At 52.1% G+C, this 71,219-nt stretch overlaps 1 protein-coding gene across 1 annotated transcript; it reads left to right on the top strand.

The window, feature by feature from the left end:
- The first annotated feature begins 32,184 nt into the window (after positions 1–32,184).
- On the top strand, positions 32,185–69,972 carry dhx40 (DEAH (Asp-Glu-Ala-His) box polypeptide 40). Its single transcript, XM_070858002.1, has 17 exons — positions 32,185–32,485; positions 33,180–33,325; positions 34,402–34,521; positions 36,449–36,682; positions 37,865–37,931; positions 43,238–43,369; positions 45,034–45,133; positions 47,681–47,767; positions 50,740–50,922; positions 52,379–52,459; positions 55,682–55,839; positions 59,002–59,116; positions 60,413–60,521; positions 61,335–61,429; positions 62,436–62,505; positions 64,568–64,796; positions 68,754–69,972. The coding sequence occupies exons 1-17, from the start codon at positions 32,185–32,187 to the stop codon at positions 68,876–68,878; spliced, it is 2,352 nt and encodes a 783-aa protein (XP_070714103.1). The 3' UTR covers positions 68,879–69,972.
- Positions 69,973–71,219: the final 1,247 nt, after the last annotated feature.

Raw genomic sequence — 71,219 nt, 5'->3', positions numbered from 1 at the left:
ATCGGGGATGCTCAGGAGGGCAGAATTAGAGGAGTGCAGACATCTCGAGGGGGTTGTGGGGTTGGAGGAGATTACAGAGATAGGGAGGGGCGAGGCCATGGAGGGATTTGAAAATAAGGAGGTGAATTCTAAAATCGAGGCGTTGCTTAACTGGAGGTCAGTGTAGTTCAAACAAGCTCCAGAGGCCGTGGGTAGATGGGGTTATTTTGTGTTTTACGCACCTTGGCCAGTCCCTGCCTGAACTTAACTGAAACCTGATCCTTTATAACAAATACAAAAGTAAAATACTGCGGATGCTGGAAATCTGAAATAAGAACAGACAATGCTGGAAATACTCAGCGGTCAAGCAGCATCTGTGGAGAGAGAAACAGGGTTAACGTTTCAGGTTAATGACCAGAACTGGAATCTGTTAGAGATTTAACAGGTTTTAAGCAAGTGCAGGAGCAGGGGGAAGGCGGGAGGGGAGGCTTGTGATAGGGTGGAAGGCAGGAGAGATTGAATGACAAAAAGGACAATATTCTTTTATTCATTATGCGTGGGTGTCACTGGCAAAGCCGGGAGATCTGGATGCAGTTATTTGCACTGTGAAAATGCTCTGATTGGCTCTCCATTATCACCTGCTTGCTGATTGGTCCCCTTGGAGAATAAGCCACACCCAGAAGTCTCTCTGGAGTGTGTAATTGGACCCACCCAACCCAAGTTCTGAGTGACTTTGCAAAGTGTAATTCGAGCCATTCTGACTTCAGAACCCGCAGAGGATAGAACTCCTCCAACCCAGCAAAAGCCTCCCAAGTTTAGGCATTTATTGCCCAACCCTAATTGCCCTGGAGAAGGTGGTGGTGAGCTGCTGTTCTTATTAGTGGTTTGGTACAATGGAGCGGTTCGCTGGGCCATGTCGGAAGGGCAATTAAGAGTCAACCACATTGCTGTGGGTCTGGAGTCACATATCGGCCCAGACCGGGTACGGGCGGCAGATTTCCTTCTCTAGAGGACATTAGGGAACCAGGTTGGATTTTACCACAATCCGGTAGTTTCATGGTCACCATTACTATTCCAGATTTATGTAATGAACTGAATTTAAATTCCCCAGCTGGTCACTGCCTGCCCCATCCCTCCCTTGTTCTGTGTAAATCTTTCCAACTAAACTCCTCACTGCTTCTAAGGTTCTAACAGGGTAGATGCAGTGAGGGTGTTTCCCCGGGCTGGAGAGTCTAGAACCAGGGGTCACAGAATAAGGGGCTGAGATGAGGAGGGATTTCTTCACTCAGAGGGTGGTGAACCTTTGGAATTCTCTGCCCCAGAGGGCTGTGGAGGCTCAGTCTTTGAGTATATTCAAGACAGAGATTGATAGATATTTGGACACTGAAGGAATCAAGGGATATGGGGATCGGGCGGGAAAGTGGAGTTGAGGTCGAAGATCAGCCATGATCTTGTTGAATGACAGAGCAGGCTCGAGGGGCTGAATGGCCGACTCATGTTCCTGTTTCTTATGTTCTTAACTCAGACCTTTTGAACAGCTCATCCCTTGGCCCTGCGAAACTCCTATAATGCAATGTGCTGTTGAGAAAGTCTGACCATCGGGCCGGTTTATCTGGTTAGGATTTCTCCTCACCGATTCCCAGACTGTATTCCCAGACAGCGATCGTGTTTTTCCTGTAGATTACACAGTCCGTGCCCACACTTCCTGTATTGTTCCCGTGAGCCCACAAGAGCAAAGATTTCCCACAAGGAGTTTAGAAGCAATTGCGAGTGATCTGATGGGAAACATTGATACTGGTCCCGCCTAACTGAGAATCGCAGACTGATCCCACACACAAGGAGGCCATTCGGCCCATCGAGGCTGTGCCGGCCACTGAGGCCCCAAATTAGCCGACAGGTGAGTGCACACTGGAGCAGCTGGTCGCTGATCACCGGCTAATCACTGCGAGCGAGCCCCTCCTCTCCCTCTCTCTCCCTCTCTCCCCGTCGCCCCCCTTTCTCTCTCTCTCTCTCCCCTTTCTCACTCTCTCTCTCCCCTTCTCCCTCTCTCTCCCTCTCTCCCCCTCGCCCCCCTTTCTCTCTCTCTCTCCCCTTTCTCACTCTCTCTCTCCCCTTTCTCACTCTCTCTCTCCCCTTCTCCCTCTCTCTCTCCCTCCCTCTCTTTCCTTCTCTCTCTCTCTCTCCCTCCCTCCCTCCCTCTCTCCCTCCCTCTCTCTCTCTTTCCCTCTCTCGCCCTCTCTCCCTCCCTCTCTTTCTCTCCTTCTCTGTCTCTCCCTCCCTCACTCTCCTCTCGCTCTCCCTCCCTCCTTCTCTCCCCCTCTCCCTCTCTCTCTCTCTTTCCCTCTCTCTCCCTCTCTCTCTCTCGCTCCCCCTCTCCCTCCCTCTCTCTCTCTCTCTCTCTCCCCCTCTCTCTCCCTATCTTTCCGCCTCTCTCTCTCTCTCTTTCTCTCTCTCTCCCTCTCGCTCTCTCTCGCTCCCCCTCTCCCTCCCTCTCCCTCTCTCGCTCTCTCCTTCTCTCTCTCTCCTTCTCTCTCCCCCCTCCCTCTCCCTCTCTCTCCCTCCCTCCCTCTATCTCCCTCTCTCTCTCTCTCTCCCTCCCTCCCCCCCTCTCTCTCTCTCTCTCTCCCTCCCTCTCTATAATCACTCATTTCCCTGCAGACCAGCAGCGTCCCGACCATTCCCCCAGTCCCTGTACAGGACTATTCTCCCTGTGAGTGGAGGGGTTCCTGTGTATCTGGGGCCCACAGGAGCCCACCAGCTGGATGCCCCTCGGTGAGATGCCCAGCATCCCTCAGGCTGCTCTCAGGCACCACCTAGTGGCCAGTTACAGGGTGGCGCTGGCAGAAACACAACAACAACAACAACATTTATTTATATAGCGCCTTTAATGCAGTAAAACGTCCCAATGTGTTTCACAGGGGTATTATAAGATAAAACAAATAAATTTGACACCGAGCCACATAAGAAGAAATTAGCGCAGGTGACCAAAAGCTTGATCAAAGAGGTAGGTTTTAAGGAGCATCTTGAAGGAGGAAAGAGAGGTGGAGAGGCGGAGAGACTTAGGCAGGGAGTTCCAGAGCTTGGGGCCCAGACAACAGAAGGCACGGCCACCAATGATTGAGTGATTATAATCAGGGATGCTCAAGAGGGCAGAATTGGGAGGAGCGCAGACATCTCGGAGGGGTTGAGGGGCTGGAGGAGATTACAGAGATAGGGAGGAGCGAGGCCATGGAGGGATTTGTAAACAAGGATGAGATTTTTGAAACCGAGGTGTTGCTTAACTGGGAGCCAATGTAGGTCAGCGAGCACAGGGGTAAGTCATCAAGTTCCACGGCGTGGCCCTGGACACCGTGGACCACTTCCCCTATCTCGGGAGCCTCCTATCAACAAGAGCAGGCATTGACAACGAGATCTAACACCGCCTCCAGTGCACCAGTGCAGCCTTTGGCCACCTGAGGAAAAGAGTGTTTGAAGACCAGGCCCTCAAGCCTGCCACCAAGCTCATGGTCTACAGGGCTGTAGTAATACCCGCCCTCCTGTATGGCTCAGAGACATGGAGCATGTACAGTAGATACCTCAAGTCGCTGGAGAAATACCACCAACGATGTCTCCGCAAGATCCTGCAAATCCCCTGGGAGGACAGACGCACCAACGTTAGCGCCCTCGACCAGGCGAACATCCCCAGCATTGAAGCACTGACCACACTCGATCAGCTACACTGGGCAGGCCACATTGTTTGCATGCCTGATACAAGACTCCCAAAGCAAGAGCTCTACTCGGAACTCCTTCACGGCAAATGAGCCAAAGGTGGGCAGCTGAAACATTACAAGGACACCCTCAAAGCCTCCTTGATAAAGTGCAACATGCCCACTGACACCTGGGAGTCCCTGGCCAAAGACCGCCCTAAGTGGAGGAAGTGCATCCGGGAGGGCGCTGAGCACCTCGAGTCTCGTCATCGAGAACGTGCAGAAATCAAGTGCTGGCAGCGAAAGGAGTGTGCGGCAAACCAGGCTCACCCACCCTTTCCCTCAACGACTGCCTGTCCCACCTGTGACAGGGACTGTGGTTCTTGTATTGGACTGTTCAGCCACCTAAGGACTCATGCTAAGAGTGGAAGCAAGTCTTCCTCGATTCCGAGCGACTGCCGATGATGATGATGGATCAGCGGGACTGGGTGCGAGTTAGGACACGGGCTGCCGAGTTATGGATCACCTCTAGTTTACGTAGGCCAGAATGTGGGAGGCTTCAGGCGAAGGGGAGGTAAGAAAATTCCCATCCTGTGAGCCCCAGGTCCCAGGATTAAACCGTTCTGAGTGAGGTTATGGGGCTGGGGGAAGGGGTGGGGAGATTAATTGTGTCTGTATGAGAAAGGACGCCATCTGTTTGTATTACAAAAGAAATTAAATGGTTCCATTATTCATGGAGCTCTGACAGCAAGTGAGGGATTACACACCCTCGCCACACACACATACTCGCACACTCGTGACTGTGTGTGACTGTGTGTGTGTGTGTGTGTGTGGTGTCTGTGTGTCTGCGTGTGTGGTGTGTATGTGTGGTGTATCTGCATGTGTATGTGTGTGATGGCACCACAGTAGAATAGCCCATCGCTTCTGGGCTCACACCCATGACCTGCCTGAGGATTAGTCGGGAGGGAAAGGAGGGAAACCAGAGGCTAAAAAGCACCTGCAGAATCATTGAATTTTACAGCACAGCGGGAGGCCATTCGGCCCATCGTGCCAAAGCCAGTTTTCTGAAAGCCCTCTCTCCCCTTCCCTAACTCCCATTCGCTGTACCCTTGTAAGATTTCCTTCAGTAGAGGTGGCTTAGTGGGCAGCACTCTCACCTCAGAATCAGATGGTTCATGGGTTCAGTCCCCAGTCCAGAGACTCGAGAACAAAAATCTAGACTGCTGATCCCAGTGTCGTGCTGAGGGAGTGCTGCGATGTTTGGGGTGCCATCTTTTAGATGACATTAAATTGAAGCCCTCTCAGGTGGATGTAAAAGATCCCATGGCACTGTTTGAAGAAGAGCAGATGAGCTACCCCCCTGGCCAATATTTATCCCTCATCCAACATCGCTAAAAACAGATTATCTGGTCATTAACACATTGCTGTTTGTGGGAGCTTGCTGTGCGCAAATTGGCTGCCGCGTTTTCTACATTTCAACAGTGACTACACTTCAAAAAATACTTCATTGGCTGTAAAGCACTTTGGGCCGTCCCAAGGTGTTGAAAGGCGCTATATAAATGCAAATTCTTTTATTCTGCTTCACGCACTGTTTCTGGTCAGGTATCCCCGTCCTCAAACCCTCCGCTGTAATTAAAAGATAAGCCTGGTTGTTATCAGTTCCCCCGGCCCCCCCGTGCTGGTTATCGGGAGCAGGAGTTCCAATAACCAAAAACTAGTTACACCACAGCTGGAGTACTGCGTGCAGTTCTGGTCACCACATTACAGGAAAGATGTGATTGCATTAGAGAGGGTACAGAGGAGACTTACAAGGATGTTGTCTAGACTGGAGAATTTTAGCTATGAGGAAAGATTGGATAGGCTGGATTTGTTTTCTTTGGAACAGAGGAGGCTGAGGGGAGACCTGATTGAGGGGCCTGGATAGAGTGCATAGGAGGAACCCATTTCCCTTAGCAGAGAGGTCAACAACCAGGGGGCATAGATTTAAGGTAATTGGTAGGAGGTTTAGAGGGGATTTGAAGGGAAATTCCTTCACCCAGAGGGTGGTGGGGGTCTGGAACTCACTGCCTGAAAGGGTGGTAGAGGCAGAAACCCTTACTGCATTTAAAAAGTACTTGGATGTGCACTTGAAGTGCCGTAACCTACAGGGCTACGGACCAAGAGCTGGAAAGTGGGATTAGGCTGGATAGCTCTTTGTCGGCCGGCATGGACACAACGGACCGAATGGCTTCCTTCTGTGGTTCAAGTCCCAGTCCAGAGACTTGAGCACAACAAAATAAAGGCTGACACTCCAGTGCAGTGCTGAGGGAGTGCTGCACTGTCAGAGGTGCTGTCTTTTGGATGAGACGTTAAACCGAGGCCCCGTCTGCTCTCTCGGGTGGATGTAAAAGATCCCACGGCACTATTTCAAAGAAGAGCAGGGGAGTTCTCCCCGGTGTCCTGGCCAATATTTATCCCTCAATCAACATAACAAAAAAACAGATTATCTGGTCATTATCACATTGCTGTTTGTGGGAGCTTGCTGTGCGCAAATTGGCTGCCGCGTTTCCCACATTACAACAGTGACTGCGCTCCTAAAGTACATCATTGGATGTAGGTTGGGCCTCTACTCATTGGAATTCAGACTGAGAGGTGATCTTATCGAAACGTGTAAGATTATGAGGGGGCTCGATAAGGTGGATGCAGAGAGGATGTTTCCACTGATGGGGGAGACTAGAACTAGGGGGCATAATCTTAGAATAAGGGGCCACCCATTTAAAACTGAGATGAGGAGGAATTTCTTCTCCGAGGGTTGTAAATCTGTGGAATTCGCTGCCTCAGAGAGCTGTGGAAGCTGGGTCATTGAATATATTTAAGGCAGAGATAGACAGTTTCTTAACCGATAACGGAATAAGGGGTTATGGGGAGCGGGCGGGGAAGTGGAGCTGAGTCCGTGATCAGATCAACCATGATCGTATTGAATGGCGGAGCAGACTAGTCCTGCTCCTACTTCTTATGTTAAGTGGTTTGAGACGTCCGGTGATTGTGAAAGGCGCTATATAAATGCAAGACTTTTTCTTTTTCTTTCTGTAAATGTCTGTGATTGTAACCCGGAGTCTGCCAGGGGAATGTGCCTCCACATTGTGTTTTGAGGAGTTCCTATGTCTCCGTTCAAAGGCCCCGCGCGTGTCTGCTCCAGACTCCGGCACAATTCTCACAATAGATTACCAGCGGCAGCCATGTTGCCATGGAGACAGCATAGCATGCAGCATCAATAGGCCCCATCTGTGCGGGTAACCAAGGCGACACAGTGATATCCTCGGGAACAGGCTGCTTGCGGAGGTTGATTTTTCCGCTCGGGGTAAAGGAAATGATAATAGATGGCCCCAGGTTGCCTTTTCACATGATTATATATATATATATTTTTTTTCTTTTTGCAAACTCCCTGGGTCGACATTAAACGACCTGCCTCCTACGTTTACCCTACTTAAACTAGAGATGATCCAAAACTCGGCTGCCCATGTCCTAACTCGCACCAAGTCCCGCTTACCCACAACCCCTGTGCTCGCTGCCCCGTGTCCTAACTCGCACCGTCCCGCTCACCCACCACCCCCTGTGCTCGCTGCCCCGTGTCCTAACTCGCACCAAGTCCCGCTCATCCACCACCCCCTGTGCTCGCTGCCCCGTGTCCTAACTCGCACCAAGTCCCGCTCACCCACCACCCCCTGTGCTCGCTGCCCCGTGTCCTAACTCGCACCAAGTCCCGCTCACCCACCACCCCCTGTGCTCGCTGCCCCGTGTCCTAACTCGCACCAAGTCCCGCTCACCCACCACCCCCTGTGCTCGCTACCCCGTGTCCTAACTCGCACCAAGTCCCGCTCACCCAGCACCCCCTGTGCTCACTGGCCTACATTAGTTCCTGGTTAAGCAACGCCTCGATTTCAAAATTGTTTTCAAATCCCTCCATGGCCCTCGCCCTTCCCTATCTCTGTAATCTCCTCCAGCCCCACAACCCCCCCCCCCCGAGATATCTGCGCTCCTCTAATTCTGCCCTCCTGAGTATCCCTGATTATAATCGCTCCACCATCGGTGGCCGTGCTTTCTGTTGCCTAGGCCCCAAGCTCTGGAACTCCCTCCCTAAACCTCTCTACCTCTCTTTCCCTCCTTCAAGACGCTCCTTAAAACCTACCTCTTTGACCAAGCTTTTAGTCACCCACCATTTCTCCTTATGTGGCTTGATGTCAAATTTTTATCGCATAATACTCCTGTGAAGCGCCTTGGGACGTTTCCAGACGTTAAAGGCGCTATATAAATATAAGTTGTTGTTGTTGTTGATGGACAGTTGAAAGGTCACGTGACCGCTTCACCTGAGCGATTGGATGTGTCTCGTTGAGCGATGAAAGGGATGGAGTTCACCTGTCGCAAACCAGCTGTTGAACAGGTAACTCTACCTCACCGATCGGCCGCCACGCCCAGGGCTGGAATTTAACCCCCTGACTACTGGATCTTCCCCCCCCCACTCCCCTGCAGTTAGCGCACACATAGGACCGGGGGAGGCCGTTCAGCCCCTTTATGATGAGACGTTAAACCGAGGCCCCGTCTGCTCTCTCGAGTGGACGTAAAAGATCCCAGGGCCACTATTTCGAAGAAGAGCACGGGAGTTATCCCTGGTGTCGTGGGGCCAATATTTATCCCTCAATCAACACAACAAAAAAACAGATGATCTGGTCATTATCACATTGCTGTTTGTGGGAGCTTGCTGTGCGCAAATCGGCTGCCGCGTTTCCCACATTACAACAGTGACTACTCTTCAAAAAGTACTTCATTGGCTGTAAAGCACTTTGGGACATCCTGCGGTCATGAAAGGTGCTATATAAATGCAAGTCTTACTTTCATTATCGAGCTGATCTGTATCTTAACTCCATCTACCCGCCTTGGTTCCATAACCCTTACTACTCTTGCCTAACAAAAATCTATTAGTTTGGAAATTTTCAATTGACCTCCTGTGTCAACAGCTTTTTGGGGCCGAAAGAGTTCCAGATTCCCACCGCCTTTGTGTCAAGAAGTGTTTCCTGATATCACCCCTGAACGGCCTGGCTCCAATATTAAGGTCACGTCCCCTTGTTCTGGGCTCTCCCAGCAGAGGAAATAGTTTCTCTCTATCTGCCCTATCCAATTCTTTAATACGTACCCCGGGCTGAGTGGTATCTAGGCCGCGGTGATCAGGAGCGGTTCCTGGTTCCATTCCCCGCCCATTATTAGGTTTGCTGACCATAGCCAGGGTGACAGAGAGATTGTTCTCAGTATAGCTGGCCCTCCCCTCGCCTGACATCGGCCTGCACGTGCTCTCCAGCCACAATTGAAGAAAGGGAGAGGGGAGGGGGCATTTTATTTTTATGCAGAGGGTAAGTAGGACAGGGCCACCTGCAACAGCCGAGAGCATGACAGCCTATGAAAGGAAAGTAGAGAAATATTTAGAATCAGAGAATGCTACGGCACAGAAGGAGGCCATTCGGCCCATCGTGCCTGTGCCGGCTCTGTGAAAGAGCTGCCCACTCCCCCTGTTCTTTCCCCCAGAGCCCTGCAATTTCTTCCTTCTCCAATTCCTCTTTGATATCTATTTATTGAATCTGCTCCCACCGCCCTTTCAGGCAGCGCATTCCAGATCATAACAACCCGCTGCGTAAAAACATTCTCCTCATCTCCCCTCTGGTTCATTGGTCAATTATCTTAAATCTGGGTCCTCTGGTTAATAAGAACATAAGAAATAGGAGCAGGAGAAGGCCATATGCCCCTCGAGCCTGCTCTGCCATTTAATACCATCATGGCTGATCTGATCATGGACTCAGCTCCACTTCCCTGCCCGCTCTCCATAACCCATTATTCCCTTATCGTTACGGACCCTCCTGCCACTGGAAACAGTTTCTCCTTATTTACTCCTTATTAAAACTCCTTCATAATTTCGAACACCTCGATTAAATCTCCTCTTAACCTTCTCTGCTCTAAGGAGAACAACCCCAGCTTCTCCAGTGTCTCCACATAACTAAAGCCCCTCATTGAATGGCAGAGCGTGCTCGAGGGGCCGTATGGCCTACTCCTGTTCCTATTTCTGCTGTTCCCGTGTAAAGCATTTAACGGTGCTGTCACCTCCCCTTTAATTGCGAGGATCACACTGCCGTGCTGACGCTGACTGTACAGATTGCTGACTAATCTCACTGATGGGTGCAACGACTCTCTCTGTGGGCCTTTTGGCAACAACGGTGACTGGGATCTAATAGCAAGCAGGGTTTGCAACTTAATAGTGCAGACAATCCTGTAGCACAATCTCTCTTTCTCTGTGTGATGTGTTTTACAACAATATTCGAGCGTTCTGAAAACTTTTGCAAAGAAAGATTTTAAAGGGTATGTGCAAGGAGTGGAGGACTGCGGCTAAGTGGACAGCTCTCTCAGAGACAGCATGGATGAATGGGCCGAGGGGCCTCCTCCTGTGGCCAGACCCCGACCAAGATCGGCTAATGTAACACTCTGCTATCTGTCGCCTCACAGAGGGAATAACATTCAATTCAGCTTATTAATTATGTCAGGTGCAAACATAATTAGATATCGGAGCTGGAATGATCACCGGCCTGAAGTGTAACTAAAATACACAGCGATCTTGCCGGCTGAACGGAATGTCGTGATAATCTTCCCAAAAGAAAAGATTCCATTGAAAAATGCAACGCTGCCCACCTCTGGTGTTCAGCCTCAGGTCCCTCGCACGCTGCTGAAACCATCAGGGCTGCAGCCATCTCGATGGCGCCTGCGTTAGATGCCCTGCCCAGTGTTTTGTTCAATTCATTCTCGGGATGGGGGCGTCGCTGGCAAGGCCGGCATTTATTGCCCCCATCTCCGGTGGTCCAGGAGGTGGTGGTGGTGAGCTGCCTTTTTGAACCGCTGCAGTCCTTGTGGTGAATGAGTTTCCATGGCTACGGATAGGTGGAGGAGTTCATAGAATCGTAGAACGGTCACAGCGGGGAAGGAGGCCATTCGGCCCGTCGAGCCTGTGCCGGCTCTCTGCAAGAACACCTCAGCCAGTCCCACTCCCCCCGCCCTTTCCCCGTAGCCCCGCAAATCTTTTTCCTTCAGGTACTTATCTAATTCCCTTTTGAAAGTCACGATTGAGTCTGCCTCCACCAGCCTTTCAGGCCGTGCATTCCAGATCCTAACCACTCGCTGTGTAAAAAAAAAAAATGTCCTCATGTCGCCTTTGGTTCTTCTGCCAATCATCTTAAATCTGTGTCCTCGACCCTTCCGCCAATGGGAACAGTCTCTACCTACTCTGTCCAGACCCCTCATGATTGTGAACACCTCGATCAAATCTCCTCTCAACCTTCTCTGCTCCAAGGAGAACAACGCCAGCTTCTCCAGTCTCTGCACTGAAGTCCCTCATCCCTGGAACCATCCTTGTAAATCTTTTCTGCACCGCTTCCCAGGCCTTCACATCCTTCCTAAAGTGCGGTGCCCAGAATTGGACACAATACTCCAGCTGGAGCCGAACCAGTGTTTTATAAAGGTTCATCATAACTGCCTTGCTTTTGTACTCTATGCCTCTATTTATGAAGCCCAGGATCCCGTAAGCTTTTTTAACGGCTTCCTCAACCTGCCCTGCCACCTTCAACAATTTGTGCCCATATACCCCCAGGTCTCTCTGTTCATGCACCCCCTTTATGATTGTACCCGTTAGTTTATATTTGCTCTCCTCATTCTTTCCAACAAAATGTATCACTTCACATTTTGCTGTGTTAAATTCCATCTGCCCCCTGCTCGCCCATTTCACCAGCCTGTGTGTGTCTTCCTGAACTCTATCACTCTCCTCCTCGCTGTTCACTATACTTCCAAGTTTTGTGTCATCTGCAAATTTTGAAATTGCGCACTGTACACCCACATCCAGGTCATTAATAAATATCTAGAAAAGCAGTGGTCCCAGTACCGACCCCTGGGGAACACCCCTGTATACCTTCCTCCAGTCCAAAAAACAACCGTTCACCACTACTCTCTGTTTCCTGTCACTGAGCCAATTTAATGTCCTTGCTGCCACTGTCCCTTTTATTCCATGGGCTTCAACTTTGCTGGCAAGCCTGTTATGTGGCACTTTATCAAACGTCTTTTGGAAATCTATGTACACCACCTCAACCACATTGCCCTCATCGACCCTCTCTGTTACCTCAACAAACAACTCGATCAAGTTGGTTAAACACGATTTGCCTTTAACAAATCTGTGCTAGCTTTCCTTAATTTAATACACACGTTCCAGAATTTTCACCCAGTGCCAATGAAGGTCACTTTGCTTCAGTGGGTCGGATGATCCAGACAGCAGGAACTGAGTGTCAGCGAGCAAGTTATTGGCAAACCGGTGCTTCACTGAGGATCGGGAGGGGGCAGATAGGGTGGGAATTGGGGGTGGGGGGAGGGTTAGATTTGTTCTATATGAGACTTACCTGAACAATCTTCTAAATTGTTGGATGGATGTAATTGCATCACTGGAACAGCTCAGCGAACGGATGGCTCTGGTGCACACGTCTTCAGCTGGAGTGCTGACCAGGACCATTACTGGTGCTGTGTCCAGTGCACCTCACCAGCACTGTGCTGGTATAGAGCACAGTTACACTATACACTCCAGGGGCAGCCCTGTGCACTGGGAGTGCGGTGGGAGACAGGGAAGGGGTAGAGGGAGGGGGAGGGGAAAAGGGAGGTAGAGCAGCAGGAAGGGTGGGGAGGGGAGGGAATAGGAGGGGGAGGGGAGGGGATGGGGCGGGGGAGTGGAAGGGGAAGGGGAGGACGAGGAAGGGGTATTGTATTGTGCTTGAAACCAGGAACAACCAACAGCTGTGGCCATTCATGGGGTGTGGGGGTGGGTGGGTGTGAGGGGGGGGTGTGGGTGGCGGGCAGGGTGGTGAGGGGGTGAGGGGGTGTGGGGCGGGGTGTTGAGGGGGTGAGGGGGTGAGTGGGGGTGAGGAGCGGGGTGAGTGGGTGGTTATTTTATGTGCCTGAAAGTACCCAGGACCCCAGGGCCAGAGAATAACCCAGTGCTATGCACCCCTATTCACCCCCCCCACTCATCCCTCCGCCCCTACCCACCCCCCACGTCCCACCCCCACTCACCCACTCAACCCCCCCCCCTCCCCCCGCTCTGTGAGGTCATTATATAAAACAGGCGCGTGTTTTTCTGTGCGCTGAACCACACAGCCCGCCCCTGGTATTCTCTATTTTTGTTTCCCACCTGAGCCCCTGACCTGAATCAAGTCTCTGTGACTCACGGCTTCGCCCAGCCGGGGCCCTCTCACTCTCTAAACCTCTTTACAGACCATTGGAACAAGCAGCAGAGAAAAATACAGGCAGGAGCGAGCTGTCTGGTGGAGAATTCATTCCACAATGAACAGCCTGTCCTGCTCCCAGCCTCAGGCCCAGCTTCCCACAACGGGGAATTCTGCGCAGGATGTCGTTGAGTGTTTCTCTTCCTGATTATTACACGAGCTGGTTTTAACATTTAATTTTTCTCCCCGAAAATTCTAACTCCCTCCCCCACCCGTCCAAAACAATTTACAGCCAATGAGGTACTTTTTGAAATGTAGGAAACGCAACAGCCAATTTGCGCACAGCAAGCTCCCACAAACAGCACTGTGATAATGACCAGATAATCTGTTTTAGTGATGTTGATTGTGGGATGAATATTGGCCAGGACACCGGGGATAACTCCCCTGCTCTTCTTCGAAATAGTGCCACAGATCTTTTACGTCCACCTGAGAGGGCAGATAGGGCCTCGGTTTAACGTCTCATCCAAAAGACTGGAGTGGGCACTGCACTGCACTGGAGTGTCAGCCTAGATTTATGTGCTCAAGTCTCTGGAGTGGGACGTGGCACATTATCTCACAGTTGCTTTGGGGATCCTGCTCCAGGCTGGCTGTGGTATAGATTCAGTCTGGGATATGGTGCCGATCCAGTCCAGGATATGGTGCCGATCCAGACCGGGTTATGGTGCGGATCCAGTCCGGGTTATGATGCTGATCCAGTCCGAGTTATCGTGCCGATCCAGTCCGGGATATAGTGTCGATACAGTCCAGGTTATGGTGCCGATCCAGTCCGGGATATGGTGCGGATCCAGTCCGGGTTATGGTGCGGATCCACTCCGGGTTATAATGTGGATCCAGTCCAGGTTATGATGGGGATTCAGTCCGGGCTATGATTGGATCCAGTCCGCGTTATTGTGCCGATCCAGTCTGGGTTATGATGATCCAGTCCGGGTTATGGTGTGGATCCAGTCCGGGTTATGGTGCCGATCCAGTCTGGGTTATGGTGCCGATTCAGTCCGGGCTATGGTACTGATCCAGTCCGGGTTATGGTGCCAATCCAGTCCGGGTTATGATGCCGATCCAGTCCAGGTTATGGTGTGGATCCAGTCCGGGTAATAATGTGGATCCATTCTGGTTATGGTGCTGATCCAGTCCAGAATATAATGGGGATCCAGTCCAGGTTAATGCGCGTATCCAATCCGGGATATGATGGGGATCCAGTCAGGGTCACGATTGGATCCAGTCCTGATTATGATGGTGATTCAGTCCGGGTCATGGTGTGGATCCAGTCTGGGATATGATGGGGATCCAGTCCAGGTTATGGTGCGGTTCCAGTCCGGGTTATGGTGCCGAGCCAGTCTGGGTTATGGTGCAGATCCAGTCCGAGATATGTTGCGGATCCAGTCCAGGATATAGTGTGGATCCAGTCCGGGTTATGATGGGGATCCAGTCCGGGATATGTTGTCGATCCAGTCTGGGTTATGGTGCAGATCCAGTCCGGGTTAGGGTGCAGATCCAGTCTGGGTTATGGTGCCGATCCAGTCCGTAATATGGTGCCGATCCAGTCCGGGATATGGTGCCAATCCAGTCCGGGATATGTTGCGGATCCAGTCCAGGATATAGTGCGGATCCAGTCCGGGTTATGATGGGGATCCAGTCCGGGATATGTTGCCGATCCAGTACGGGTTATGGTGCCAATCCAGACCGGTTTATGCTGCGGATCCACTCCGGTTTATGGTGCGGATCCACTCCGGTTTATGGTGCCGATCCAGTCCGGGTTATGGTGCCAATCCAGTCCGGGTTATGGTGCGGATCCAGTCCTGGTTGTGGTGCGGATCCAGTCCGGGTTATGGTGCGGATCCACTCCGGTTTATGGTGCCGATCCAGTCCGGGTTATGGTGCCAATCCAGTCCGGGTTATGGTGCCGATCCAGTCCTGGTAATGCTGCCGATCGAGTCCGGGTTATGGTGCAGATCCAATCCGGATTATGGTGTCGATACAGTCCAGGTTATGATGCGGATCCATTCTGGGATATGGTGCGGATCCAGTCCGGGATATGGTGCGGATCCAGTCCGGTTTATAATGTGGATCCAGTCCAGGTTATGATGGGGATTCAGTCCGGGCTATGATTGAATCCAGTCCGCGTTATTGTGCCGATCCAGTCTGGGTTATGATGATCCAGTCTGGGTTATGGTGTGGATCCAGTCCGGGTTATGGTAAGCCGATCCAGTCTGGGTTATGGTGCCGATTCAGTCCGGGTTAAGATGCCGATCCAGTCCAGGTTATGGTGTGGATCCAGTCCGGGTAATAATGTGGATCCATTCCGGTTATGGTGCTGATCCAGTCCAGAATATAAAGGGGATCCAGTCCAGGTTAATGCGCGTATCCAATCCGGGACATGATGGGGATCCAGTCAGGGTCACGATTGGATCCAGTCCGGATTATGATGGCGATTCAGTCCGGGTCATGGTGTGGATCCAGTCTGGGATATGATGGGGATCCAGTCCAGGTTATGGTGCGGTTCCAGTCCGGGTTATGGTACCGAGCCAGTCTGGGTTATGGTGCGGATCCAGTCCGAGATATGTTGCGGATCCAGTCCAGGATATAGTGCGGATCCAGTCCGGGATATGTTGTCGATCCAGGCTGGGTTATGGTGCGGATCCAGTCCGGGTTAGGGTGCAGATCCAGTCTGGGTTATGGTGCCGATCCAGTCCGGGATATGGTGCCGATCCAGTCCGGGTTATGATGGCGATCCAGTCCGGGATATGTTGCCGATCCAGTACGGGTTATGGTGCCAATCCAGACCGGTTTATGCTGCGGATCCACTCCGGTTTATGGTGTGGATCCACTCCGGTTTATGGTGCCGATCCAGTCCGGGTTATGGTGCCAATCCAGTCCGGGTTATGGTGCAGATCCAGTCCGGGTTGTGGTGCGGATCCAGTCCGGGTTATGGTGCTGATCCAGTCCTGGTTATGGTGCCGATCGAGTCCGGGTTATGGTGAAGATCCAATCCGGATTATGGTGTCGATACAGTCCAGGTTATGATGCGGATCCATTCTGGGATATGGTGCGGATCCAGTCCTGGATATGGTGCTGATCTAGTCCGGTTTATGGTGCGGATTCACTCCGGGTTATAATGTGGATCCAGTCCAGGTTATGATGGGGATTCAGTCCGGGCTATGATTGGATCCAATCCGCGTTATTGTGCCGATCCAGTCTGGGTTATGATGATCCAGTCTGGGTTATGGTGTGGATCCAGTCCGGGTTATGGTAAGCCGATCCAGTCTGGGTTATGGTGCCGATTCAGTCCGGGCTATGGTACCGATCCAGTCCGGGTTATGGTGCCGATCCAGTCCGTAATATGGTGCCGATCCAGTCCGGGATATGGTGCCAATCCAGTCCGGGATATGTTGCGGATCCAGTCCAGGATATAGTGCGGATCCAGTCCGGGTTATGATGGGGATCCAGTCCGGGATATGTTGCCGATCCAGTACGGGTTATGGTGCCAATCCAGACCGGTTTATGCTGCGGATCCACTCCGGTTTATGGTGCGGATCCACTCCGGTTTATGGTGCCGATCCAGTCCGGGTTATGGTGCCAATCCAGTCCGGGTTATGGTGCGGATCCAGTCCGGGTTGTGGTGCGGATCCAGTCCGGGTTATGGTGCGGATCCACTCCGGTTTATGGTGCCGATCCAGTCCGGGTTATGGTGCCAATCCAGTCCGGGTTATGGTGCCGATCCAGTCCTGGTAATGCTGCCGATCGAGTCCGGGTTATGGTGCAGATCCAATCCGGATTATGGTGTCGATACAGTCCAGGTTATGATGCGGATCCATTCTGGGATATGGTGCGGATCCAGTCCGGGATATGGTGCGGATCCAGTCCGGTTTATAATGTGGATCCAGTCCAGGTTATGATGGGGATTCAGTCCGGGCTATGATTGAATCCAGTCCGCGTTATTGTGCCGATCCAGTCTGGGTTATGATGATCCAGTCTGGGTTATGGTGTGGATCCAGTCCGGGTTATGGTAAGCCGATCCAGTCTGGGTTATGGTGCTGATTCAGTCCGGGTTAAGATGCCGATCCAGTCCAGGTTATGGTGTGGATCCAGTCCGGGTAATAATGTGGATCCATTCCGGTTATGGTGCTGATCCAGTCCAGAATATAAAGGGGATCCAGTCCAGGTTAATGCGCGTATCCAATCCGGGACATGATGGGGATCCAGTCAGGGTCACGATTGGATCCAGTCCGGATTATGATGGCGATTCAGTCCGGGTCATGGTGTGGATCCAGTCTGGGATATGATGGGGATCCAGTCCAGGTTATGGTGCGGTTCCAGTCCGGGTTATGGTACCGAGCCAGTCTGGGTTATGGTGCGGATCCAGTCCGAGATATGTTGCGGATCCAGTCCAGGATATAGTGCGGATCCAGTCCGGGATATGTTGTCGATCCAGGCTGGGTTATGGTGCGGATCCAGTCCGGGTTAGGGTGCAGATCCAGTCTGGGTTATGGTGCCGATCCAGTCCGGGATATGGTGCCGATCCAGTCCGGGTTATGATGGCGATCCAGTCCGGGATATGTTGCCGATCCAGTACGGGTTATGGTGCCAATCCAGACCGGTTTATGCTGCGGATCCACTCCGGTTTATGGTGTGGATCCACTCCGGTTTATGGTGCCGATCCAGTCCGGGTTATGGTGCCAATCCAGTCCGGGTTATGGTGCAGATCCAGTCCGGGTTGTGGTGCGGATCCAGTCCGGGTTATGGTGCTGATCCAGTCCTGGTTATGGTGCCGATCGAGTCCGGGTTATGGTGAAGATCCAATCCGGATTATGGTGTCGATACAGTCCAGGTTATGATGCGGATCCATTCTGGGATATGGTGCGGATCCAGTCCTGGATATGGTGCTGATCTAGTCCGGTTTATGGTGCGGATTCACTCCGGGTTATAATGTGGATCCAGTCCAGGTTATGATGGGGATTCAGTCCGGGCTATGATTGGATTCAATCCGCGTTATTGTGCCGATCCAGTCTGGGTTATGATGATCCAGTCTGGGTTATGGTGTGGATCCAGTCCGGGTTATGGTAAGCCGATCCAGTCTGGGTTATGGTGCCGATTCAGTCCGGGCTATGGTACCGATCCAGTCCGGGTTATGGTGCCGATCCAGTCCGTAATATGGTGCCGATCCAGTCCGGGATATGGTGCCAATCCAGTCCGGGATATGTTGCGGATCCAGTCCAGGATATAGTGCGGATCCAGTCCGGGTTATGATGGGGATCCAGTCCGGGATATGTTGCCGATCCAGTACGGGTTATGGTGCCAATCCAGACCGGTTTATGCTGCGGATCCACTCCGGTTTATGGTGCGGATCCACTCCGGTTTATGGTGCCGATCCAGTCCGGGTTATGGTGCCAATCCAGTCCGGGTTATGGTGCGGATCCAGTCCGGGTTGTGGTGCGGATCCAGTCCGGGTTATGGTGCGGATCCACTCCGGTTTATGGTGCCGATCCAGTCCGGGTTATGGTGCCAATCCAGTCCGGGTTATGGTGCCGATCCAGTCCTGGTAATGCTGCCGATCGAGTCCGGGTTATGGTGCAGATCCAATCCGGATTATGGTGTCGATACAGTCCAGGTTATGATGCGGATCCATTCTGGGATATGGTGCAGATCCAGTCCGGGATATGGTGCGGATCCAGTCCGGTTTATAATGTGGATCCAGTCCAGGTTATGATGGGGATTCAGTCCGGGCTATGATTGAATCCAGTCCGCGTTATTGTGCCGATCCAGTCTGGGTTATGATGATCCAGTCTGGGTTATGGTGTGGATCCAGTCCGGGTTATGGTAAGCCGATCCAGTCTGGGTTATGGTGCCGATTCAGTCCGGGTTAAGATGCCGATCCAGTCCAGGTTATGGTGTGGATCCAGTCCGGGTAATAATGTGGATCCATTCCGGTTATGGTGCTGATCCAGTCCAGAATATAAAGGGGATCCAGTCCAGGTTAATGCGCGTATCCAATCCGGGACATGATGGGGATCCAGTCAGGGTCACGATTGGATCCAGTCCGGATTATGATGGCGATTCAGTCCGGGTCATGGTGTGGATCCAGTCTGGGATATGATGGGGATCCAGTCCAGGTTATGGTGCGGTTCCAGTCCGGGTTATGGTACCGAGCCAGTCTGGGTTATGGTGCGGATCCAGTCCGAGATATGTTGCGGATCCAGTCCAGGATATAGTGCGGATCCAGTCCGGGATATGTTGTCGATCCAGGCTGGGTTATGGTGCGGATCCAGTCCGGGTTAGGGTGCAGATCCAGTCTGGGTTATGGTGCCGATCCAGTCCGGGATATGGTGCCGATCCAGTCCGGGTTATGATGGCGATCCAGTCCGGGATATGTTGCCGATCCAGTACGGGTTATGGTGCCAATCCAGACCGGTTTATGCTGCGGATCCACTCCGGTTTATGGTGTGGATCCACTCCGGTTTATGGTGCCGATCCAGTCCGGGTTATGGTGCCAATCCAGTCCGGGTTATGGTGCAGATCCAGTCCGGGTTGTGGTGCGGATCCAGTCCGGGTTATGGTGCTGATCCAGTCCTGGTTATGGTGCCGATCGAGTCCGGGTTATGGTGAAGATCCAATCCGGATTATGGTGTCGATACAGTCCAGGTTATGATGCGGATCCATTCTGGGATATGGTGCGGATCCAGTCCTGGATATGGTGCTGATCTAGTCCGGTTTATGGTGCGGATTCACTCCGGGTTATAATGTGGATCCAGTCCAGGTTATGATGGGGATTCAGTCCGGGCTATGATTGGATCCAATCCGCGTTATTGTGCCGATCCAGTCTGGGTTATGATGATCCAGTCTGGGTTATGGTGTGGATCCAGTCCGGGTTATGGTGCCGATCCAGTCTGGGTTATGGTGCCGATTCAGTCCGGGCTATGGTACCGATCCAGTCCGGGTTATGGTGCCGATCCAGTCCGGGTTACGATGCCGATCCATGTCCAGATTATGGTGTGAATCCAGTCCCAGTTATAGTTTGGATCCAGTCTGGGTTATGGTGTGGATCCAGTCCGGGTTATGCTGTTATAATGCCGATCCATTCCGGGTTATGGTGCAGATCCAGTCCGGGTTATAATGTGGATCCAGTCCGGATTATGATTGGATCCAGTCCGGATTATGATGGTGATTGTCCGGGTTATGCTGTGGATCCTGTCTGGGTTATGTTACTGATCCAGTCCGGGTTATGATGATGATCCAATCCGGGCTATGGTACCGATCCAGTCCGGGTTATGGTGCGGATCCAGTCCGGGTCATGGTGCGGATCCAGTCCGGGTTATGGTGCCAATCCAGTCCGGGTTATGGTGCGGATCCTGTCCGGGTTATGGTGCGGATCCAGTCCGGGTTATGGTGCCGATCCAGTCCGTGATATGGTGCGGATCCAGTCCTGGATATGTTGCCGATCCAGTCCGGGTTATGCTGCGGCTCCAGTCCGGGTTATGGTGCAGATCCAGTCCGGGTTATGCTGCCGATCCAGTCCAGGTTATGGTGCGGATCCAGTCCGGGTTATGGTGCGGATCCAATCCGGGTTATGTCGCCGATCCAGTCAGGGTTATGGTGCAGATCCAGTCCGGGTTATAATGTGGATCCAGTCCAGTTTATGGTGTGGATCCAGTCCGGGTTATGGTGTTATCATGCCGATCCATTCCGGGTTATGGTGCCGATCCAGTCCAGAATAAATTGGGGATCTAGTCCAGATTATGGTGCGGATCCAGTCCGGGATATGGTGCCGATCCAGTCTGGGATATGGTGCCGATCCAGCCCGGGATCTGTGGGGATCCAGTCCGGACTATGATTGGATCCAGTCCGGATTATGATGGGGATTCAGTCCGGGTCATGGTGTGGATCCAGTCTGGGATATGATGGGGATCCGGTCCGAGTTATGATGATCCAGTCCGGGTTATGGTGTGGATTCAGTCCGGGTTATTGTGCCGATCCTGTCCGGGTTTTGGTGCAGATCCAGTCTGGGTTATGGTGCAGATCCAGACGGGCTATGGTGCCAATCCAGTCCGGGATATAGTGTGGATCCAGTCTGGGTTATGATGGGGATCCAGTCCGCGTTTTGGTTCGGATCCAGTCCGGGATATGGTGCCGATTCAGTCCGGGATATGGTGCCGATCCAGTCCGGGTTATGGTGCAGATCCAGTCCGGGATATAGTGCGGATCCACTCCGGGTTATGTTGCCGATCTAGTCCGGGTTATGGTGCGTATCCAGTCTGGGTTATGGTGCGGATCCAGTCTGGGTTATTGTGCGGATCCAGTCCGGGTTATAATGTGGATCCAGTCCGGGTTATGGTGTGGATCCAGTCCGGGTTATGGTGTAGATCCAGTCTGTGTTATGGTGTGGCTCCAGTCCGGGTTATAATGTGGATCCAGTCTGGGTCATGGTGTGGATCCAGTCCAGTTTATGGTGTTATGATGCCGATCCATTCTGGGTTATCATGCCGATCCAGTCCAGAATATAATGGGGATCAAGTCCAGGTTATGGTGCCGATCCATTCCTGGATATGATGGTGATCCAGTCCGGATTACAATTGGATCCAGTCCGGATTATGATGGTGATTGTCCGGATTTTGCTGTGGATCCTGTCGGGGTTTTGCTACAGATCCAGTCCGGGTTATGATGCCGATCCAATCCGGGTTATGATGCCGATCCAGTCTGGGTTATGGTGCCGATCCAGTCCGGGTCGTGGTGCGGATCCAGTCCGGGTTACGATGCCGATCCGGTCTGGGTTATAGTGCGGATCCAGTCTGGGATATGGTGCGGATCCAGTCCGGGTTATGGTGCGGATCCAGTCCGGGTTATGATGGGGATCCAGTCCGGGATATGTTGCCGATCCAGACCGGGTTATGGTGCAGACCCAGTCCGGGTTATGGTGCAGATCCAGTCCGGGTTATGGTGCCGATCCAGTCTGGGTTATTGTGCGGATCCAGTCCGGGTTATAATGTGGATTCAGTCCGGGTTATGGTGTGGATCCAGTCCGTGTTATGGTGCGGATCCAGTCCGGTTTATGGTGCCGATCCAGTCCGTGATATAGTGCTGATCCAGTCCGGGATATGTTGCTGATCCAGTCCGGGTTATGCTGCGGCTCCAGTCTGGGTTATGGTGCAGATCCAGTCCAGGTTATGATGCCTATCCAATCCGGGATATGGTGGCGATCCAGTCCGGGTTATGGTACAGATCCAGTCCGGGATATGGTGCGGATCCACTCCGGTTATGCTGCCGATCCAGTGCGGGTTTTGCTGCCGATCCAGTCCGGGTTATGGTGCGGATCCAGTCCGGGTTATGGTGCGGATCCAATCCGGGTTATGGCGCCGATCCAGTCAGGGTTATGGTGCAGATCCGGTCCGGGTTATAATGTGGATCCAGTCCAGCTTATGGTGTGGATCCAGTCCGGGTTATGGTGTTATCATGTCGATCCATTCCGGGTTATGGTGCCGATCCAGTCCAGAATAAAATGGGGATCTAGTCCAGATTATGGTGCGTGTCCAGTCCGGGTTATGGTATGGATCCAGTCCGGGTTCTGGTGTGGATCCAGTCTGGGTTATGGTGCGGATCCAGTTAGGGTTATAATGTGGATCCAGTCCGGGTCATGGTGTGGATCCAGTCCGGGTTATGGTGTGGATCCAGTCTGTGTTATGGTGTGGCTCCAGTCCGGGTTATAATGCGGATCCATTCCGGGTTATGGTGCCGATCCAGGCCAGAACATAATGGGGATCCAATCCAGGATATGGTACAGATCCGGTCCGGGATATGGTGTCGATCCAGTGCGGGATATGATGGGGATCCAGTCCGGGTTATGATTGGATCCAGTTTCGATTATGATGGTGATTGTCCGGGTTATGGTGTGGATCCTGTCTGGGTTATGTTGCCGATCCAGTCCGGTTTATGATGCCGATCCAGTCCGGGTTATGGTGCCGATCCAGTCCAGAATAAAATGGGGATCTAGTCCAGATTATGGTGCGTGTCCAGTCCGGGTTATGGTATGGATCCAGTCCGGGTTCTGGTGTGGATCCAGTCTGGGTTATGGTGCGGATCCAGTTAGGGTTATAATGTGGATCCAGTCCGGGTCATGGTGTGGATCCAGTCCGGGTTATGGTGTGGATCCAGTCTGTGTTATGGTGTGGCTCCAGTCCGGGTTATAATGCGGATCCATTCCGGGTTATGGTGCCGATCCAGGCCAGAACATAATGGGGATCCAATCCAGGATATGGTACAGATCCGGTCCGGGATATGGTGTCGATCCAGTGCGGGATATGATGGGGATCCAGTCCGGGTTATGATTGGATCCAGTTTCGATTATGATGGTGATTGTCCGGGTTATGGTGTGGATCCTGTCTGGGTTATGTTGCCGATCCAGTCCGGTTTATGATGCCGATCCAGTCCGGGTTATGGTGCCGATCCAGTCCGGGTTAACGTGCCGATCCGGTCTGGGTTATGCTGCGGATCCAGTCCGGGATATTGTGCGGATCCAGTCCGGATTATGATGGGGATCCAGTCCGAGATATGGTGCGGATCCAGTTCGGGTTATGGTGTCAATCCAGTCCGGGTTATGCTGCGGATCCAGTCCGGGTTATGATGCCGATCCAGTCCGGGTTATGATGCCTATCCAGTCCGGGATTATGGTGGCGATCCAGTCCGGGTTATGGTACAGATCCAGTCCGGAATATGGTGCGGATCCACTCCGGGTTATGCTGCCGATCCAGTGCGGGTTATGCTGCCGATCCAGTCCGGGTTATGGTGCGGACCCAGTCCAGGTTATGGCGCCGATCCAGTCAGGGTTATGGTGCAGATCCAGTCCGGGTTATAATGCGGATCCATTCCAGGTTATGGTGTGGATCCAGTCCGGGTTATGGTGTTATCATGCTGATCCATTCCGGATTATGGTGCGATCCAGTCCGGAATATAATGGGGATCTAGTCCAGATTATGGTGCGGATCCAGTCAAGGATATGGTGCCGATCTAGTCTGAGATATGGTGCCGATCCAGTCCGGGATCTGATGGGCATCTAGTCCGGGCTATGATTGGAACCAGTCCGGATTATGACGGGGATTCAGTCTGGGTCATGGTGTGGATCCAGTCTGGGATATGATGGGGATCAGGTCCGGGTCATGATGATCCAGTCCGGGTTATTGTGCCGATCCAGTCCGGGTTATGGTGCAGATCCAGTCTGGGTTATGGTGCCGATTCAGTCCGGGCTATGGTGCCAATCCAGTCCGGGATATGCTGTGGATCCAGTCCAGGATATAGTGCAGATCCAGTCTGGGTTATGATGGGGATCCAGTCCAAGATATGGTGTCGATCCACTCCGGGTCATGGTGCGCATCCAGTCCGGGTTATGGTGCCGATCCAGTCTGGGTTATGGTGCCGTTCCAATGCGGGTTATGGTGCCGATCCAGTCCGAGATATGGTGCGGATCCAGTCCGGGATATGTTGCCGATTCAGTCCGGGTTATGGTGCCGATCCAGTCCGGGTTATGCTGCCGATCCAGATCGGGTTATAATGTGGATCCAGTCCAGATTATGGTGTGGATCCAGTCCGGGTTATGGTGTGGATCCAGTCCGGGTTATAATGTGGATTCAGTCCGGGTTATGGCGCCGATCCAGTCCGGGATATGATGCCGTTCCAGTCCGGATTATGGTGGGATCCAGTCCGGGATATGATTGGATCCAGTCCGGGATATGATGCCGATCTAGTCCGGGTTGTGGCGCTCACACTGCCATGCTGGCCCGGCCCCCGCTCATTACTTGATTAAATTGCGGGTTTTGATCAAAGCAGAAGGAGCCCAGGCAGCCAATGAGCTTCCCAGGCTCAGCCAATAGCCGGGGGTGAAGCTGTTATTTATTCCCGAGCTGCCAGCTGTTTTTCCCGAACCAACAAGTTCTGCCTCTCCCTGCGCTTTGCCGCAGACCCGCAGCGCCCCTGCCCCAGGCTCTGCCTCTGCCCCTGGCTCTGCCCCTGCCCCTGCCCCAGGCTCTGCCTCTGCCCCTGCCTCTGCCCCTGGCTCTGCCCCTGCCCCTGGCTCTGCCCCTGGCTCTGCCTCTGCCCCTGCCCCTGGCTCTGCCTCTGCCCCTGCCCCTGGCTCTGCCCCTGGCTCTGCCTCTGCCTCTGCCCCTGGCTCTGCCCCTGGCTCTGCCCCTGCCCCTGGCTCTGCCTCTGCCCCTGCCCCTGCCCCTGGCTCTGCCCCTGCCTCTGCCCCTGCCCCTGGCTCTGCCCCTGCCCCTGGCTCTGCCTCTGCCCCTGGCTCTGCCTCTGCCCCTGCCCCTGGCTCTGCCCCTGCCTCTGGCTCTGCCCCTGCCCCTGCCCCTGCCCCTGCCCCTGGCTCTGGCTCTAGGTCAGTCCCATATCACAACTGCAGAGAATCACAGAAATCTGTACCACATTCGGCCCATCGTGTCCGTGCCGGCCAACAGACAGCTACCCAGCCTAATCCCACTTTCCAGCTCTTGGTCTGTAGCTCTGTCGGTTACGGCACTTCAAATGCACAACCAAGTATTCTTTAAATGTGCTGAGGGTTTCTGCCTCAACCACCCTTTCAGGCCGTGAGTTCCAGACCCCCACCACCCTCTGGGTGAAAATATTTCCCCTCAATCCATGCACAAGCTTGGCCGGCACTTCAGTGCTGTTTCGAGGGGTGCAGCACTGTTGGAGGGGCTGTACCAAGGGATGCAGCACTGTCGGAGGTGCTCTCTTTTAAGTGAGACGTTCCCTCTCATCCCTGCCCTCTCAGGGATGTAAAATATCCCCAGACATTATTTGAAGAAGAGCAGGGGAGTTCTCCCCGGTGTCCTGACCGATATTTTTGTCTCAACATGATAAAACATATTTTCTGGTCATTATGACATTGCTATTTGTGGGAGCTTGCTGTGCGCACATTTATTTGGCCAAGTTTATGTTGCTCAAGTTTCTGGAGCATAGCTTGAACCCACAACCTTCTGACTCATACATGAACAGGGATAACAGAGGTGTAAATTCCCCCCTCTCATCTCTTTTTAGTGCCCGGATTAACCCTTTAGTGCACAATTAAAAATAACTGGTTGCCTGCATAGGAAACATCTCTGCGCTTAGAAATATCTCACAGTGCATGCAGAGACAGACAGACAGACAGAGACAGAGTAAGCGAGCTGGGCAGAGTGAGAGAGAGAGAGAGTGAGAGAGAGAGAGACAGAGTGAGAGAGAGATTCAGACAGAGTGAGAGACACATAGTGAGAGAGAGACAGACAGAGAGAGGGAGATAGAGTGAGAGAGAGAGATAGACAGACAGAGAGACAGAGTGAGAGAGAGACAGAGAGAGAGGAATATAAAGAGTGAGATAGACAGACAGTGAGAGACAGACAGACAGACAGCGAGAGAGAGAGAGAGACAGAGTGAGACAGACAGAATGAGACAGACAGACAGAGCTGTGACCTACACGTCTTTTACAAGCCGAACAGCTCTGCTTGCAAATTTAAGTTTGGAAACTTGCCCCAAATTATCCCCAGTGAATCATCTGGCTGTCTGTGTCCGCTCAGTGCATGGTGCAAGGGCCCTGGGGCGATTCTACCACCTGCTAGCTGTTGGGTAGTGCAGTCAGACAGAGAGAGGGGGGAGAGATAGAGAGAGAGAGAAAGAAACAGGGACAGTGCGAGAAAGTGAGACAGAGAGACTGAGAGAGGCAGAGAAAGAGACAAAGAGAGAGAGAATGTAGGACAGAGAGAGGAAGTGGCTGGGACACATTGCTGTGGTTGGTGATGGGGCCGCCGGTTACTGGTGCCATGGAGCTGAGCAGCTGCAGGAAACACCCAGTAAAGTTGCCAATTGCTGGGAGTCTGCACAGGGAGCCCCCGGCAGTGAAAGGCCATCGGGGTAATGCCCCCCCCCCCCGGCAACGACAGAGAAGACAGAGAGACAGACAGGAGCCACCTGCCCCTCCACAAACCTGTTGTTTTAAATGAATGACAAGCTCTGGCACAATAAGACCTCTCCATTCACAGATAGGATTCTACCTCTACATTGTAACTCTCCGGGGAGGATGGGTTAAGCAGGGCAGTGCTGTGTCCGGGGTCGGGGGGTTAATTCACTGTGTGGTCCCGATTACAGGCACCCACAGGCTGAGCGAACTGAATGGTTGTCTGCTCCCATCCCCAGCCCGCCCTCTCCCACCCCTCACCCCCAGCAAAAGCAGGTCAGCTGTGGCTCAGTGGGCAGCACCCTTGCCTCTCAGTCAGAGGGTAGTGGGTTCGAGTCCCACTCCAGAGACTTGAGGACAAAATCTAGGCTGACACTCCCAGTGTAGTGTTGAGCGAGTGCCGCACTGTCGGAGGTGCCGTCTTTCAGATGAGATATTAAACCGAGGCCCCGTCTGCCCTCCCGGGTGGATGTAAAAGATCCCACGGCACTATTTCGAAGAATACCAGGGGAGTTATCCCCGGTGTCCTGGCCAGTATGTATCCCTCAATCAACATCACTAAAACAGATTATCTGGATCATTATCATATTGCTGTTTGTGGGAGCTTGCTGTGCGCAGATTAGCTGCCGCGTTTCTCACAATACAACAGTGACTACACTCCAAAAGTATTTCATTGGCTGTAAAGCGCTTTGCGAAGTCCAGTGGTTGTGAAAGGCGCTATATAAATGCAAGTCTTTGTGTGAAAAAATGCTCCCTGGTTTCCATTCCTAAAAGGCCTGGCTCAAATTTGACACTTGTGTAACCCTTTGTTCTGGAGTTCCCCTTGTGAGATAATGTCTTGTTTCTTAGCAATTACATCCCTGACTTTGAAGGGAACAATAATTCACTAAAGTTTGTCAAAAAAGTGAAGTAATAATCAATATTATTCCGCCTGAATCGAGATCTTTGTGAAGTCAATTGATCTCAATACTGTCGGGTGCCTCTCCCTCATAACATAGGCAATCGGCGACCTCTGCTGGACAACGTGAGAGTTACACTACCTCGGAGAGATGCTGCTGTAATTCCCTGAGACTGTTAACACAGGTCCAACATGGAGACTCACTGAAATACAACTCCATTCACAGATAGGCCACAAACACTAGAATCATAGAACCTTAAAGTACAGAAGGAGGTCCCTCATGGATGAATCTAGAACTAGGGGGCATAGTTTCAGAATAAGGGATTGTTCAATTAAAACAGAGATGAGGAGGAATTTCTTCTCTCAGAGGGTCGTGAATCTGTGGAATTCTCTGCCCCAGAGAGCTGTGGAGGCTGGGTCATTGAATATATTTAAGGTGGAGATAGACAAATTTTTGAGCGATAAGGGAGTAAAGGGTTATGGGGAGCGGGCGGGGAAGTGGAGCTGAGTCCATGATCGTATTAAATGACGGAGCAGGCTCGAGGGGCCGTATGGCCTACTCCTGCTCCTATTTCTTATATTCTTATCTCTTATGAGGCCATTCGGCCCATCGTGCCTGTGCCGGCTCTTTGAAAGAGTGCTCCAATTATCCCCACTCCCCTGTTCTTTCCCCTATAGCCCTGCAATATTTCCCTTCTCAAATATTTATCCAATTCCTCTTTGATATCTACTTGTTGAATCTGCTCCCACCGCCCTTTCAGGCAGCACATTCCAGATCATAACAACTCGCTGCGTAAAAAACATTCTCCTCATCGCCCCTCTGGTTCATTGGTTAATTATCTTAAATCTGTGTTCTCTGGTTACGGACCCTCCTGCCACTGAAAACAGTTTCTCCTTATTTACTCCCTATTAAAACCCCCTCATAATTTTGAACATCTCGATTAAACATAGAAACATAGAAACATAGAAAATAGGTGCAGGAGTAGGCCATTCGGCCCTTCTAGCCTGCACCGCCATTCAATGAGTTCATGGCTGAACATTCAACTTCAGTACCCCATTCCTGCTTTCTCGCCATACCCCTTGATCCCCCTAGCAGTAAGGACCTCATCTAACTCCTTTTTGAATATATTTAGTGAATTGGCCTCAACAACTTTCTGTGGTAGAGAATTCCACAGGTTCACCACTCTCTGGGTGAAGAAGTTCCTCCGCATCTCGGTCCTAAATGGCTTACCCCTTATCCTTAGACTGTGACCCCTGGTTCTGGACTTCCCCAACATTGGGAACATTCTTCCTGCATCTAACCTGTCTAACCCCGTCAGAATTTTATATGTTTCTATGAGGTCCCCTCTCATTCTTCTGAACTCCAGTGAATACAAGCCCAGTTGATCCAGTCTTTCTTGATAGGTCAGTCCCGCCATCCCGGGAATCAGTCTGGTGAACCTTCGCTGCACTCCCTCAATAGCAAGAATGTCCTTCCTCAGGTTAGGAGACCAAAACTGTACACAATACTCCAGGTGTGGCCTCACCAATGCCCTGTACAACTGTAGCAACACCTCCCTGCCCCTGTACTCAAATCCCCTTGCTATGAAGGCCAACATGCCATTTGCTTTCTTAACCGCCTGCTGCACCTGCATGCCAACCTTCAATGACTGATGTACCACGACACCCAGGTCTCTTTGCACCTCCCCTTTTCCTAATCTGTCACCATTCAGATAATAGTCTGTCTCTCTGTTTTTACCACCAAAGTGGATAACCTCACATTTATCCACATTATACTTCATCTGCCATGCATTTGCCCACTCACCTAACCTATCCAAGTCGCTCTGCAGCCTCACAGCATCCTCCTCGCAGCTCACACTGCCACCCAACTTAGTGTCATCCGCAAATTTGGAGATACTACATTTAATCCCCTCATCTAAATCATTAATGTACAGTGTAAACAGCTGGGGCCCCAGCACAGAACCTTGCGGTACCCCACTAGTCACTGCCTGCCATTCTGAAAAGTACCCATTTACTCCTACTCTTTGCTTCCTGTCTGACAACCAGTTCTCAATCCATGTCAGTACACTACCCCCAATCCCATGTGCTCTAACTTTGCACATCAATCTCTTGTGTGGGACCTTGTCGAACGCCTTCTGAAAGTCCAAATATACCACATCAACTGGTTCTCCCTTATCCACTCTACTGGAAACATCCTCAAAAAATTCCAGAAGATTTGTCAAGCATGATTTCCCTTTCACAAATCCATGCTGACTTGGACCTATCATGTCACCTCTTTCCAAAATCTCCTCTTAACCTTCTCTGCTCTAAGGAGAGCAATCCCAGCTTCTCCAGTCTCTCGACATAACTGAAGCCCCTCTTATTGAATGGCGGAGCGGGCTCGAGGGGCTGTATGGCCTACTCCTGCTCCTATTTCTGCTGTTCCCGTGTAAAGCATTTAACGGTGCTGTCACCTCCCCTTTAATTGCGAGGATCACACTGCCGTGCTGACGCTGACTGTACAGATTGCTGACTAATCTCACTGATGAGTGCAACGACTCTCTCTGTGGGCCTTTTGGCAACAATGGTGAGTGGGATCTAATAGCAAGCAGGGTTTGCAACTTAATAGTGCAGCCATGGCTTCAAATTGGATTTGATCCAGTTATAAATCAAAGCCCAGATCCAGGCCCAGGAAACAGACTCCTATCAGCAGTAGGGTTAGCAGCAGGTCGGGACCATAAAAGGAGCGGAGGTGCGGTGGCCCGGGAGCAGCGTGGAGGCCCCTACAAGGTACAGCGCGGGCTGGTGCAGGATGGGCGACGGCAGCGAAGAGCGACGTCATCAAGGTCCAGGTCGGTGATTGGAGCGTGGGCCGATACAGCAGGAGCGGCGAGGTCGGGGCGAAGGAGCGGCGAGAGATTGTAGAGGGACGTGGTCGGGGCCCAGGAGAGGCGTGAGTTCGGGGCCAGGGGCCCAGGGGCAGCACGGGCCCAGCCCACACTGTGCGATATGTGAGCGCACTAGGTCTGTGCAGCAGAGCAGGTCTCCAGTCGTCCTGGTTAATCCTTGCCACTGGACCAAGACCTCGCTCTGTCGAGCCCGTGTGGTGGCTGGTGTGCAACGGCCACCACACGATAAAAAAATCCACGCACAGGCATCTTCCACCCTTCAATATGTAGCTCAGGACCTGGAATATTAGGTCCTTCATTGAAACACCTGCAAACTCATCCCTTTTTTGGCGTGGAAGCAAGTCATCCTCGTTTCGAGGGACTGCCTGTGATGATGAGTGCAGACAATCATGTAACACAATCTCTCTCTCTCTCTCTGATGTGTTTTACAGCAATATTTGGGCATTCCATGCTGATGAAGCTTGTCCATACAGACCGGGCATTTTTCAATCTAGTGGTATTGGCAGATCTTTCAGATGAGATGTTAAACCGTCTGCTCTCTCAGGTGGACGTAAAAGATCCCACGGCACTATTTTGAAGAAGAGCAGGGGAGTGATCCCCGGTGTCCTGGGGCCAATATTTATCCCTCAATCAATTTCATAAAAAACAGATTATCTGGTCATTATCACATTGTTGTGTGTGGGGGCTTGCTGTGCGCGGACTGCCGCGTTCCCCACATTACAACAGTGACTGCATTCCACTCATTGGCTGTAAAGCACCTTGGGATGTCCAGTGGTCGTGAAAGGCGCTATAGAAATGCAAGTCTTGCCGTGTGACTGGGTCGCAATGGCAGCAGAGGCTGCGGTTCCGGAGTGCGGCAGCAGAGGGAGCAGGAGCGCCATGACACACCCCCCGGGTCACAGGCCCCGCCTGCCCGGAGCTCCTCGGCTGCCATTGGCTGCTGGCTGCCTGCCGTCATCACCGTGCGACGGGGGGCTGGGGGCTGTCGCTGGGCAACGGGCAGAGGGCAGAGAGGGAGTGTGAGAAAGAGAAAGAGAGAGAGAGAGAGGGGGAAAGAGAGACAGACACAAATAGAGAGTGGGAGGGAGTGAGTGGTAGATAGATAGATAGATAGAGGGGGAGAGAGAGAGAGAAAGAGAGAAAGAGAGAAAGAGAGGGAGAGGGAGAGGGGAGAGGGGAGAGGGAGAGGGGGAGGGGGAGTGAGTGAGTGGTAGATAGATAGATAGATAGAGGGAGGGAGAGAGAGAGAGGGAAAGAGAGACAGACACAAATAGAGAGGGGGGGAGGGAGTGGTAGATAGATAGATAGATAGAGGGAGAGAGAGAGAGAGAGAGAGGGAAAGAGAGACAGACACAAATAGAGAGGGGGGGAGGGAGGGAGTGAGTGGTAGATAGATAGATAGATAGAGAGAGAGAAAGAGAAAGAGAAAGGGGGCGCGGGGATAGAAGGAGTACATTGAATGTGAGGTGAGCACTGAGGCACGATGCCCCGGGAGAGCGCAGGAGGACAGGGCCCTTCTCCCAAGGGAGCGGGGTCGCGGGGGGTCAGGCCGGGGTCGAGAGAGGTTAAGTCGCAGTCAGGGTTGAAGGGGGTCGGGTCGGGGTACAGGTCGAGGGGGGTCAGGTCAGGGTCGCCGGGGGTCGGGTTGGGGTCAGGGTCGCTGCCCATCCTCCGACACAGGGAGCAGTTGGTGCAGGCAGTCAGGGACCATCGCTTCCTCATAGTGACCGGGGAAACGGGCAGCGGCAAAACCACTCAGTTACCGCAGTACCTGTACCACGCCGGTAAGAAAGGTTTATACAGCGCCTTGCCCGACCTCAGGACTTCCCAGAACGCTTTACAGCCAATGAATTATTTTGTGTGGTCACTGTTGTAATGTGGGAAACGCGGCAGTCTGTGCACAGCAAGCTCCCACAAACAACAATGTGGTAATGACCAGATCGGTTTATTTTTAGTGATAACTCCCCTGTTCTTCTTCACCTGAGAGGGCGGATGTCTCATCTGAAAGACTGCCCCTCCGACAGTGCGGCGCTCCCTCAGCACTGCCCCTCCGACAGTGCGGCGCTCCCTCAGCACTGCCCCTCCGACAGTGCGGCGCTCCCTCAGCGCTGCCCCTCCGACAGTGCGGCGCTCCCTCAGCACTGCCCCTCCGACAGTGCGGCGCTCCCTCAGCACTGCCCCTCCGACAGTGCGGCGCTCCCTCAGCACTGCCCCTCCGACAGTGCGGCGCTCCCTCAGCACTGCCCCTCCGACAGTGCGGCGCCCCCTCAGTACTGCCCCTCCGACAGTCCTGGAGGGGGGTCCTGTCCAGCCAGGAGTCGCGGGGTCTCCGTACATCGGGCGAAGGTTTCTCGGGCCTGGGATGGGGAAGAGGGGAGATTAATGCTTTTCTTTACCAGCTTTTGAGAAGCACGCTGCTGGTTGTTTACCTTCAAACCTTGTTTTCTCTCTCCTTCAACCCCCCCTCCTGCATTTCAGGACTCAGACAGCACGGGGTCATCGGGGTCACGCAGCCGCGGCGAGTGGCGGCCATCTCAGTGGCGCTCCGGGTAGCGGAGGAGATGGACTGTGCCCTGGGGCAGCGTGTGGGCTACCAGGTGCGCTTCGATGACTGCACCTCCGAGGTGAGAGGTCGCCGGAAGGTCGCAAGCTGAAAGAACATTGCCGCAGCGTAATCGCTGCTCGGGTCAGAGGTCATCAGTCCAGAGCTGCCCGAGACTGGATCTGAGCAACCTTGGCTTTGTGCCGCCCCTGGGGGTCGTCTCAAAAGTTCAATGAAAATCCAAAAGTGTATCGTGTTTACATCTCTCTATCTGTGTCTCAGTCTCTCTGTCTCGCTCTCTGTCTGTGTCTCAGTCTCTCTGTCTGTGTCTCAGTCTTTGTGTTTCTCTCTCCCTCTCTGTCTGTATCTCTCTCTCTGCCTCCCTCTCTGTCTGTGTCTCAGTCTCTCTGTCTCTTTCTCTCCCTCTTCTGTGTCTCAGTCTCTCTGTCTGTATCTCTCTGTCTCCCTCTCTGTCTGTGTCTCAGTCTCTCTGTCTCTCTCTCCCTCTCTGTCTGTGTCTCTGCCTCCACCTGTCTCTCCTCTCTACTGCAATCCTCTTCTCAGATATTGACGGTCCCTTGTTGCTGTTTCTCTCCCCCCCCCTCCCAGGTAGTCTTGTTGCTGGGGGTTGTTTTTACTAATACTCTTTACGAATGGATATAATCTCAAAACTAGAGCCGGGTCATTCAGGAGTGAAAATCAGGAAGCATTTTTATAACCAAATAAACAAAAATGTTCAAAGAAAATGGTGGAGAAAAAACACACTTTTTTTAAACACTTCAATAATATTTTTTTCTCCCACTGCAGTGTCCAGGTGATTAAATTTTTAATTCCCGGAGGCTCCTGGACAATCCTGAAGGTTTAGCAACCCTAACCGAGGGGCTGAATGGTTTATTCCAGTTCCTGTAGAATCAGGCACAGCAGAACTCGCTGCGATACATTTAAGGAGAACCTCGATAAGCGCATGCGGGGGAAAGGAATACTAAACAGTTTTCCATCTCATTTTCTTTTTTGGGTGCGTGGCCCCTTTAACGGGCTGTGTGGCCCGTTCAGATTTCCGCGTGGGACGGGTTAATCCATTGAGAAGCCGGTGTTGGGCCGGTCGGCCTGTTTCGGTGCCGTGAATGTCATGTAACGGGCGGTTTTGGTTTTGCCCAGGACACGGTGATCAAGTATATGACCGACGGCTGCCTGCTGCGCGAGATCCTTCAGGACCCAGGGCTCGGTCGGTACGGCACCGTCATACTGGACGAAGCTCACGAAAGGAGCCTCAGCACAGTTAAGTGCCATTTTAACCCCCTCGTAAGTTTGGTACAGCGTGGCGAGTGATGAGAGCGTAGCCTTGGATTTTAACGGGAAACTTGATTTTTTTTTTACCAAGATTATTATCTGCCCTTCCCACCACACCCTCTCTGTTGCTGGGATACGGTTCCACTGGCAACAGCTGCATCTCCCCCTCAGCCCTGAGTCTGCACCGTGGCTGCAGTGTGCACCGTCTACAAGATGCACTGCAGCAACTCGCCAAGGCTTCTTCGGCAGCACCTCCCAAACCCGTGACCTCTATACCGCCTAGAAGGACAAGGACAGCAGGCGCCTGGGAACACCATCACCTCCAAGTTCCCCTCCCAGTCACACACCATCCCGACTTGGAAATATATCGGCCGTTCCTTCATCGTCGCTGGGTCACAATGCTGGAACTCCCTCCCTAACAGCACTGTGGGAGCACCTTCGCCGCGCGGACTGCAGCGGTTCAAGAAGGCGGCTCACCACCACCTTCTCGAGGGGCAATTGGGGACGGGCAATAAATGCCGGCCTTGCTAGCGACGCCCACCATCCCGACAATGAGTTATTTAAAAAGCTGCCCTTTTTCCTGGGTGGGCTGTTTGAGGGGGTGTTTAATCCCAGCCCGGATCTGCCGCGCCCGATACCTGCGCGTGCACTTTCCAGTGAGGGGGCAACTCGATTGCAATCCGCAGCAAGAATCCTGGCCGGTTCATTTCTCCCTCCTCCCTGTCATGGGAGCATTGCCGCTCAGCTGCTGTCCCGGCCGAGAGCTGCTCACTTGACATCGAACCTGGGACCGAGTGCTCTCTGATTGTCTCAGTCCATCGAATCACACAGCACAGAGGGAGGTCATCGTGCCAGCTCTTTTGAAAGAGCTCTCCAATTAGTTCCCCCTCCCCCTGCCCTTTCCCCATAGCCCAGCAAATCATTCCCTTTCCAGTATTTATCCAATTCCCTTTTGAAAGTTACTCTTGAACCTGCTTCCACCGCCCTTTCAGGCAGCGGGTTCCCGATCGTACCAGCATCTCCCCTCTGGTTGTTTTGCCAATTATCTTGAACTGTGTCCTCTGGTTATCGACCCTCCTCCCACTGGAATCACTTTCTCTCAATCTACACACCAAAACCCTTTATAATTTTGAATATCTCTATTTAACCTCCCAGTAACCTTCTCTGCTCTAAGGAGAGCCACCCCAGCTTCACCAGTCTATCCACGTAACTCAAGTCCCTCATCCCTGGAATCACTTTGGTAAATCTCCTCCGCACCCTCTCCGAGGCCCCAGACATTTGCACATGGCGGTGCGTTTACCCACTGAAATCAAAGGAAGTGAAAATTGGGCAGGAATCAAGCGGGTCATTGATGGGGGATCGGGCGCGGGTGGGGGATCGAGCCGGGGAGGGGGGGAATCGGGTAGGGGGTAGGGATTGGGTGGGGGTGGGCGGGGGATTCGAGTAGGGGTGGGGGGTGGGATTGGGTCGGGGGTAGGGATCAGGTTGGGATCGGGGGGGGGGGGGGGCGGTGAGGATCAGGCAGGAGCGGGGAATTGGGTGGGGATCAAGTAGGGTGGATGGGTGGGGATCAAGCGGGGGATCGGGGGTGGGGGGATCGGGCAGGGTGGGGAATTGTGTGGGGGGGGGGGGATTGGGATTGTGGGGGAGATTGGGGCGGGGGGGGTGTTGGGATTGAGTGGGAGGTGGGGATCGGACGGGGGGGGGGGCGAGGATTGGGGGGGGGCGAGGATTGGGATCTGCTCCGGTGGTTTACCGCGCCGGCGGTGAAGGAAAATCCGCCCCATTTGGGAGCAGTTGTGGCACGTGCAGAAAGAGCCAGGGTTTGCCGAGCCGAGCCAGGGTTTGCCGAGCCGAGCCAGGGTTTGCCGAGCCAAACCACCTGTCCGAACAGTGGCGTGCTTTGTGCCCGCAGGATATTCTCTTCGGTTTGCTCAAGTCGCTGTCGACGCGGGAGAGCACGTCGGGCGAGCGCAAGGTTCCCCTGAAGGTGGTGGTGATGTCGGCCACGCTGGAGACGGACAAACTGTCGGAGTTTCTCGACGGCTGTCCCGTGTGTCGTGTGTCGGGCCGCACTTACCCTGTCCAGGAGCGATTCTGCAACCTGATTGGGCCGAAGGACAAGGAGCCGACGGGATTGGTTAAAGAGGTAATCCCTCCCGATAGGTTGACGCCGGTATATCCCCACAACATGGCAGGCTCCCGATTTTGAGCCGGGCTGGTTTGTGGGCCGCGGTTGAGTGGACAGCGCTGTCGTGTCTCAGTTAGAAGCTGCTGTTTTCAGGACTTGAGCACCTGATCCAGACTGACAGTCCGGTGCAGTACTGAGGGAAAGCTACACTGCCGGAGATGCCGTCCATTGGATGAGACGTCCGACCAAAGCTCTGTCTGCCTGTTCGGTTAGGCGTACAAGATCCCATGGCCCTGTTGGAAAATGATTGGGGAGTTCTCCCATCCCTCTAACTCTGGCCTCTCGTGCGTCGCTCACTTTCTTCACCCCATCGTTGGCGGCCGTGCCTCCAGCCGTTGAGGCCCCAAGCTCTGGAATTCTCTCCCTGAACCCCTCCACCTCTCCGCCCTCTCTTAAGCTACTCCTTAAAACCTACCTCTTTGACCAAGCTTTTAGTCACCTGTCCTAAAATCTCCTACTTCAGCTCGGTGTCAATTTTTGTCAATTATGCTTCTGTGAAGCCTCTTGGGATATTTTACAATGTCCCTCCCAATCTCTGTAATCACCTCCAGCCCCACAACCCCCCGAGATGTCTTCGCTCCTCTAATTCTGCCCTCTTGAGCATCCCGGATTATAATCGCTCCACCATTGGTGGCCGTGCCTTCCGTTGCCTGGGCCCTAAGCTCTGGGACTCCCTCCCTAAACCTCTCCGCCTCTCTACCTCTCTTTCCTCCTCCAAGATGCTCCTTAAAACCTACCTCTGTGACCAAGCCTGCGCTTGTTTCTACTTATGCGGCTCGGTGTCAAATTTTTTAAATCTCATAATACTCCTGTTTCACCACGTTAAAGGCGCTATATAAATACATGTTATTAAATGTGCTCTATAAATATAAGTTGTTGTTGACCAACCTTTATCCCTCAGCCGGCAGCACCACAGCCTCAGCGTAACTGGCCTTTTATCGCAGTTGGTCATTTAGCTCTTGGTGTGACCTTGCTGTGTGGAATAAGCTGACGCGCTTGCTGACATACCATTAAGTGCACAGCAAAAAGTGATCGCTTGTGAAGCACTGCGAGACACCCTGAGGATGTGATAAGGCGGCGTATAATTACCACACCAGAGTTGGCTGAATGTTGTAATCGTGTCTTGTTTCTCTTTTCTAGGTTGTAAATGTCACTTTGGACATTCACATGAATGAATCAGAAGGGGATATCCTGGTGTTTTTAACAGGTGGGTCACTGCTCAATGGGCTGCCCCTAGAGCAGGGCCGGTCAGATCCCCCCTACACATTGTAGGGGCAGAAAAGAAAGACTTGCATTTATATAGCGCCTTCTGACGGGTTTAGACAGGTTAGATGCAGGAAGAATGTTCCCGATGTTGGGGAAGTCCAGAACCAGGGGTCACAGTCTAAGGATAAGGGGTAAGCCATTTAGGACCGAGATGAGGAGAAACTTCTTCACCCAGAGAGTGGTGAACCTGTGGAATTCTCTACCACAGAAAGTTGTTGAGGCCAATTCACTAAAAATATATTCAAAAAGGAGTTCGATGTCGTCCTTACTACTAGTGGGATCAAGGGGTATGGCGAGAAAGCAGGAATGGGGTACTGAAGTTGCATGTTCAGCCATGAAGTCATTGAATGGCGGAGCAGGCTCGAAGGGCCGAATGGCCTACTCCTGCACCTGTTTTCTATGTTTCTATGTTTCACGGCCTCCAGACGCCTCAAAGCGCTTTACAGCCAATGAAGTACTTTTGGAGTGTATTCACTGTTGTAATGTGGGAAACACGGCAGCCAATTTGCACACAGCAATGTGCTAATGACCAGATAATCTGTTTTTAGTGATATTGATTGAGGGGCAAATATTGGCCCCAGGACACCGGGGAGAACTCCCCTGCTCTTCTTTGAAATAGTGCCATGGGATCTTTTATGTCCACCTGAGAGAGCTTACGGGGCCTCATCCGAAAGACGGCACCTCCGACAGTGCGGTGCTCCCTCAGCACTGCACTGGGAGTGTCAGCCTAGATATTTTTTGTGCTCAAGTCTCTGGAGTGGGACCTGAACCCATGACCCTCTGACTCAGAGGCGAGGGTGCTGCCCACTGAGCCACGGCTGGGGGATAAAAGCGATCAAAGTGAAGTTTCCAGCTTCGATGTACTTCTGTGTTCATCGGCCACGTTGCATATATTTGCCAGCTGCAGTCTTGGAAAATTCCTGTTGAGGTAGCCTTGACTCTCGCCCCTGAGCCAGAGGGTCATGGCTTCTAGCCCCACGCCAGAGACTTGAGCACATAAATCTAGGCTGACGTTCCCAGTGCAGTGCTGAGGGAGTGCTGCACTGTCGGAGGTGCCGTCTTTTGGATGAGACGTTAAACCGCGGCCCCGTCTGCCCTCTCAGGTGGACGTAAAAGATCCCACGGCACTATTTCGAAGAAGAGCAGGCGGGGGGGGGTTATCCCCAGTGTCCTGGGGCCACTATTTATCCCTCAATCAACATCATTAAAACAGGTTGCTGTCTGTGGGAGCTTGCTGTGCGCGCGTTGTCTGCTGCGTTTCCCACATTACAACAGTGACTGCACTTCAGAAGTGCTTCATTGGCTGCAAAGCACCTTGGGACACCCTGCGTTGCTGAAAGACGCTCTGGGCTTAAAAATTAGTTTGTTTCGAGCCGCCTGTTAGTGGCGGAGAGGGGCGCTAACAGGCTGCTGAGCGCTTCTCGCCCGAGCGCTGCGTTGTTGGTGCCTGCCGTGAACTCCAGTGGTGGGTTAGCTGTGGTGCCATCAGTTAGCACGGCACTCTCTAGCGCCACCCATTGGTGACGTCATAAGTGTGCACTGCCGTGATCCCGAACTTTGCTCCCCTCACCAGCGGAGAGCAGACGTCCCATGGAAGCTCCCGGGGCAATATTATTATAAAGCAGGAGCAGGCGGGTGTTCAGCGTGTAAACTCTTTTAACGTCGCTGTGATTCTGTGAGGTCTGGCATCCTGCTGCTGGTGTTTCCAAAGCTCTCTTCAAACTGTCTCATTTTTCGGGTGGTCCGGCTGACCTTCCCTGTTGGGCGGTGGGATGCTGGTTTCCTAGCTCCAGAACGTCATTATCCGTCCCGTCGCGCCCTACGGGTAGCGCGGAACGCTTCCCTCAGTGTTCCACTCCCCTCAAGGGCACCCTCAAAGCCTCCTTGATAAAATGCAGCAACCCCACCGGCACCTGGGAGTCCCTGGACAAAGACCGCCCTAAGTGGAGGAAGTGCATCCGGGAGGGCGCTGAGCTCCTCGAGTATCGTCGCCGAGAGCGCGCAGAAAGCAAGTGGAAGGAGCGTGCGGCAAACCAGACTCCCCACCCACCCTTTCCATCAACCACTGTCTGCCCCACCTGTGACAGAGACTGTAATTCCCACATTGGACTGTTCAGTCACCTGAGAACTCACTTTTAGAGTGGAAGCAAGTCTTCCAGAGATAAGGGGGTTGACTTATGAGGAAAGGTTGAGTAGGTTGGGCCTCTACTCATTTGAATTCAGAAGAATTCTTATAGCAATGTATAAGATTATGAGGGGGCTTGACAGGGTGGATGTAGAGAGAATGGGCCCAAGTTTCCACATGATTTGCGCCTGATTTTTAGGAGCAACTGGTGGAGAACGGACTATCTTAGAAATCGCAATTCTCCACATTGTTTTTTCTGCAGTTCTAGTCAGTTAGAACAGTTTCACTTTGGAACCGAATTTTTTCTTCAAAAGGGGGCGTGTCCGGCCACTGACGCATGATTTCAAAGTTTCCACAGTGAAAACGTACTCCAAACTAACTTAGATTTTTGTAGAACTGAAAAAATCTTGTCTACACATTAAAAAATCAGGCGCAGGTTACAAATTAGGCGTCCAGAACGAGGTGGGGGGGAGGGGGGGGAAGGGAACTCATTAAATTCTATAATAAATCCTTATTTATACTTACACAAATATTATACAAATAAATCCAACCTGAATAAAAATTTATAAGCAAAGAAAAGATTAAATAAACCATCTTCCTACCTGTGTGAAAGTGCTTCACCCAGGGAGAATGCTGCAGGGAGCCTCACAAGTTGAGGCAGCCGTTCATTCCCGCGGGGGGGGTTGGGGGGGGGGAGGGAAACGGCCGCCTCAACTTTCTGAGGCTTCCTGCAGCCTTCTCACTGCTGCAAGAAGCCTCAGTGCTGATGTGCTGATATTAAAAAGCAATGTGATTTTATTAAAAAATGTTCATAAATTAAACAGCTACAAAAATGGCCGAGTGCCAATGTTTCCTTCACACTGCGCGTGCGCGAACGCTCCAACGCGCACGCGCAGCGTTGCCGGCAGGAAAAAAAACTCATTTAAATGGTACCCGCCCCCTCCCACTTACAAAATCGGCGCGAGTGTAGGCTCCGCCCCCCTGGGCGCTGCGCCAAGCAGACATGGAGCTGCAGGGCGCTCCAGAATCGCGTGTTTTGTTTTCGGCGCGAAAAACGGGCGCCCAGCTCGGAGGGGCGCCCGTTTTTTATCGTGTGGAAACTTGGGCCCAATGTTTCCACTGGTGGGGGAGACTAGAACTAGGGGGCATAATCTTAGAATCAGGGTCCGCCGATTTAAAACTGAGATGAGGAGAAATTTCTTCTCTGAGGGTTGTAAATCTGTGGAATTCGCTGCCTCAGAGAGCTGTGGAAGCCGGGACATTGAATAAATTTAAGACAGAAATAGACAGTTTCTTAACCGATTATGGGGAGCGGGTGGGGAAGCGGAGCTGTGTCCATGATCAGATCAGCCATGATCATATTAACTAGCAGAGCAGGCTCGAGGGGCCTACTCCTGCTCCTATTTCTTACGTTCTTATGTTCCTCGATTTCGAGGGACTGCCTATGAGTGAGATGAGGGACACTAATTGTGAATATCCCGGTTGGAGGCGGTAAACATCGCCCGGCACTCGCCCACGTGATGTCACCGCCTCAAACCGAGCTATAATGAATTTTTAGCCGTGTAAGTCTAAACCACCTTTAACCCTTACACTGCTGTCCAGTTCGAAGGCGATGGCTGTGCTTCTGAGCCAGATTCCTACATTCTCGGGTCCCACATCCCGAGAAACTCTGCGAATACAGGAATAACATGGCTCCAGTGTCCGCAATAGTTACCCTGAACTACGGAATCTTAAATCATTCCGTTCCATATTATCATTCTGTTCAATATTTTAGCTTTAATTTCATTGTTTCTATCTTAATTTATTTATTCATAGACTTTTCTAACTTTAACTTTTCTTAAGAGAATTTTTTTTTTTTAATGAACCCTTTTGGCTTCTGTCTGCCCTGTTGGACACGAGAACAACTTTACATATTTAAAAATATAAATCTGGAAATAATAATCCGGTGTCAGTGCAAGTGACCATGAAGCTGTCGGATTGTCGCAAAACCCCAACGGGTTCACGAATGCCCTTTAGGGGAAGGAAACCTGCCGTCCTTACCCGGTCTGGGCCTACAGGTGACTCCAGACCCACACCAGCATGGTTCACTCCTGACGACCCTCAAGAACTGGCCCAGCGAGCCACACAGTCGGGCAGTTCGTGGGATGGGCACTAAATGCCAGCCTTTCCAGTGACGTCCACATCCCGAGAATAAATATATATATTACAAATAAATTTCTATTGTAGGATATTCAGCGCTCGATTTCTCTCTGGAACAGGGAAGGTTCAAAGATGACCTAATAGAGGTTTTCAAGATGGTGAGAGATTTTGATAAGAGTACATAAGAAATAGGATCAGGAGTGGGCCATTCGGCCCCTTGAGCCTGCCCCGTCATTCAATAAGATCATGGCTGATCTGATCATGGGCTTAACTCCACTTCCCTGCCCGCTCCCCATAACCCTTGCCTCCTTTATTGTTCAAAAGTCTGTCTATCTCCGCCTTAAATATATTCAATGACCCAGCCTCCACAGCTCTCTGGGGTAGAGAATTCCACAGATTTCCGACCCTCTTGAGAGAAGAAATTCCTCCTTATCTCAGTTCTAAATGGGCAGCCCCTTATTCTGAAACTATGCCCCCTAGTTCTAGATTCCCCCACGAGGGGAAACATCCTCTCTGCATCCACCCTGTCAAGCCCCCTCAGTATCTTGTATGTTTCAATAAGATAATAAGATCACCTCTAATTCTTCTACTGATTAGATGGAGAAAAACCGTTCCCTTTGGCGAGTGGGTCAATAACCATAGGCCATGGATTTAAAATCATTGGCAAAAGGTCCAGAGAGGAGATGAGGACAAATGTTTTCACTCAGAGTTGGGATCGGGAACGCTCGACCTGAGAAGGTGGTGAAAGCTGATTCCGTCAATAATTTGAAAAGGAAGTTGGACGGGAACTTGAGGATGAGGTGCTTATAGGGTGACGAACAAAAGTCGGGGAGTGGGACTAAGCACGACTGCTCTTTCAAAGAGCTGGCACAGGCGTGATGGGCCGATGGGCCGCCTTCTGCGCTGTTCGTTTCTATGATTCAGAATGCTCTGTTACATTGGAAGAGTCCGACGTGTGCTGTTTAACCATTTTCTTCGCACAGGGCAATCTGAGATCGAGCGTGCGTGTGACTTGCTCTTCCAGAAGGGAGAATCAATTGATTACCAATACGACGTGAGGGATGGATCGATTGAAGGGCTGCTCATTCTGCCACTGTATGGGTCTATGTCAACAGGTAACGCCGATTGCAACCATGAAAAACCAATCTGTTCGTGCTTCATTTTATTCACTTCTCCGTCGGTCAGCTCCTCACTCACGGTCCGTGAGCCTACGGACGGCTGAAGACCTGCTCCCAAGGTGCTGACCGAAGATCTAAGGCAGTCACACTCTCGGTTCCTCCTGTGCGATGGTTTGACTGTCCTTGGACGGTCCCCAGCACAAATTGGCACAACATTTTCAGTGAAACTCGGAGAACTCACGGAAACAAATTGCTTTGCAGCAATAGAGACTGCTCATCTTGGGTTGTTGGGCATTCCCTCACTAAAGGCATCTTTACTCTATCTAACCCCGTGCAGTACCTGCCGTGGGAGTGTTTGATGGGACAGTGTAGAGGGAGCTTTACTCTGTATCTAACCCCATGCTGTACCTGCCCTGGGAGTGTTTGATGGGACAGTGTAGAGGGAGCTTTACTCTGTATCTAACCTCGTGCTGTACCTGCCCTGGGAGTGTTTGATGGGACAGTGTAGAGGGAGCTTTACTCTGTATCTAACCCCATGCTGTACCTGCCCTGGGAGTGTTTGATGGGACAGTGTAGAGGGAGCTTTACTCTGTATCTAACCCCGTGCTATACCTGCCCGGGGAGTGTTTGATGGGACAGTGTAGAGGGAGCTTTACTTTGTATCTAACCCCGTGCTGTACCTGCTCTGGGAGTGTTTGATGGGGCAGTGTAGAGTGAGCTTTACTCTGCATCTAACCCGTGCTGTACCTGCCCTGGGAGTGTTTGATGGGACAGTGTAGAGGGAACTTTACTCTGTATCTAACTCCGTGCTGTACCTGCCCCTGGGAGTGTTTGATGGGACAGTGTAGAGGGAGCTTTACTCTGTATCTAACCCCCTGTACCTGCCCTGGGAGTGTTTGATGGGACAGTGTAGAGGGAGCTTTACTCTGTATCTAACCCCATGCTGTACCTGCCCTGGGAGTGTTTGATGGGACAGTGTAGAGGGAACTTTACTCTGTATCTAACCCCGTGCCGTACCTCCCCTGGGAGTGTGTGATGGGACAGTGAAGAGGGAGCTTTACTCTGTATCTAACCCTGTGCTGTACCTCCCCTGGGAGTGTTTGATGGGACAGTGTAGAGGGAGCTTTACTCTGTATCTAACCCCCTGTACCTGCCCTGGGAGTGTTTGATGGGACAGTGTAGAGGGAGCTTTACTCTGTATCTAACCCCGTGCCATACCTCCCCTGGGAGTGTGTGATGGGACGGTAAAGAGGGAGCTTTACTCTGTATGTAACCCCGTGCCGTACCTCCCCTGGGAGTGTGTGATGGGACAGTGAAGAGGGAGCTTTACTCTGTATCTAACCCTGTGCTGTACCTGCCCTGGGAGTGTGTGATGGGACAGTGAAGAGGGAGCTTTACTCTGTATCTAACCCCGTGCTGTACCTCCCCTGGGAGTGTGTGATGGGACAGTGAAGAGGGAGCTTTACTCTGTATCTAACCCCGTGCTGTACCTCCCCTGGGAGTGCTCACTGCTACTAATGGGAGATAAAAACCTTTCCACCCCCAGCATTGCCTGTCACTGTCGGGCAGATGGGGGTGATCGAACAACCAGCTGTTTCCGACTGTTGTAGTTGGCGTGTCGAGTTCTCTTATCTCAATCCTCACAGCATTTTCTCCTTCAGATCAACAGAGAAAGGTTTTCCTTCCAGCTCCATCCCACATCAGGAAATGTGTTGTTGCTACTAACATTGCAGCCACTTCTCTGACTATTGACAGAATAAGGTAAGAAACCGCGAACTCAATATTACAGTCGGACACTAATTGTCACCCAGTCATTATCGGTGGGTCCTAATTGCCCACGGTTATAAGAACATAAGAGCAGGAGTAGGCCATTCGGCCCCTCGAGCCTGCTCCGCCACTCAATATGATCATGGCTGATCCGATCATGGACTCAGCTCCACTTCCCCGCCTGCTCCCCATAACCCCTTATTCCTTTATCGGTTAAGAAACTGTCTCCTTCAGCACTGCACTGGGAGTGTCAGCCCAGATTTATGTGCTCAAGTCTCTGGAGTGGGACTTGAACCCACAACCTTCACACTCCGATGCGAGAGTGCTGCCCACTGATACTGACGTGTCGAGGTTCCACAGGCGTCTCTTGCCCACCTCCCTCCGGCACCTCAAGTGACACTGGAGAATCATGCCTGACTCTAGCCAGAGCATTGGCAATTATTTGACCATGAGGGGGAATCACTGTCCAGACCAATGATGTCGTCCCCTGATGTCCTCTCAAATAAACTTTCCCAAACAAGTCATTGACCAATGTAGAGCCAGACCCCCGGGTGAATTTTACCACTTGGTGGATTTGCCGACTGAACCCTGGGCAAAGCTGGTCAGGTCTTTTATCAGGACCATGATAATGAAACGTCTGTTGGGTCCCAGCACAGGGTGGTGCCCCTACTTATTAATCAGTGTTGAGGGAGCTCTGTCAGCAGAAAGGGAGAGTATTTTCCACAAACTTTAGCACGTAATCCAAGTGGACACTCGGGGAGTGCCGCACTGTCAGAGGTGTGCCGTCTTTCAGTTGAGACATTAATCCGTCTGCTCCCTCGTGACACTATTCGAAGAGCAGGAGATTCTCCCAGGTGTCCTGGCCAACAATGATCCCTCAAACAACATCACTAAATGATCTGGTCATTATCTCATTGCTGTTTATGGGAGCTTGCTGTGTATAAATTGGCTGCCGCATTTCCCACATTACAACAGTTTGCATGCCAGATACGAGACTCCCTAAGCAAATGCTTTATGCGGAGCTCCTTCACGGCAAACGAGCCAAAGGTGGGCAGCGGAAGCGTTACAAGGACACCCTCAAAGCTTTCCCGGTAAAGTGCGACATCACCACTGGCACCTGGGAGACCCTGGCCGCAGACCGCCCGAGGTGGAGAAAGTGCATCCGGGAGGGTGTTGAGTTCTTCGAGTCTCAACGCAAAGAGCGTGAAGAGGTCAAGCGCAGACAACGGAAGGAGCGCGCGGCAAACCAGCCCCACCCACCCCTTCCATCGACGAATGTATGTTCCACCTGTGACAGGGTCTGTGGCTCTCGTATTGGACTGTTCAGCCACCAAAGAACTCACTTTGGGAGTGGAAGCAAGTCTTCCTCGATTCCGAGGGACTGCCTATGATGACAACAGTGACTGCACTTCAAAAGTATTTCACTGGCTGTAAAGTGCTTTGGGACGTCTTGAGGTTGTGAAAGAAAGATTTGCATTTATATAGCGCCTTTCACGACCACCGGACGTCCCAAAGCGCTTCACAGCCAATGAAGTATTTTTGAAATGTAGTCACTGTTGTAATGTGGGAAACGCGGCAGCCAATTTGTGCACAGCAAGCTCCCACAAACAGCAATGTGATAATGACCAGATAATCTGTTTTTGTTACGTTGATTGAGGGATAAATATTGGTCAGGACATTGGGGAGAACTCACCTGCTCTTTTTCGAAATAGTGCCATGGGATCTTTTATGTTAAACTGAGCGAGCAGACGGGGCCTCGGTTTTAACATAAGATCCGAAAGACAGGACCTCCTGCAGTGTCAGCCTAGATTTATGTGCTCAAGACTCTGGAGTGGGACTTGAACCCACAACCTTCTGACTCAGAGGCGAGAGTACTGCCCACTGAGCCACAGCTGACACTATAGGTGAAACATAAAAACATAAGAAATAGGAGCGGGAGTCGGCTATTTGGCCCCTCGAGGCTGCTTCGTCATTCAATAAGATCATGGCTGATCTGATCATGGACTCAGCTCCACTTCCCTGCCCACTCCCCATAAACCCTTTACTTCCTATTGCTCAAAAATCTGTCTTATCTCCGCCTTAAATATATTCAATGACTCAGCCGCCACAGCTCTCTGGGGCAAAGAATTCCACAGATATACAACCCTCTGAGAGAAGAAATTCCTCCTCATCTCAGTTTTAAATGGGTGGCCCCTTATTCTGAGACTGTGCCCCCTAGTTTTAGTTTCCCCTATGAGTGAAAAGGTGCTATATAAATGTAAGTTCTATCTGTCTTATCGAAAAGTTGTTTACTGACATGTCAGATGACGGACTCCAGAATTACAATTCTGAACGTATACCCTGCAGCAGAGCAGAACTGAAGTTCAGTCAAGGAATGAGAGAATCAATCCTTACCCACTCGTAAAACATTCTGATAGAATGGAGTATCTATTCATCACCGGCTGCACGCCCTCGGGCGATGTGTAGTGCAATTGGTGATTGGAGCTGGTTGCTGGGATTGTGTAATGTTGAGCAACAGCCCTGGTGTCCCTTTGATTACAGGTATGTCGTCGACTGCGGCTTTGTGAAGCAGCTGAATCACAATCCACGGGTTGGGCTCGACATACTGGAGGTGGTGCCCATCTCAAAGTGAGTTCCTGTTAAACCAAAATTACAATTCCTTCCAAATAGACACACCTGGTACTGACACGGAAATCGAGCCTGTTCCCAGTGAGTCCCATTGTATAGAATCCCGGTGTTCTGAACCTCGTCCATTCACTCCTATTGTGTAGCGTTCCAGTGGACCAAATCCCTATTCCCTATCGCTCCTATTTTGAAGAAGAGCATGGGAGTTCTCCCCGGTGTCTGGCCAATATTTATCCCTCAATCAATGTACCTGTAATGTATTTGCTTGATGGGTTCTTTGCTTAAGAATTCATAGCAACACATTGCTATTAAGAACCAGTTAATTTGTTAACAAAAGGTTTAACAATCACATGACACATTACCAGTTCATCCACTAGGCTCACAACTGCATACCTCATCCTGGATGACCTAGACCCGATGACTGGGGTTTTATTGAGTCTTGTGAACATCACATGACTGGCTAAGCCACTCACAATGCAACAGCTCTACAACTATTTTTGTGTAAAACTTTCAATCAAGTGCCCCCTTATTAAAGGGGCCCGACAACCAACAAATTAACACACAAAATGTTTTAAACAACTGATCGGTCAACTTAAAATTTGGTTGCCGGGGGTGATGATGCACTCCAGTCCCTCCGGCGCCCACCTCTCGCGGAAGGCCGCGAGCGTACCGGTGGACACCGCGTGTTTCATCTCCAGGTACACCCTGGCTCGGATGTAACCGCGGAAGAGAGGCAGGCAGTCAGGCTGAATGACCCCTTCGACCGCCCGCTGCCTGGACCGGCTGATGACCAACCCCCTTGGCCGTGCCCAGGAGCAGTCCCACGATGAGGCCCTCGGACCTACCCGCTCCCCTCCGTGCAGGGTGCCCAAAGATCAGGAGCGTGGGACTGAAGTGCAACCAAAATTTGAGGAGCAGCCCCTTCAAATAATGGAACAGGGGCTGCAACCTCGCACATTCAGTAAAAACGTGGGACATGGACTCCTCCAGACCGCAGAAATTGCAAGCGGCCTGGGAGCCCATGGACCGGCTTAAAAATTTATTGCACGGGACTGCTCCGTGCACCACCCTCCAGGCCAAGTCCCTAATAAACAAAGGGAGGACTCCCGCGTGTAGAGAGCCCTCCATTGGGGACCCCCGCCTCCTCCAGATGGCAAACAACAGCTCTACAACTCTTTTGTTGCAAAACAAAAATAAACGTTAAATCAAGTGCCCCCTTATTAAAGGGGGGACACTACAAACAGTTTACAAGTGCCTATTTTTTTTTTTGTGTTTCCCAACAGCTCTACAACTCTTTTTGATTGCACAAAACAAAGTTAAATCAAGTGCCCCCTGATCTGGGGGACACTCCAAACATTTTTCCAGGCCCTTGTTTTTGTATTATTTTTGGTGTTTTTTTTTTGGGGCACTAAAACACATATATATACACAAGTGCCCCCTATGAAAGGGGAGGGGGACACTAAAACCGGCAATTAAAACAAATTAAACTTTCAAACATAAAATTAAATTAAAATTTGGTTGCCGGGGGTAACGATGCACTCCAGTCCCTCCGGCACCCACCTCTCACGGAAGGCCGCGAGCGTACCGGTGGACACCGCGTGCTCCATCTCTAAGGACACCCTGGCCCGGATACACGCGCAGAAGAGAGGCAGGCAGACAACAGCTCTACAAGCCCGTGAGCTTATTCACAGGTGCATACATTACAGAACCAATAGCAGATTATCTGGTCATTTATCACTTTGCTATTTGTGAGAGCTTGCTGTGTGCAAATTGGCTGCCACGTTTCCTACATTACAACATTGACTACACTCCAAAAAGTACTTCATTGGCTGTAAAGTGCTTTGGGACGTCGGGTGCTCTTGAAAGACGGTGTAGAATTACAACTCTCTTTTTCCTTTTTATAAAATCTAAATAGAATTTAAAAATAGCAGCTAGTTCTAAGAATTAAAGGATTATTTTGGCTCCTTGTCACAACTCGCACGCAGATATTTGCACTGGCAATGACACAGACACCGTGCCGACCTACATTGGCTCCTGGTTAAGCAACGCCTTGATTTCAAAATTCTCATCCTTGTTTACAAATCCCTCCATGGCCTCGCTCCTCCCTATCTCTGTAACACCCCCCCCCCCCCCCTCCCCCCCCCGAGATGTCTGCGCTCCTCTAATTCTGCCCTCATGAACATCCCTGATTATAATCGCTCCACCATTGGTGGCCGTGCCTTCTGTTGCCTATTACCAAGCTCTGGAACTCGCTGCCTAAACCTCTCCGCCTCTCTATCTCTCTCCTCTCTTTCCTCCTTCACGATGTTCCTTAAAACCTACCTGTTTGACCAAGCTTTTGGTCACCTAATTTCTCCTTATGCGGTTCAGTGTCAAATCTTTATCTCATAATAAGAACATAAAAATAGGAGCAGCAGTAGGCCATACGGCCCCTCGAGCCTGCTCCGCCATGTAATACGATCATGGCTGATCTGATCATGGACTCGGGTCCACTTCCCTGCCCGCTCTCCATAACCCCTTATTCCCTTATTGGTTAAGAAACTGTCGTAAATTTATTCAATGTCCCAACCTCCACAGCTCTCTGAGGCAGCGAATTCCACAGATCCACAACACCTCAGAAGAAATTTCTTCTCATCTCAGTTTTAAATGGGCGGCCCCTTGTTCTAAGATCGTGCCCTCTAGTTCTAGTCTCCCCTATCAGTGGAAACATCCTCTCTGCATCCACCTTGTCAAGCCCCCTCATAATCTTATACATTTCGATAAGATCACCTCTCATTCTTCTGAATTCCAATGAGTAGAGACCCAACCTACTCAACCTTTCCTCATAAGTCAACCCCTCATCTCCATAGTACTTCTGTGAAGCGCCTTGGGGCGTTTCACTATGTTAAAGGCGCTATATAAATACAAGTGGTTGTTAAAGCAAGTTTTTTTTCCCCCCAGTTCAAAGCCTAACTCTTTGCCATTGCCCGCTGCAGGAGTGAAGCCATGCAGAGAGCAGGACGAGCTGGAAGGACGTCCGCGGGGAAATGCTATCGGATCTACAGCAAGGAATTCTGGGAGGCCTGCATGCCTGATCACATGGTCCCGGAGATCCAGAGAACCAGTTTAACGTCTGTGATCCTTACCCTGAAGTGTCTCGGAGTGAACAATGTTATTGGGTAATGTAGTTCCAGATACACTTTCTGTTCCCCCTTCTTCCTCTCCAGGGACTTGAGCACACAAATCCAGGCTGACGCTACAGCGCAGTGCTGAGGGAACGCTGCATTGTCAGAGGGTGCCGTCTTTCGAATGCGATGTTAAACCGAGGTCCTGTCTGCTCTCTCAGGTGGATATAAAAGATCCCATGGCGTTATTTCAAAGAAGAGCAGGGGATCCGGTATCCTGGCCAATATTTAGCCCCCAATCAACATAATAAAAACAGATTATATGGTCATTATCACATTGCTATTTGTGGGAGCTTGCTGTGCGCAAATTGGCTGCCGCGTTTTCCACATTACATTTAATAAGCTAAACCCCTTTCCATTCACTGCCATTATTTACATGCCCAGTGGACCAAATCTCTTCCCATTCTTTCCTTTGTTATACTGCCTTTATTAGCTGAGGCATAGAATATAAGAGCAGTGAGGTTATGCTTGAACTGTATAAAACACTAGTTATACCACAGCTAGAGTACTGCGTGCAGTTCTGGTCACCTCATTACAGGAAATATGTGATTGCACTGGAGAGGGTACAGAGGAGATTTACGAGGATGTTGCCAGGACTGGAGAATTTTAGCTATGAGGAAAGATTGGATAGGCTGGGGTATTTTTTGGAACAGAGGCTGAGGGGAGATTTAATTGTATAAAATTATGAGCGGCCTAGATAGAGTGGCTAGGAAGGGCCTATTTCCTTCAGCAGAGAGGTCAATAACCAGAGGGCATAGATTTAAAGTAATTGCTTAAAGGATTAGAGCGGGGGGGGGGGGGGTGGTGGTTAAGGAGAACTTTATTTACCCAGAGGGTGATGGGAGTCTGGAACTCACTGCCTGAAATGGTGGTAGAGGCAGAACCCCTCATCACATTTAAAAAGTACTTGGATGTGCACTTGAAGTGCTGTAACCTACAGGGTTACAGACCTCGAGCTGGAAAGTGGGATTAGGCTGGATAGCTCTTTTGCTCTTGGTCGGCCGGTACAGTCACGATGTTGGCTGAGGACACGGAAAGAACTCCCCTGCTCCTCTTCTCAATAGCACCATGGGATTTTTTTGTGTCCACCTGAGTGGGCAGACGGGGCTTGGTTTAACGTCCCATCAGAAAGACAGCACCTCCGACAGTGCGGCGCTCCCTCAGCACTGCACTGCAGTGTCAACGTCGATTTTGTGCTCAAGTCCCTGCTGGAGTGGGACTTGAACCCACAACTTTCTGACTCGGGAGGCGAGTGTGCTGCCCACTGAGTCACAGCTGACACAGATACTGAGAGGGGTCTTCCTGATCGGTACAGTGTGGTTCTAAGCCACACAGTCCAATTCCTCGATTAACCCCCCCCACCCCCCACCCTCCGGGGGAGCTGACTAAAGACGATTGTTCTCTCTGAATTGATCCACTCCTGAGCGAGGTGTGTCTGGTTGCTCCCTAGGTTTCCATATCTTGACCGGCCGGAGGAGAGGCATATCCTGGAGGCACTCAAGCAACTGTACCAGAATGATGCTATCGACAGGTGAGCGACTGACCCACATCACTCACTTTGTGTCCCATTCAGGAGCTCGTCCAGAAGCTTGCCACCTCTGACAGTGCCGCGCTCATTCAGTAATGCACTGGGAGTGTCGGCCTAAACTATGTGCTCACGTCCTGGAGTTGTCTTTTTAAAAATAATTCACGAGATGTGGCCAAGGCCGGCATTTATTGCCCTCGGGAAGGTGATGGTGAGCCGCCATTTCGGAGGGCAGTTAAGAGTCAACCACATTGCTGTGGGCCTGGAGTCACATAGGCCCAGATCGGGTAAGGGCGTCAGATTTCTTCCCTAAAGGACATTAGTGAACCAGACGGGTTTTTACAACGATCCGATAGTTTTGTGTTCACCAGTAGTACTAGCTTTTTATTCCAGATTTATCTATTAACTGAATTTAAATTCCCCAGCTGCTGTGGTGGGATTTGAACTCGTGTCTCGGGATCAATTAGTCCGGGTCTCTGGATTACTGGTCCAGTCACATAACCACTGTACTGCCGGACCCCTTGAACCCACCACCTTCTGACTCGGAGGTAAAATGGCCAACCGAGGCAAGCTTTGACAAAGGGCCTCCCCAACGTGTTACGCTAACGTTCTCGTCCAGGTGCTGAATAACCTGTTGTGTATTTCTGACATGTTCTGTTATTATTTGTGGAACCCTAGCTTATAGTTAACCCCCTCTCCTCCCCCCCCACTGCCCTGTCCCCCTCCCCCCCCACTGCCCTGTCCCCCTCCCCCCCCACTGCCCTGTCCCCCTCCCCCCCCACTGCCCTGTCCCCCTCCCCCCCACTGCCCTGTCCCCCTCCCCCCCCCACTGCCCTGTCCCCCCCCCCCCACCCACTGCCCTGTCCCCCTCCCCCCCCCCACTGCCCTGTCCCCCCCCCCCCCCCCCACTGCCCTGTCCCCCTCCCCCCCCCCCCACTGCCCTGTCCCCCTCCCCCCCCCCCACTGCCCTGTCCCCCTCCCCCCCCCCACTGCCCTGTCCCCCCCCCACTGCCCTGTCCCCCTCCCCCCCCACTGCCCTGTCCCCCTCCCCCCCCCCACTGCCCTGTCCCCCTCCCCCCCCCACTGCCCTGTCCCCCTCCCCCCCCACTGCCCTGTCCCCCCCCCCCCCACTGCCCTGTCACCCCCCCCCCCCCCCACTGCCCTGTCCCCCTCCCCCCCCACTGCCCTGACCCCCTCCCCCCTCACTGCCCTGTCCCCCTCCCCCCCTGCCCTGTCCCCCCCCCCCTGCCCTGTCCCCCTCCCCCCCCACTGCCCTGTCCCCCTCTCCCCTTACTGCCCTGTCCCCCTCCCCACCCACTGCCCTGTCCCCCTCCCCACCCACTGCCCTGTCCCTCTCCCCCCCTCACTGCCCTCTTCTCCCCACGCCCCCTCCCCACTGCCCTCTCCCCACTCCCACTGCCCTCTCCCCACTCCCACTGCCCTCTCCCCACTCCCACTGCCCTCTCCCCACTCCCACTGCCCTCTCCCCACTCCCACTGCCCTCTCCCCACTCCCACTGCCCTCTCCCCACTCCCACTGCCCTCTCCCCACTCCCACTGCCCTCTCCCCACTCCCACTGCCCTCTTTCCCCACTCCCACTGCCCTCTCCCCACTCCCACTGCCCTCTTTCCCCACTCCCACTGCCCTCTTTCCCCGCTCCCACTGCCCTCTTTCCCCGCTCCCACTGCCCTCTTTCCCCGCTCCCACTGCCCTCTTTCCCCGCTCCCACTGCCCTCTTTCCCCGCTCCCACTGCCCTCTTTCCCCGCTCCCACTGCCCTCTTTCCCCGCTCCCACTGCCCTCTTTCCCCGCTCCCACTGCCCTCTTTCCCCGCTCCCACTGCCCTCTTTCCCCGCTCCCACTGCCCTCTTTCCCCGCTCCCACTGCCCTCTTTCCCCGCTCCCACTGCCCTCTTTCCCCGCTCCCACTGCCCTCTTTCCCCGCTCCCACTGCCCTCTTTCCCCGCTCCCACTGCCCTCTTTCCCCGCTCCCACTGCCCTCTTTCCCCGCTCCCACTGCCCTCTTTCCCCGCTCCCACTGCCCTCTTTCCCCGCTCCCACTGCCCTCTTTCCCCGCTCCCACTGCCCTCTTTCCCCGCTCCCACTGCCCTCTTTCCCCTCTCCCACTGCCCTCTTTCCCCTCTCCCACTGCCCTCTTTCCCCACTCCCACTGCCCTCTTTCCCCACTCCCACTGCCCTCTTTCCCCACTCCCACTGCCCTCTTTCCCCACTCCCACTGCCCTCTTTCCCCACTCCCACTGCCCTCTTTCCCCACTCCCACTGCCCTCTTTCCCCACTCCCACTGCCCTCTTTCCCCACTCCCACTGCCCTCTTTCCCCACTCCCACTGCCCTCTTTCCCCACTCCCACTGCCCTCTTTCCCCACTCCCACTGCCCTCTTTCCCCACTCCCACTGCCCTCTTTCCCCACTCCCACTGCCCTCTTTCCCCACTCCCACTGCCCTCTTTCCCCACTCCCACTGCCCTCTTTCCCCACTCCCACTGCCCTCTTTCCCCACTCCCACTGCCCTCTTTCCCCACTCCCACTGCCCTCTTCCCCCCCCCCTTTCACCCCCCCCCCCACTGCACCCTTCCCTCTCTTTCCCCAACCCCCTCTCCCACCCCCCCCACTGCCCCCTCTCTCCTCTTACCTCCCCCCGGAACTGAGGCAGATTGTCGCTACCTCGTCATCGCTGACTCAGCAAAGACCAGGACTGCAACCTGAGCCACTCGGAGTGGATATTAATAAGTCACAACGACGATTGATACATTTACCCATTGGGCATCCCCACGCTCTTTCTTTAATGGTGCTGAACTTGGTGAAGAGTGTCATTTAACTCTGGGTAGCGGGACCCCTAAAGTGAGTCTTTTGGTTCCTAAAAACATAAAAGAAAAAAACTATTTGCATTTATATAGCGCCTTTCACAACCTCGGGACACCCCAAACGCTTTACAGCCAGTGAAGTACTTTTGAAGTGTAGTCGCTGTTGTAATGTAGGAAGCATGGCAGCCAATTTGCGCACAGCAAGCTCCCACAAGCGGCAATGTGATAATGCCCAGATAATCTGTGCTGTAGGTTGGGGGATAAATATTGGCTATTGGACACCGGCGATAACTCCCCCGCTCTCTCTCGAAGTAGCGCCATGGGTTCTTTAATGTCCAGCTGCGAGGGCAGAGGGGGCCTCGGTTTATGCTCGTCATTCCTTGTTTCTGTTTCTCCTTTCCCCTGTCAGGACCGGCTGTGTGACCAAGCTCGGGCGGCTGATGGTCGAGTTTCCTCTCCCGCTGTGTGTGACGCGGGCGCTGATTAAGGCCGCCGCCATCGGGTGCGAGTGCCTTTTGCTTCCGGTGGCCGCGATGCTGTCGGTGGAAAACGTTTTCATTCGACCAGGTAAAGATGGGGCTGCAGGACGGCCTCTCGACGAAGAAGAACATAAGAAATAGAAGCAGGAGTAGGCCGTACGGCCCCTTGAGCCTGCTCCACCATTTAATACGATCATGGCTGATCCGATCATGGACTCAGCTCCACTTCCCTGCCCGCTCCCCATAACACTCTGAGAGAAGAAATTTCTCCTCACCTCAGTTTTAAATGGGTGGCCCCTTATTCTGAGATTATGCCCTCTAGTTCTAGTCTCCCCTATCAGTGGAAACATCCTCTCTGCATCCACCTTGTCAAGCCCCCTCATAATCTTATACGCTTCGATAAAATCACCTCTCATTCTTCGGAACTCCAATGAGTAGAGGCCCAACCTACCCAACCTTTCCTCATAAGTCAATCCCCTCATCCCTGGAATCAACCTAGTGAACCTGCTCTGAACTGCCTCCAAAGCAAGTAAAATATGGAAACCAAAACTGCACGCAGTATTCCAGGTGTGGCCTCACCAATACCCTGTATAACTGGAGCAAGACTTCCCTGCTTTTATACTCCATCCCCTTTGCAATAAAGACCAAGATACCATTGGCCTTCCTGATCACTTGCTGTACCTGCATACTATCCTTTTGTGTTTCATGCACAAGTACCCCCAGGTCCCGCTGTACTGCGGCACTTTGCAATCTTTCTCCATTTAAATAATAACTTGCTCTTTGATTTTTTTTCTGCCAAAGTTCATGACCTCACACTTTCCAACATTATACTCCATCTGCCAAATTTTTGCCCACTCACTTAGCCTGTCTATGTCTTTTTGCAGACTTTTTGTGTCCTCCTCACACATTGCTTTTCCTCCCATCTTTGTATTGTCAGCAAACTTGGCTATGTTACACTCAGTCCTAAAGCACCTCCCATGACTGTTACATGGCTGAAGGTGGCAGCCATTGTGCTCACAGTGATGAGATGGATGGTCAGTTAAAGGACATTTTGCCGCGTTAAAGGCGCTATATAAATGCAAGTTGCCGTTAATCTGTTTTTGGTGGTGTTGGTTGAGGGAGGAATAGAATCTTAGAAATTTACAGCACGGAAGGCGGCCATTTCGGCCCATCGAGTCCGTGCCGGCTGAAAAAGAGCCACCCAGCCTAATCCCACCTACCAGCTCTTGGTCCGTAGCCCTGTAGGTTACCGCACTTCAAGCACTTTTTAAATGTAATGAGGATTTCTGCCTCCACCACCCTTTCAGGCATGGACACCAGCAGAATTCTCTGCACCTCTCACCCAAAGGACAGTGTCTCTGACAGTGCAGCGCTCCCTCAGTACTGCACTGAAGTATCATAAAGCATAAGAACATAAGAAATAGGAGCAGGAGTCGGCCATCTGGGCCCTTGAGCCTGCTCCGCCATTCAATACGATCATGGCTGATCCGATCATGGACTCAACTCCACTTCTCTGCCCGCTCCCCATAACCCTTGACTTACTTATTGTTCAAAAATCTGACTATTTCTAACTTAAATATATAGCCCTGGAGTGGGGCTTGATCCCACGACCTTCTGACTAGGTCGTGATATCCCAACTAACCAACAATGGTGATTTGATGACGAGGCAGTTTAACGTAAGAAAGCACTATGGCGAGTAAATAATGTATGTGGCAATTGTGTTAAGGATCCAGATATAACTGATTGAGTGTGGAGCACAGAGAGAAATAACATGTACCGTTGTTAGCTGACCACGGACCGGTGTTTCTGCAATAGTCCACAGTGCCCCCGGTCTGGGCAGGAGGGGAACTGGATCAGCCAGGATGCAGCTCTTGATTGCCGCCCAGTGACTGCTGCTGGAAGCGCACATGTGTGGATTAGGGGTGGGCAGGATCGAGCGTGGCTACCATCACCCCACCCCCCCTCCCCCTATGGTTGACTAGCCTGCTGAAATTCCATAACGAGTCTCCTGAATGGAGATTTGCCACTTCGATAGCAGAGGGGCGGCTGACTGGCAGCAGGCGACGCGGTGCCTCAGTGAGAGTCCGAGCCTGCGGGAGGAAAGAGAAGGTTTGTCAGTGGTCAGATACGGGTAGGAGTGTCCGCAATCCAATCCTGTACACAGCACGAGGCCTCGGGGAGAGGCAGTGAGCTCCCACCATGGGAAGGATTGTAGCGAGAGCTATTCCAGCCACCCTCGCACCACCTCGTGGCCCTTCACTGAGAGAGGGCTGGCATTGGCCCTTCACTGGCATTGGCCCTTCACTGAGAGAGGGCTGGCGTTGGCCCTTCACTGAGAGAGGGCGGGCATTGGCCCTTCACTGGCATTGGCCCTTCACTGAGAGAGGGCTTGCGTTGGCCCTTCACTGAGAGAGGACTGGCGTTGGCCCTTCACTGAGAGAGGGCTGGCATTGGCCCTTCACTGAGAGAGGGCTGGCATTGGCCCTTCACTGAGAGAGGACTGGCATTGGCCCTTCACTGGCTGGGCACTGCGAGAGGGCACGGAGGTGCTGTGGTGAGGATGGTTAGACCCTCCTCAGATAGTAACTAGGAACAGGGGGAGCGAAAACGATGCATAAGAAACAAGGCGTGGATCATAGAATCATTGAAATTTACAGCACAGAAGGCGGCCATTCGGCCCATCCTGTCTGCACCGGCCAACCAAGAGCTATCCAGCCTAATCCCATTTGCCAGCTCTTGGTCCGTAGCCCTGCAGGCCACAGCACTTCAGGTGCACATCCAAGTACTTTTTAAATGCGAGGAGAGTTTCTGCCTCTACCACCCTTTCAGGCAGTGAGTTCCAGACCCCCACCACCCTCTGGGTGAAAACAATTCTCCTCAAATCCCCTCTAAACCTTCTGCTAATTACTTTATCTATGCCCCCTGGTTATTGACCCCTCTGCTAAAGGAAACAGGTCCTTCCTATCCACTCTATCTAGGCCCCTCATCATTTTATACACCACTAAGGTCTCCCCTCAGCTTCCTCTGTCCCAAAGAAAACAAACCCAGCCTATCCAATCTTTCCTCATGGCTAAAATTCTCCAATCCTGGCAACATCCTGGTAAATCTCTGTACCCTCTCCTTGCAATCACATCTTTCCTGTAATGTGACCAGAACTGCACGCAGTACTCCAGCTGTGGTCTAACGAGTGGGTGTAACGGGCTGGTCAGGGGGGCACTCGCTCAGGTCCTGTTGTACTGTGTCCCAACAGGGAACCCGGACACGCAGAAAGAAGCTGAGCTGCGACACCACGAGCTGGCGCTGGAGGCTGGCGGCAGCAACGACTTTGTCACATTACTCAACGTGTTCGAGAAGTGCAGAGCCAGGTAAGGGCGGAGGCGGGAGGGAGGGAGGGTGGCTGGAGTGGGAGGGCGGGTGGAGTGGGAGGGAGGGAGGAAGGACGAGTGGGTCGACTCTGCTTTGCCAGGACCGGAGGGAACAGTGCGGACCTGGGCGTGTGGAAGATGGAGGAGCCGGGGAGTCCCTGGTCTGAGCTGTGTCGCATTGATGGAGGGTCAGGGACTTTACAAAGGCAGTAAGATGAAACAACTTGCATTTCTATAGCGCCTATCACGACCTCGGGACGTCCAAAGCGCTTTACAAGCAGTGAAGTACTGTTGGCGTGTAGTCACTGTTGTAATGTATGAAACGTGGCAGCCAATTTGCGCACAGCAAGCTCCCACAAACAGCACTGTGATAATGACCAGATCATCTGTTTTTTTAGTGATGTTGATTGAGGGATAAATATTGGCCCAGGACACCAAGGATAAGTCCCCTGCTCTTCTTCGAAATAGTGCCATGGGATCTTTTACATCCACCTGAGAGAGCAGACGGGGCCTCGGTTTAACGTCTCATCCGAAAGACGGGCACCTCCGACAGTGTGGCACTCCCTCAGCACTGCACTGGGAGTGTCAGCCTGGATTATGGGCTCGAATTGCTGGAGTGGGACTTGAACCCGCGACCTTCTGACCCAGAGGCGAGAGTGAGCAACTAGGTAGGGTAATCCCGGTGGCTCAGTGGGTAGATCTATCACTTTATAGGCCATGAAGGAATTAGTTGGTGCTGAGGTGGCCGGTCTCTGGCATGGGAGAGGCACTACCATTACTCTCGGTGCCCCTTGTTATGAACCAGAGGTCTGGCTCCTGTTCACTTTGGGCGAGGACAGGATCGTGCATGACCGCGAAGTCCCCCATAGTCAAATAGCCATCAGCATTCACCGCTCGGGACCACCAGACAAGAAGAACGGCCACAAGGGCAAGGTGCTGGAGGGCGCCCTCAGTCACAGGGTTTTGATGAAATAGGGGACGCCCCCGGTGTGAGTCCCAGCACTCGCTGTGCAGACTGTGAGCAGCGGTTTATTGTCAGCCGGTGTCAGACTGATGCAGCTCCCCCTCCCCTCTCCTCCCCTCCCCTCCCCTCCTCTCCTCTCCTCTCCCCTCCCCTCCCCTCCCCTCCCCTCCTCTCTCCCCTCCCCTCCCCTCTCCCCCCCCTCTCCCCCCCTCTCCCCCTCCCTCCCCCCCTCTCTCCCCTCCTCCCCCTCCCCCTCCCCCTTCCCCTCCCTCCCTCCCCCCTCCCCCCTCCCCTTCCTCCCATGCACTCACACCTGTGATCTTCACCTGCAGTGACTCCCCGGCTTCCTGGTGCCGCGAACATTGGATCCACTGGCGAGCGATGAAGACCGCCTTCAGCGTGGAGACACAGCTGCGGGAAATACTGAATAAACTGAAACAGGTGGGCGGGCCGAGGGGCGCTCTACAATTCAGTTAAAAAATGTTTTTAAATGCTTTAGATGAAGAATGTATTTTCTCTCTCTCCCTCGCGCTCTCTCTCACTCTCTCCCTCGCGCTCGCTCTCTCCCTCTCTCTCCCTCTCGCCCTCGCTCTCTCCCTCTCGCCCTCGCTCTCTCCTGCCCTCGCCCCACGTCGCCCCCTCCCTCGCTCCACCTCGCCCCCTCCCTCGCTCCACCTCGCCCCCTCCCTCGCTCCACCTCGCCCCCTCCCTCGCTCCACCTCGCCCCCTCCCTCGCTCCACCTCGCCCCCTCCCTCGCTCCACCTCGCCCCCTCCCTCGCTCCACCTCGCCCCCTCTCTCGCTCCACCTCGCCCCCTCCCTCGCTCCACGTCGCCCCCTCCCTCGCTCCACCTCGCCCCCTCCCTCGCTCCACCTCGCCCCCTCCCTCGCTCCACCTCGCCCCCTCCCTCGCTCCACCTCGCCCCCTCCCTCGCTCCACGTCGCCCCCTCCCTCGCTCCACGTCGCCCCCTCCCTCGCTCCACCTCGCCTCCTCCCTCGCTCCACCTCGCCCCCTCCCTCGCTCCACCTCGCCCCCTCCCTCGCTCCACCTCGCCCCCTCCCTCGCTCCACCTCGCCCCCTCCCTCGCTCCATCTCGCCCCCTCCCTCGCTCCATCTCGCCCCCTCCCTCGCTCCATCTCGCCCCCTCCCTCGCTCCACCTCGCCCCCTCCCTCGCTCCATCTCGCGCACCTTCTCTCCTTCTCTCGCTCCCTAGAGCTTAAACAAAGGTTGATCTCCCTGTTGTTGTTTGCAGAGGAAGGACTTCCCCTCGGAGACGTTCGACGGCTCCAAGACTGAGCTGCTGAGGCGATGTTTGTGTGCTGGGTATTTCTGCAACGTGGCCCGAAGGTAAGCGGGCCCCTCCCTGCGGGCACAGATTGCAGCCTCTTGCTTGCCTCGTGAGTCTCTTAATTCTTTAATTTTGCTTTCATCAGGAAGAGGGAGGTGGGTGCTGTCTCTTTGCATTTTGTGCAGGCGGTGTTAGCAGCACCGATTGCAGCTCCAGTGTGGCACAGGCTGGGTGCGGAGAAAAAAAGCTCCCTCAGCTCCGTCACTGTGGCAGGGCCTTTGGGAATTGTGGAGCCAATTTTATGTCGGGTTCCTGGGCTTCATAAATAGAGGCACAGTGTACAAAAGCAAGGAAGTTATGATGAACCTTCATAAAACACGGGTTCGGCCTCAACTGGAGTGTTGTGTCCAATTCTGGGCACCGCACTTGAGGAAGGATGTGAAGGCCTCAGAGAGGGAGCAGAAAGTTTTTTCGAGAATGGTTCCAGGAATGAGGGACTTCAGTTACGTGGATGGATTGGAGAAGCTGGGGTTGCTTTCCTTAGAGCAGAGACGGTTGAGAGGAGATTTGATCGAGGTGTTCAAAATCATGAGGGGTCTGGACAGAGTAGATAGAGAGAAACTGTTCCCATTGGCGGAAGGGTCGAGAACCAGAGGACACAGATTTAAGGTGATTGGCAAAAGAACCAAAGGCGACAGGAGGAAAAACTTGTTTACACAGCGAGTGGTTAGGATCTGGAATGCGCGGCCTGAGAGGGTGGTGGAGGCAGACTCAATCGTGGCTTTCAAAAGGGAATTGGCTAAGTACCTGAAGGATTAAAAATTGCAGGGCTATGGGGAAAGGGCGGGGAATGGGACTGGCTGAAGCGCTCTTGCAGAGAGCCGGCACAGGCTCGACGGGCCGAATGGCCTCCTCCCTGTTCTGTGAAATCATCCCTCCTGAGACTGCTCCACCGCGACCCCTAAAGGTCAGTTACTGCATGTCATGGCAATGGGCCTGGGACACATTGCTCGCAGAATGTAGGAGAGGAACATATAACCTCTGACAAAGTGTATTTCTTTGCAGGTCGGCTGGTAAAACCTTTCACACCATGGACGGACACGGATCTGTTGTCCATGTTCATCCATCCTCCATCGTACGTAACCTATTATTGGGTTTATTTGTCATTTTATTTTTCCTTGTGTCATTTTCACCGAGGTGGGTGGGTGGGTGGGGTGGAAGAATCACTGCTGACCCCGAGCCTAATATTGTCTGGGGGGCACATTATAGTAATCAGAAACGGGTTTCCCTGGTCGATGTTTACCCCTCCCTGGCCCAGGTGATGCTGAGGCTGTTCACACCCCCCCCCTGCTTTGGCAAAGGTCAGCGAATTCAGGGATCGAGACCGTTAGCAATGTTTTGGCTCTGAGGAAAGATTGGATAGGCTGGGGTTGTTTTCTCCGGAACAGAGGAGGCTGAGGGGAGACCTTATTGAGGTGGATAAAATTATGCGGGGCCTAGATAGAGTGGATAGGACGGGCCAATTTCCCTTAGCGGAGAGGTCAACAACCAGGGGGCATAGATTTAAAGTAAATGGTAGAAGATTTGGAGGGGATGTAAGGGGAAATTTCTTCACCCACAGGGTGGTGGGGGTCTGGAACTCACTGACTGAAAGGGTAGTAGAGGCAGAAACTCTCACATTTAAAAAGTACTTGGATGTGCACCTGAAGTGCCGTAACCTACAGGGCTACGGACCAAGAGCTAGATGGTGGGATTAGGCTGGGTAGTTTTTTGTCGGCCGTCGCGGACACGATGGGCAGGAAAGGTCTCCTTCCGTGCTGTAAATTTCTGAGCTTGGGGCCGCCGTTACCTTTATATGTCTGCCGTGGACTCACCCACTGAATGACCAGGGATCCGAACAACAACAATTGGCATTTATGTAGCGCCTTTAACGTACTAATCGTTCACAGGAACGTTGTCAGTAATGGTCCCTGTAAGCTGCGGGGCTGCGCACCATTCCAGGGGTCCCGAGCAGCCGGCTTTTAAATAGACCAGCTGCGCATGCGCGGCACGGGAACAAAATTACAGGGAACAATGGGTATCGGACAAAAAAATTCACACCGCATCAAAGATTTATTCGGACAGGTTCCCAAAAGCTTGGTCAAAGAATTAGGTTTTAAGGAGCATCTTAAAGGTAGAGAGGCGGCAAGGTTTAGGGAAGTGTAATGTGTGCGTCTGCGAGGATGCTCTCAGGTTTGTAGAGCTGTTGCTGCCCTTCGGTCCCACGCTCCTAATCTTTGGGCACCCGGTGCGGAGGGGAGGGGGCAGGTCGGACGGCCTCCTCGTGGGACTGCTTCTGGGCACGGCCAAGGTGGCCATCAACCGGTCCAGGCAGCGGGCGGTCGAGGGGGTCGTTCAGCCCGACTGCCTGCCTCTCTTCCGTGGCTACGTTCTCGCCAGGGTGTCCCTGGAGGTGGAGCACGCCGTGTCCACCGGTACGTTCGCGACCTTCCGCGGGAGGTGGGCACCGGAGGAACTGGAGTGCATCATCACCCCCGGCAACCAAATTCTAATTTGATTTAAGTTTCCGTAAAAGTTTATTTTGAAATTTGTGGGTTCTAGTGCGCTTGCCAAAAGGGGGCACTTGATTTAAAGCTATGCTTAAAATAGTCGTAGAGCTGTTGCATTGTGAGTGGCTTAGCCAGTCACGTGATGTTCACAAGACTCAATAAAACCCAGTCAGTTGGGTCCAGGTCATCCACGATGAGGTATGCAGTTGTGAGCCTAGTGGATGAACTGGTAATGTGATTGTTAAACCTTTGCTAATAAACTAACTAGTTCTTAATAGCAATGTGTTGCTATGAATTCTTAAGCAAAGAACCCACGAAGCAAATACATTACAGGAAGGAATTCCAAAGCTTGGGGCCCAGGCAGCTGAAGGCACGGCCGGCAATGGTGGAGCGAAGGAATTCGGGGACACACAAGAGGCCAGAGTTGGAGGAACGCAGAGTTCTCGGTGGGTTGTTGGGCTGGAGGAGGTGGGCGAGATGGGGAGGAGTTCAGTTTTGGGCCAACAAGCGGGTAGAGGACAGGGAGTCGATTCTCCCTTGGCCTGAGAATGTTGTGGGATACAAAGGTGGGAAGCGGAAGATAAATTTCAACCGAGAATTTAAAAAAAACAATACTCATTGCAGTAGCTTTTCTAAACCTGTTCCCAGCTATTTGATCAGGAAGGCCAGCTCGATTGGATTATCTTTCACGATGTTATGGTCACGTCTAAGATCTATGTGCGGACGCTGTGCCCGGTCCGTTATGAGTGGGTGAAGGATCTGCTGCCCAAGCTGCACGAGATTGACGTCTACCAACTGAGCAGCGTGGCAAGGGATGAGGTGACTGAGGGTAGCATCCAACAAAGAAAGACGATACACGAGACCAAAAAACAATCGGGTGAGTTGTTGCTCTGCACCCCCGGCCCCCCAATCCTCTCCCCTCCTTTCCCGAGGACACTGACCTACGCTGGCCTATGTCCGCAGTCAACCTTCAATCCCCACTGGTTCACAACAGCACGTTTTGGGTAAGCAGGGGACTTTGTGGTGGAGTGCACTCTACAGTCTTTATTGATGCACAGTAAAGGTGGTTGATCTTACCTATGCACAGAGGGTGGCCATTTCCGATTTCTGCATCTTTCAAGCACTCTCATAAAACTGTTGTAAGCTATGCCCCTTTTATACATCATATATTGACTACATCAAAGGAAAATGTCATAGATAAGACTGTATGACGTATCTATTACCAAATCCTTTGAAAACAGACTATTAGAAACATAGAAATTTACAGCGCAGAAGGCCATCTCGGCCCATCGTGTCCGCGCCGGCCGACAAAGAGCCGCACGGCCCTCGGCCAGCAGCCCTGATGGTTACATATAAACCTAGGAACAATGGCAGAAAGGTAAAGAGCAACCAGTCCGCCCCACACAACCGGGATACCCCTTGCACTGCAACATTCTGCACTCCAACCCAACCAGAGCCATGTGATCTCCTAGGAGAGGCAAAAAAACAGATGAAAAAACCCAGGCCACTTTGGGGGGGAAAAAATCTGGGAAAATTCCTCTCTGACCCATCCAGGTGATCGAAACTAGTCCAGGAGACCACCCTGGCCGTATTCGATTCCCTGCAGTACTTACCGTCGTATCTGTGCCAGCCAACAAGAGGTTATCCAGTCTAATCCCAATTATCAGCTCTAGGTCCGTAACCCTGCAGATTACGGCACTTCAAGTGCCCATCCAAGCACCTTTTAAATGTGGTGAGGGTTTCTGCATCCATATTTCATGTAAACAGTTTGCAATTGTTCACCATTCCCCCTGCAAGAGACTTCCTGATGTAACTGTTAATCACATCCTTGAAGGAAAAGCTTCACCACTTGTTCTCTGTAGCTAATAGATTGCTTATTATCCATATTTATTACCCTAAAATGAAAGTTACATTTTATTACCTTAAAACTAAACATTAACCACTCAGGGGTGACATCATTACTAACACTTTATTCCCTTACACAAGCACTTTACAGCTCAGAAAACAAGCAATGCATTATTTTTACGACACTTCAAAGTCATCCTGTTTATAGCGGAAAGCCTGTTAATCCAAGATACAAAGAGGTTCGAGTGTTACATTTTTAACTCTCATGATGTCCAACAGGGTATGATTCCTCAGGCCCCACTACTCACTCCAGTGTTCGTTCTTCATGTCTGAGCCTAGTCAGTGAGTCTTTTTATAAATTCATTCTCAATTTGGGCATCGCTGGCAAGGCCAGCATTCAATGCCCATCCCTAATTGCCCTCGAGAAGGTGGTGGTGAGCCGCCTTCTTGAACCGTTGCAGTCCGTGTGGTGAAGGTGCTCCCACAGTGCTGTTTTTTTGTCCCAGCAACGATGAAGGAACGGCCGATATATGCCTAAGTCTGGGTGAGGTGTGACTTGGAGGTGGTGGTGTTCCCATGCGCCTGCTGCCCTTGTCCTTCGAGGTGGTGGAGGTCGTGGGTTTGGGAATATTGTCGGGCTGTTCAGCCGAGCCTGATTGCGTTCCCACCTGGCGTTGGGCGCGCGAGGGGACTTCCAGCAGGGACCCCCTGGATTGTGGTTGGGAGCAGGGTTCTCATCCCGAGCCTGCGGACACTTGGCCGAGCTGCAGTGGCTCCGTCGCTACCCACGTTGAGGCCATCAGGGTAGCCTGTGCCCGAAGGTCATGGGTTCAAGTTCCACTCGAGGAACTTAAGCACAAAAATCCAGGCTGAGGGAGCGCCGCACTGCCGGAGGTGCCGTCTTTCAGATGAGACGTTAAACCGAGGCCCCGTCTGCTCGCTCAGGTGGATGTAAAAGATCCCAAGGCACTATTTCGAAGAAGAGCAGGGGAGTTATCCCTGGTGTCCTGGGCCAATATTTATCCCTCAATCAACATCATAAACACAGATTATCTGGTCATTATCACATTGCTGTGTGTGCAAGCTTGCTTTGCGCACTTTGGCTGCCGTGTTTCTTGCAGTACAACCATGACTACACTTCAAAAATACTTCATTGGCTGTAAAGCGCTTTGAGACGTCCGGGTGGTCGTGAAAGGCGCTAGATAAATGCAAGTCTTTTAGTCAATTAAACTAATCCCTGTGCCATACTACTGACTAAATCATGGTGCACCATCGCAAATCTTGTGTCAATAATTGAGTCCACTCAGCAAGAAAACGGAATGAGAGAAAGAGCTGGAATTTGTATTGCACCTCGCTGAAATGTCCCGAAACCCTTCACAATACAATGCATTATTTTGGTGCGCTCACTGTTGTTATGTCGGCAAATACAGCAGCCAGTTTGCATAAAGCAGCAATCCACAAAGGGCAACTGACAAGCAATCTATCTTTGGTGATGATTGTTGAAGGAGCAATGTTGGCTGAGGACACGGGGTAGAACGTCGCTGCTCTTTGAATAGTGCTGCGGGTTCTATAACGTCCACCCGACACCATCGGAACAGGGCTTGGGTTCAACCTCTCGCCCGAAGGACGGCCTCTCTGATCAGGCAGACCTTGGTGCTGCACTTGGTGCGGGACTGGGACCTGCGCCCACCACCTTCCGAGTCGCAGAGAGTTCTGTCGCTGAGCCGAGCTGACCATGTGGTCGGCAATGATTGCTTCTGCTGCAGAGTAACTCGCCTCAGTGTGTTCTGAGGCTCAGGATCAAACCACTCCAGCTTCACTGTCCTGTTTTGTGACCAAATCTCTTGACGTGTTTGATCTAGTACAAACTCTTATTTTTTTTTTTTACCCTAATTTTCCTCCATTCAAGGAAGATGCCGATATGGACTCGGTGCACAGGCCACATGCACGTCCTGCCCTCTGGTACAGTGCCCTTGGGGCGATTCTTGCTTAGCCTAAGCAGAGAGTATTGGACAGCTATTTGAACACGTGCCTGCACACAAATATATGTATTTCCCCATAGAGGCTACTGGATAGCGACCGAGAGCAGGAATAGTGGTTGATTCGTCCCCTTGCCCAAAGGCACTGAGGTCAAGTGTAGTACCTCAAGTACTAGCCCGTGTGACAACAGCTAATTCAACACAGAGCAGAAAGCAAACCCAGGGCCCCTCTGCCCTGCAGCTCAGCCATGCGCTGGGTGTGAAATCATGTTTGCAGCTATTTTATTGCGGAGTTTTACGATGTGTAGTTCGCAAACGTCAGAACTGAAAGAGTTAACCTGCGTCGAAGAACGCAGAGTGCTGCTGCTTTGAGGGTTTAGATAAAAAGAAAGACTTGCATTTACATAGTGCCTTTCACAACCTCAGGACGTCCCAAAGCGCTTTACAGACAATGAAGTATTTTTGAACATAAGAATTAGGAGCAGGAATAGACCACACGGCCCCTCGAGCCTGCTCTGCCATTCAATAAGATCATGACTGATCGGATCTTGGCCTCAACTCCACTTTCCTGCCTGTTTCCCACAAGCCTTGCCTCCCCTGAAGTGCAGTCACTGTTGTAATGTGGGAAACGCGGCAGCCAATTTGCACACAAGCAAGCTCCCACAAACAGCAATGTGATAATGAGCAGATAATCTGTTTTAGTGATGTTGATTGAGGGATAAATATTGGCCCAAGGCAATGGGGATAACTCCCCTACTCTTCTTCGAAATAGTGCCATGGGATCTTTTATGACCACCTGAGAGGGCGGACGACGTCTCATCCGAATGTTGGCATCTCTGACAGCGCAGCGCTCCCTCAGCACTGCACTGGAGTGTCACCCTACAGTTTTGTGCTTAAGTTGGTGATGTTTAACTTGTCTCTCTCTCTCTCTATCTCTCTCTCTCTCTCTCTCTCTATCTCTCTCTCTCTCTCTCTCTCTCTCTCTCTCTCCCCCTCTCTCCCTCTTGCAGAACAAGTCCTGGAGGAAGCCCTACGGAAGCTAGAAAAGAGGAATGATGAGACGTCCATATCGGACGCCCGGGCTCGATACCTTCAGCGCAAACTAGACAAGTCGCGGAGCCCAACGGGCCAGTGATGGTGCAGAGGAGACGGCAAAAAATGGGGAGGCTGCACAGGAATTCCAGATCCCAGTGCCTGACTCGGGCCGAATGGCGTACAAGTCCACAGTCGTTCTCTGGCTCTGCAGACAAAAGGCTCCGAATCTCTGTCAGGAGGTTAATGAATAGTGGTTGATCTCCCACGGCATTGCGCACATGGAATTGAGACCAAATATACCCCTGGGGTGTAGTGGGGCTAGAGGGTGGGGAAATAATTGGAGCTAGGCACAAAGGAATTCTTTCAGTCACCATCTTAAAGGGGTACATTCTTATTTTTAAACTGTATTTCTATCACAAGTTCCGATATCCACATTCATAATGAAACGACCCATGTAAACCTGTCACGCTGTAATTGCACCCTCCTGCCAGTGGTGTCACTGCAGCACCTCCTTTGGCAGGAAGGTGTGATTACAGCATGTACATCTGCAGTTTGCAGATCCAGTTTCCATTATAAATGTGGACTTACAACAGAAAATGTTGACGAGGAGTGCATGCAGATGTAAGATTTTTACGATAAATAGGTACAGATATGAACCGCCAGTCAAATCCTGTTCCATTGATGAAAACCAGCTTGAAGCACGGGAACCACCCAACTGCTCAGAACCTCTAATGTTGCTTTCTGAAAGCTATAAAGTTAGCTCGGCCTTGAAACACTGCCAAGGAATATGAGCCCCTGAAGACTTGATGTGTTACTGGGTTTAAACAGGATTGAGCCGAGTGGGCAGAGGAGATTCATATGTGCGAATTATCCGTACGCTGATATTTGTACAATAACTGGCAATAATATTGTGTTTTTAATGTAACATTCGTTCCGAGACACTTCACAGAAAAGGGAGAGAGATAAAATGGATGAAATGAATAAAGAGCAGTCATGTGGTGGCCGGGCTGTACAGATGGATGCTGCGGTAAATTAATCTTTGTTTTTTATTTAACTCTCCCAGATTTATTTATTTTTATAACTGTGTTTTATAAAGTATGAAATTAAGCAACAAAAAAAAATTGTTTTTAAAATGTACCTTTTGTAATGTTCCATTCTTTTTAAGATTAAGAATAAAATTTAAAATGGCTGCAACCTACAATCCTCCCTGAGCAGGGGAGCATCGGCGATTAATTATTGTTTTTCTTTTAAATTGGGGATTAACCCTTTCACAGCTGCCGCAGGCAGGTGTGAGGACACTGAAGCTATTGGGACAAAGTACTTTCCTGATTTCTGTGTCGGTATTTTTCAATCTGGTTTTATTATTTTATAATTCTGCTGAAACTTCTCTTAGTCCACTTGTGATTTAACATAATGAATTTGCTGCAGGTTGCATCTCTGGACTAATCTGCTTCATGACAAAGATTGCTTCTGATCTCTTTGTTCCCGCTCCATCCCGCTTCCTGTCCTCTCAGTGCTGACCCATGTCTGAAGAGCGCAGGTTCTGTACCCTACTGTTTACACGATCCATTCTGGATACGTCTAACGTATTTGCTTCATGGGTTCTTGCTGAAGAATTCACAGCAACACATTGCTCTTAAGAACCAGTTGGTTTATTAACAAAGGTTGAACAATCACACTACACATTACCAGTTCATCCACCAGGCTCACAACTGCATACCTCATCGTGGATGACCTCGACCCAACTGGCTGGGGTTTTATTGAGTCTCTCACAATTAAGTCACTCACAATGCAACAGCTCTACAACTATTTTAAAATAACTTTAAATCAAGTGGCCCCTTTTTGTAAGGGAACTTTGCCAAATTAAATTAAAATTCTGTTCCCGGGGGTGATGATGCACTTCAGTCCCTCCGGCGCCGCGGAAAGCCGCGAGCTTACCAGTGGACATCGCGTGCTCCATCTCCAGGGACACCCTGGCGTCAACGTAGCCGCGGAAGAGAGGCAGGCAGTCGGCCTGAACGACCCCCTCACAGGTGCATACATTACAACGTCAAGCCTGTCCTTGGCAGGCGATTCACTCCTAGGAGCCAGGTCCTGCGCCCTCTCGCCATCCACACATGCGCGCTTTCCGTCGTTCACTTGATGGCAAGCGGGAGCAACGTTCCTGCTAAGCTGCATGGCTGCACAGCGGCCTGGAGGTCCCACGTAGGCCACTCACCGGCTTTTATAGGGGAGAGGCCGCACATGCGCCAAAATCTGAATGAGCCGCGCAGCTAGTTAAAGGGACCGCGCACCACCAAAAAAGAGGGAACGTTGAGCAGGATTGGAAATCCTGGCTGATTTAAGCCGAAAAACCCAATGAAATCTTGGACCTTACTGATTTGTACAACCTTTGCTCCCCACAGCACTGTGGGTGACTAGTGGCGGTGAACTGGACAACC

The sequence above is a fragment of the Pristiophorus japonicus genome, chromosome 16 (assembly GCF_044704955.1).
Source record: "Pristiophorus japonicus isolate sPriJap1 chromosome 16, sPriJap1.hap1, whole genome shotgun sequence".
Classification (NCBI taxonomy): domain Eukaryota; kingdom Metazoa; phylum Chordata; class Chondrichthyes; family Pristiophoridae; genus Pristiophorus; species Pristiophorus japonicus.
This window is presented reverse-complemented; position numbering and strand designations above follow the sequence as displayed.

What these genes read in the sequence shown, in the direction of transcription:
- dhx40 (XM_070858002.1), top strand. Translation starts at nt 32,185, where the DNA reads ATGCCCCGGGAGAGCGCAGGAGGACAGGGCCCTTCTCCCAAGGGAGCG. An exon ending in CTGACTATTGACAGAATAAG is followed by an intron (nt 45,134 to 47,680) that starts GTAAGAAACCGC and finishes CTTTGATTACAG; the next exon opens with GTATGTCGTCGACTGCGGCT. An exon ending in CGAGACCAAAAAACAATCGG is followed by an intron (nt 64,797 to 68,753) that starts GTGAGTTGTTGC and finishes TCCCTCTTGCAG; the next exon opens with AACAAGTCCTGGAGGAAGCC.